Source organism: Dermochelys coriacea, chromosome 3 (genome assembly GCF_009764565.3).
Source record: "Dermochelys coriacea isolate rDerCor1 chromosome 3, rDerCor1.pri.v4, whole genome shotgun sequence".
NCBI classification, from domain to species: Eukaryota; Metazoa; Chordata; order Testudines; family Dermochelyidae; genus Dermochelys; species Dermochelys coriacea.
Genome location: NC_050070.1, coordinates 23,365,820 through 23,437,908, shown reverse-complemented (window position 1 = coordinate 23,437,908; position 72,089 = coordinate 23,365,820). Strand labels below are relative to the sequence as shown.

General features: G+C 41.8%; 1 long non-coding RNA gene across 1 annotated transcript; it reads right to left on the bottom strand.

Annotated features, from left to right (window-relative positions):
* Positions 1–35,081: 35,081 nt before the first annotated feature.
* On the bottom strand, positions 35,082–56,351 carry LOC119853868. Its single transcript, XR_005292253.2, has 3 exons — positions 55,375–56,351; positions 52,825–52,919; positions 35,082–35,334 (listed from the first exon to the last, which is right to left on the bottom strand). It is a non-coding gene; the product is annotated as an uncharacterized LOC119853868 (long non-coding RNA).
* Between the last annotated feature and the right edge of the window lie 15,738 nt (positions 56,352–72,089).

The window sequence follows — 72,089 nt, the reverse complement described above, 5'->3', positions numbered from 1 at the left end:
CTGTGGATCCAAAGAGAGAAGTGCCTCCCTCCAGCCTGGATTTATGTGCCAAACTCCCAGAAAGGGGCTGGGCTTAGGACACACCACTCATCAGCAACTGCTATTGGCAAGCTTAGGCTGTTTCCTGCCTAGTGTGCTGATTGTCGCGGATTCTATTCTCAGGCACCTGTCTTTCTCTCTCTCTCCTTGCATTATAGAGGGAGCCTAGACACCTAACCCACAGTTTGTGGTTTCAGAGGTCAGGTAAGCACCTAAGAGTTAACTGTTGCAACGCTTAAGTGGCTGCAATGTATATGGATTGAAGGTGGCTACTGCATGCGTCTTTTGCTTTCAGAAGCCTCTAGCACGACATGTAAATGGGCTCCAGAATAGCACAGCGGAAATTTTTGTGCCGGTCTTTGTTCAATATAATGTTTTCCATCTGATTCCTAAGTGGCAAAGTAGTTTCTTGTGCATCCCAGGTACACACACACAATCATGCAATATATGCTAGTAAACTATATAGGAAGCAAATAGTAAAACATAGTCCAGTAACACACTCAACACAGTGTTGTGCTGTGAAGTACAGAAAAAGCTACTACATTTTTGCTTCAGGAAATATATATCAGAAGGTAGGCACTTAAGATGAGATGTATAGCCTTTGAATTATTACATTTATAAGATTTACTGGGGGAGAGGGGAGCAACATTATTTATCACAGATTAAGATTATTTTTCCAGACAGCTATTTAGAGTTAATTGAGAAGATGAAATATAGTGAAACACACAGAGACTATAACAGACTATAATTGAAATAGAAAAAAATCAATATACATAAATATAAATACAGTAATGTGGTTTCCAACATCATTCATACTTACAATCTTACACTGTGTATACTTCCTTAATGGACTCCATTGGGGACAAAGATAGAAAGAAAAGTAAGTGGGGCCCACCAGAAGAAAGTTCCAGATTCAGTTTACACGATCTTGAGGACCAGACAAACCCAAGAAACAAGAACTGGGTGTGGTATTTTATACCCTTCTTTATGATAAAGGTATGGATATATACCTATATTTTATCCTAATTATAATAAAGGTCAATACCTGCCCCCCAATCCTCATGTGGTCTTTGAGCTGCCCATAATTAAGCGTGAAGCATTAATATTTATGATTAACATCAGTCATGTCTTAATTCCTATACATAAACACGATTTAAGTGCCTAGATGCTGCACATCAACCTGATCGCTAAAGCCCTACGATCACAAACTCTCTTCTTGCAAAATTCTGTGTACTATACCCTTTGTGGTCACCTGTTTGTTTGCCCAGAAAGAATGAGAAGGCACAAATTGTGACCTGAGGTTATGTCCTCAGGCCTATATCATTTTAGCTCAGAACCCCAGCCTAGCATGACTATCACTACACCCATCACACCACAGTATCAGCAATTCAAGAGAGGCTAAGCTATCTTTTCTAGGTATACAGTGTTTCAGGTGCTATGGGCTGATTATCTAATCCACCACTCCTATGCTCTATGGAGGCACCCCTTGTACCAAAGACTATAAGTCTGGGCAGGGTTGGGTCATTCTGCCAGCTCTCTGTACCACCTGGGGAACGCCCTAACATCAAGTTTTGTAATGGGGCCAGGGCAGCATAAAAATATCAATCCTATAATTCCCTTTGAGGGCTACAGTTTCTACAGAAAGTAGTATAACACACAACAATGCAGGCACAAGTATGGACTTCCTGTACTCTAGTCAGTTTGGAGTAGGCTGCATTCCCTCATTAGAGCTGGTTAAATAAACTTGAAAGGTGGTGGGGGTGTGGGGAGTTTCATCAAAAGTCAAGTTGGAATTTAAAATATCATTTAAAACTTGAAATTTGGAAGATTCCTACCAGCTCTACTCAATACATAGCTCAGATATTGTAAAGTACAGTACCTCCCCACTAGAACTGCCATCCAAGAACTTACCCACCATTCAGCCAATCTGCTCTTCTTTTCTGATCTTGGCCAGGGGCTGGTATTATAGAAGAAGAAAGGAGCCTCCCTGACTGCACCCAAATATAGAAACAATTTCCTTTTAGATTTATCTTTCTGATCCCAGCTGCTAATCAGTAATTTCCCTGCAGAATAAGGAATGCTAGCTCTTCTCATTTGTATCCTAACTAGTATAACTACCTGCAGATGCTGTTCCAGTGCATGTATTTCCATTTCTTCATCTGAAATTTAAAGGGAAATATCCCAGCCTGCCATGCACACCTATGCTAGGGTAGTGGGGTTGGGGAGAAGAACAGCAAAATTTTTCTCCCTCATATGGATCATCCAAAATACACACTTCTGAAGTTCCTTTGTGTTTTGTTCCCTTCTTCCAAACACAAAGGAACTTCAGAACTGTGTGGAGAGAAAAGGTGGCAGAAGAGAGAACATATTTTTTCCTGTGCACTTCTGGACATGTGTATCACTTCGTCAACAGCAGGGAGAGGCCTGATTCTCCATTTGCATCTTGTGCCATCATTTATGCCTGTGTAAAATTGGTGTAAAATGTTACCATTCTGATTTGGAACACTTTAGACTTTCAACTCATGAGAGAGAGAAAGTGTTTGTGTCTGTCTCCTATGGACTTGCTCCACAGAAGATGTGAATATATTACAGCCCCCACCTACAGAGCCTAACTTTTTATCTCAAGCTGCAGAGACTCATGGCTTTAGCTCTGGAGGTCCCAAGTTCAAACCTTGGATTTGCCATGATAGAGGCAATCTCATAAATTGGGACATCTGAAGGAAAGTAGTGACAAATCAAGCCTGTGTGGGTAAAGTTTTCAGAAGCATTTAAGTTCAATTTTTAAAAGTGGCTTGAACACTTTGAGGCACCTCAGGGTATGTCTACACTGCAAAAAAACTCATGCATGGCTGGCCGGGGTCAGCTGACTTAGGCTTGCAGGACTCTGACTGTGGGGCTGTAAAATAACAGAGTAGACATTTGAGCTCGCACCAGAACCCAGGCTTTGGGACCCTCCTCCCTCGCAGGGTCCCAGAGTTCAGGCTCCAGTCCAAGCCTGAACATCTACACTGCAATTTTATAGCCCTGCAGCCCAAGCCCCATGAGTCTGAGTCAGCTGACCTGGGCCAGTCACAGATGTTTTATTGCAGTGTAGGCATAGCCTTGGTCTTACTTAAAGTCAGTGAGCATTAGGCTCCTAGGTGCTTTTAGAAAAATTCTATCCTGTGTACATACTTTGCTACAATACTTGAATGAGAGCTACTCAACCTACCCGGATCACTCCACTTATCTCCATGAGCCCAAAGACAGCTATTTTATGAAGACCAGGAACTGTAACCCATTCACACTATTCATTTACCATCCACAGCCAAAGCAAGTTCCTCTCCAGGCATCCTAAAGCATTTGTTTGTTTTCATAGGCTATGAGACTTTTCATTTATTGGATCACATCTCAACCTTCACCCAGTGTTGAGAAAAAAGTTACATTAACTGTATCATGGGGGGAAATTTTACTCTTGGGGGGATTCTGTGCCACTGCACATGTGCAGAATTCATGTCCCCTGCAGATATTTTTTTTCTTCTCAGAAAATACATTTTGCTGGAGTGGTGCTGCAATTATGCCTTTGGCCACGAGGGCTTACAGAACAGAGGGCCGCCAGCTCAGCCAGCTGCAGAGAGACTGCATTCTTCACAGTGTACTGCCCACAGGGCCAGGTGAGGAGACATGGGATATGGGGATAGGGAACTTGGGGAACAGAGCAGGGCACATTGGGCTGCTGTGAGGTCACTTAGACTGGGGTTCAGAAGAGCTAATGAGGTGGGGATGGGGGCTGCGGTGGGGGCTGAATCATAGTGGGGGTGCAGAGACACATGGGGATAGAGGGAGGGGTGACTGAGTAGTGATGCAGGGACACACAAGGACAGCGGCAGATGTGCCTGACTGAATGTGAGAAGCTAGGCAGCCAGGGTTTGCATGGGGGAGGCTCCCCAATTCACTAACAATCTCTCCCCCCCATAAATCCCATACTTCTCCCACTCACACCCAACAACCCTCTAGGTTTACTCCCAGGCTTCTTCCCCTCAAATACTTTCTTCTCCCTCAACTCTTTCATTACCCCTGACTCCTCCAAGCCGAGTGTGGTGCTGAGGAATGCAGAAAACATGTATCTGTATTGTAGTTTAAATGAATTATTACTCAAAGTTCTGTATTAATATGCCTAGTAAGGAATCTATTTGTCAAAAAACATTTCCTGAATCTCTTTTGTTATCTGTATTGTTACAGAAATACTTGCTGACAGGTATTTTGAAATAAATTATCAAAATAAATGAAACTGGTGTGATTATACTGTGTTTTTTGACAAATAAAACATGAAGAACTTTGCAGAATTTTAAAATATTGTGTGCAAAATTTTTAGTTTTTTGGCACAGAATTCCCACAGGACTAAAGTTCGCATCCCAAATGCATTCAGAAACCAACAACAATTCTTTAATGTTTCAGGATAAAAAAATGTTTAAAATTCAGTGTCATTAAAAAGTTACATGAACTGTGTTGTGGGGGAACTAAGAACAACTAAGAACAATTCTTCGATGTTTTAGAAAAAAACTTTATTTAACTAGCAAATTGAAAGAACTAGCAGGAGTCACATTCAATGTGAGCTTATATGCAATTTTCACACAACAGAATTGATATGGAGTGGTCAGCGCATACAAATTCACTGCATTCTCCATATTGCTTGCAGCTCTTCTGGTCAACTGACCTTGGGCAAATGTGGCAGCAACCATTGCTAAGTTTGCTAGGTGTTTCTGTGGTGGCTGGTTTTTGATGGCAGCCAAGGGACAAGTGTGCTGCTTTGATACGCATAGTGAGATGATGAGCATCAAGGATTCTTCTCTTTATATTTACATCTATAATTCTCCTAGATTGACAAGGAACAAGCACCTTCTTTATCTTGGTCGAGTGTGGTGCTAAGAAGTGTTGTTACTGACCCAAATGATGAAACTTGCAATAGCAGCAATAAGTATGTTGAAAAAGAACCATTGGCCACCTATATATCTCACACCTGCAGGAGTACATTCTTAAAAGATGGTCCATGCTATCAATACCACTTTTAGTGTAATGTTAGTGGAGAATTGTGTGGGGTTTCTTTTCATTTCCTTCTACAACCTTACCATGATGTGTTTTCAATAGCATTATTATTTATTTGCCCTCCTTTGGAACACAGGAAACCAGGGTGAGGGGTCCAACAAACCTGAGCACTGATGACAATTTCTCTCTGCTGTGATGTGGATGCAGCTCACTGGATATATCAGGCTTGTTTCATTGGATTGAATGAACAGAGGTCACATTTTCATTGAGTAGATCTTGAGCGAGCTGAAAATTGATGAAGAAGTTATCCCCAACTACATTTCTTCCAGTCTTATATCAGGGCTGAACACGAGCTCCTCACTGTCTGAAGACGAACTTGATGAACAATCAACAGAAACATGCTCTTCCTTCTCAGAGCAACTCTTGACACAATCTGGCACAAAAATGTTGTCATCGCATGAAAACTTGCTTTCAGAGTTTCAAAATTATTTTGATAAAGTCAGAAGCAGAATATCATGCGTGTTGTTTGCCATCTTGAATTGCGTAAAACAAAAAATCTCCTTAAGTCTCCTGAATCTGCAGTGTTTGGAACACAATGCCTAGAAACACAATCCCCTCAAGGGTATTAGGCAAAGGAAGCCAGCATCGGTCAACTCTGTGCTGAGGATACCTAACAAGCCTGGATTTGAAGAGACCAGCTTCCATGGAGTACCTTCTACCTTAGGTGACCCTAGGCAGCAACCACTGTCACTGCAATGCATTATGGTAACTATTACAATACAAGATACTCTTACAAGAAGCAAACGTACATAGAACTACTAAAATATAGGGATAACAGTGCAATATGTTTGAGGTACATTTGTACCCCACATACCTTTTTGATACAGAAAAAATATTTTTCATGCTAAACTAACCTCCCCAAAATTGCTGAATTGTGTACATCTGCCTAGATGTCCTGAAACAGCACAGTTGGCAGACCATTCGTTCACATGTTTTCACAAGTTATGCTTGTGTGGTACAACATTACACCACAAACGTAGGTGAGAGTTAAGATGCTCTTCCAGAGATCAGTCCCTCTTTCCATCGCCCTGCCCTAACCTGCACAAAAAAACACACGCTGAAAATATCCTAGTTCTTGTCTGGAATGTTGACCCCTTATTACTACTGGTAAGTAGTTACTCACATGAGCAGACCCATTGAAGTCGACAGAATCACTCATGTGAATAATTGTGAACTCCTTACTCTCACTGATGAGCAACCTGGTCTGTCAGGTCTCACTCTGTTCATCGTCATTTGGTCCCTCCGGGCTCACGGTTGAGAAAGATATTATCACAAGAATGACAGAAATCTTGCAAATTTTGAGGATGTTTCTGCTTCATATCACTGTCAGGAAAAATCATTTAATTCACCTCTTGTATACATAGTGGGCTAGCTCCTCAGCTGGAGGGGTAAACTAGCAATGTCGGTGGTGCTATGTTGACTTACACCATCTGAGGATCTGGCCCAGTGTGCTAGCATGTAATATCACACGCACTGTATATACATAGAGGTTATACGTTTGAATCAATTAAATATTAAATTCATCATGTTTAGCAGCTACAGACCACAGTGAACAGTTGCTCTCTAATGGTTAAATGCCCTTTAGATTTGAAGGCCTCTGATTTATTGGAAGAAACCTGCTGGGCAAAACATACTGTGGAACTGATTAATGTCAGCTTCTGTCATCAGTTTCCACTTAGATTCTTGGCCAGCTCTGACATCTCCTCCCTTAAGGATCCAGAAGAATTCAAGGACTGATCCAAGAGCTTTGCTGGCATGGGATTTGCAGAATGTGGTGCTTGCAAAATAAGAAAGATGAATGGAAGTAAAATTCCATGTTCTCTACTGGGCTTGTTTCTTTAACTCATTTCTCTAGAGAAAGAGACCAATGCCAGGACCACACCAGCAAGGGAAACAAATCAATAGCATGTTCACTGGTTTTGTTACAGATGTCTTGCATTTCCTTTGCTGCTTTATATGCTCCCTCGTAGCTTGTCAAACTGGAAAATGACTACAGCAAGAATGCAGAGCTACCATAGCTGTCTAGATTAACACTTACCATTGTACAAGGAAACTTACAAAGTACAAATCAGTTGTTACTACATACAATGAGGGGAGGATATTCCATTATCTGAAGCGGGTTAATAAAATATGTGGCATACATTGTGATTAGCGGTGTTGATGTTCACCAAAATTGTGCACATTTTTTTTCTTTCTCTTTAAATTAGAGAAAGGCAGTATCTCTGCCCCCACTCCCAACCAGAATTATGACCTAGTGGATTCAAATTTAAAGCATAAAGTCTCTCTTTATGTTTGACAGACTTCTTTTGAAATTTATCATTTGGAAGAAATTATAGTTATAGTTTTGACTAAAGAATCCTCCTATTCTCTCTCTCTCTCTCTCTCACACACACACACACACACACTTCCTTTGATACAAGAGTCATACATTTTTATGGAAATCCTAAAAGGATCATACCAGTTATCTAACAGATAATAAAACTAATCTGAAGAGTCTGTAATTTGCCCACAGTTTACTGTAAGTAGCCAAAAAAAATCTCAAAATTTCTGTGATTTTGGTAACTTTGCTATGAGAAAATAAACTGCCTGAGAAGTCTTAAATGAACATACTAGCTTCTAATAAACCAAAGTACAAAATTCACTTAATCTCTTGTTGCTGGGATTTCCCATCATGCATTGCACCAATGCCAGTAAAGGGACATGACAGAACAGCTGAGATTAAAGGGTTACCTGGATTAAAAATAATTATATTCACTCCCCCTTCAACCAACACAAGTGTTTTACTCGTAGTAATCCCTTTGATAAAGGAGTCAACCTGTTAAATGTTCTCTCCTTCTCCCATGCTCACGGTGAATGTAATGGTTCTTGAGATAAGATGTAGAGCAGAGCAAGAAAGGTCTGGCAAGGTCTTCCTTAGTTCCTCTATTTCATTTAGTCCCTCTCTTCATCCCTTCTTTAAGTAATGGGGGAAAGAGGGTAGGTTTTTTTCTTAAGGATAAAATAAAGAGTTTAATAAGATCCTATAATATTATTCACATTTTCTTTAAAAATAAAGTTGTGGTTTTTTTGATCCCCTGTTGATATTCTCAAGTCTTTTCAGTCATGGAGAAACTGGCTGACTATATAGGGGAAGATTAAAATGACCCTCTTCCTTTTCCCACAGACTGCATGTTCCAAAGGCAATGGAAGTCAATGCAAAGATTGCCTTTGACTTTAATGGGCTCTGAATCAGGCCCAAAATAGTGTCAAGTGCACAAAGTAAACACATTTTAAAAAAGAAAGAGTTTATTGCTAAATTCTCTCAGCAATAGTACTCTCAGGTGTCTCTTGTAACTATGGTGAGTAGAGAATTTTCAGACAGAGGTGAGATCTTTGAAAAGTGGAATAATCACTGAATGGGGTGTTCCTAGTGGGATTATGCAGGGATTGGTGGTAGGCCCAATACTATTCATCATTTTAATCAATGATCTGGAAGGACTGGATCCCCAAATGGACTTAGGAATTGTGACATTGAGTGTTGCAACACCTAACTTTCTGTGCCTTGACAACCGCAGGAACAACACTGTGATTTACAAGGCCTGAGTTAAGTATCAAGGGGTAGCAGTGTTAGTCTGTATCCACAGAAACAACAAGAGTTCAGTGGCACCTTAAAGACTCAAAGATTTATTTGGGCATAAGCTTTCATGGGTAGAAAACCCACTTCTTAGGCACCTAGATTCCCAAGGAAGAGCCAGCACACTAGGCAAGGAGCCACACAGGTTAGCTAATGGGACATGCCAATGAGACGGGTGTATACAAAGCCTTGCCCCACTCATAGAGCTAGCTGTCTAAGTCCAGGCTACAGGGAGCACCTATCTCTGCTTGGGATACATAACTAGGAACCACCTGACTCCAGGAGGGGGAATTGGGCACCCATGCCATTGTTTTGCAAGACTGTTAGGTGCCTGCCTCCCTCTACAGAAAACAACTGAAGAAGGTGGGAGTGGTACCCACCATTTGATGTTTAGCCCAATGGCTAGAGCACTCATCTGGGATGTGGGAGAGTCAGGTTCAACTCCCTCTTCTGTGTGATGGGGGAGAAAGGGTCTGAACAGGGGTCTTCCACCTCTCAGGAGCATGCTCTAACCATTGTGCTATGGGATAGTCTGATGTGCATCTTTTTCAGTCTCTCCTGTTGAAGATGTTCCACTTTGGATAAATCCTTAAAGAGTGATTAAGCCAGAGAGAGCAAGAGAGAATTATGTGTAGCTTGGTGGATAGGGCACCCCTGGGGAGGTGGGAGACCCACAGTCCAGTCCCTCTCCTCCAAATGCTTTTTAATTATTTATACACAGTGGAACAGCAACAGCAAGAGAGGTTGTGCAAGCACCACATCAGAATATTATCCCATACTGTGTCATTAGAGCACTCTCTTGAGACGTAGGAGACCCCTGTTCAAATCTTCTCTCTCAGGCAGATGGGGCAATTGAACCTGGGTCTCCCAGATCCCATATGAGTGCTCTAACCATTGGGACAAAGTTATAAAATGGACATTGGCACTAATATCATCTTTTCCTGCTCTCTCCAGATTTTGAATAGGACCTGATTCAGTAGGCATGCTTAGATGTGGCCTGCTGGATCAGGTTCCACAAATGAGATAGGTGGTTATTCCCCCAGGTCATGGATTGCTCTGGGGTTAGGCAGGAGACAGGTGTCCAAATGCCTAGAGTGAGGCAGAATGTACCTGCCCAGAGACAGAAACATAAGGGTTTTTTACCTATTTCAGAGTAGCAGCCGTGTTAGTCTGTATTCGCAAAAAGAAAAGGAGTACTTGTGGCAATAAGTAATTTATTAATAAGTAACAAATTTATTAGAGCATAAGCTTTCGTGAGCTACAGCTCACTTCATCGGATACATTCGATGAAGTGAGCTGTAGCTCACGAAAGCTTATGCTCTAATAAATTTGTTAGTCTCTAAGGTGCCACAAGTACTCCTTTTCTTTTGGTTTTTTACCTAGGGACTTTTCCCCCAAAAATGTAATCGCTGAGCAAGTTTAGGCACTTACACAGTGTTCATCGAGACTTTTGTAGATTGCAGTGAGGCCTAAAACTGGGAGTTAGGCTCCTAAACCCTAGACATAGGTGCCTATGCCTGGGGCATAGGAACCTAAGTACCTATGTGGGTCTAGGCCAAAGTAAATGTAAATTCACTGCTGATGAAATTTACCGATGACACAAAGGTTGGTGAAGTGGTAAATAGTGATGGGGACAGGGTAGTCATACAGAATGATTTGGATCACTTGGTAAACTGGGCCTAATAACATATGCATTTTAATACAGCCAAATGCAAAGTTATACAGCTAGGAACATGATACTTATGTAATGGAGGACTGTTTCCTGGAAAGCAGTTATTTTGTAAAGGATTTAGAGCTCATAATGGACAAGAAACTGAACATGAGCTCTGTGATTGGTGTACCAAGGCTTTTGAGGCCCGCTGCTGGAGGCCTCATGGTCCTACCACACCCCACCCCAGAAAAGGAGCAATGGAGGTGGTTCCTACAGGCCTGCCTAGAAATGCTACAGGGAAGCAGCCAATCAGAGCCCAACCTGATGAGGTTAACAGCCGTGAGGGGGCACCAGGAGCAGAGAGAGAAAGAGTGCAGGTTCGCATCCAACCAACAGGAGGCACTCATGAGAAGTGAGTGTCCCCACCACAAGGTCTCAATACAATGCTGTGACAAAAAGGGAAAATATTATACTTAGCTGTATAAATGGGGGAATAGCAAAAAAGGAGTAGGGAGGTGATTTTACCTTTGCATATGGCAGTGGTAAGTCAGATACTGGAATACTGTGTCCAGTTCTGGGGACCAAGTTCTAACCACACTTTCTAAAAGGATGCTGGAAAATTGGAGAGTGCAGAAAAAAAAATCATAAAATAATTGAGGGCTGAATAAAGTGCCTTAGGGCAGGTCTACACTCGAAGCGCTACATCAGCGCAGCTGCACTGATGCAGTGTGTCTGGTGAAGACGCTCTGTGCTGACAGGAGAGCACTCTCCCATTGGCATAATTACTTTCCCTCCACAAAAGGCAGAAGCTATGTCGTGGGAGAGTGTCTCCTGCTGACATAGCACTGGTATGGACAGCACTTAGGTTGCGTCGCTCAGGGGGTGTCCTTTTCACACATCTGAGCTATGTAAATTAGATTGACTTTAGTACTAATGTGGACCTACCCTTAGAGTGAGAGAAGAGTTCAATCTGGTTTGCCTATCAAAAAGATTGAGAGGTGACTTGCTTACACTAAGTACCTTAATGGAGAGAAAACATAGGGTACTACAGAGCTCTTTCATCGAGCAGAGGACCGAACTAAAAGGACCAATGGCTGGAAGCTGAAGCCAGATAAATTCAAATTAGAAATAAGGCACACATTGTTAGTAATGAAGGTTATTAGCCTTTGGAATAATTTGGAATCCACCACTACCAAGAGAAGTGGTGGATTCCCCATCTCTTGATGTCTTCAGATCAAGACTGGAGACATACTTTCCAGAAAGGCATTAGGCAAACACAAGTTATTGAGCTCAATGCAGGGTAACTGAGTGAAATCTAATGGCCTGTGATATACAGGAGATCAGACTAGATGATCTAATGGCAGGGGTGAAAGTAAGTGAGAGGACTTACCAGTATGCCGGAGTCCTGAGCAGGGGCGTGGCCTCAACCGGAAGAGACGTGGCCTCAACCAGAAGAGGCAGGGCCTTAAATCCCCGGGCCCTTTAAATCTTGATTTAAAGGGCCAGGGCTCCAGCTGTGGTAGTGGCGGCTGGGAGCCTGGGGCCCTTTAAATTACCCCTGAGTTACCAGCTGCAGAGGCGGCTGGGAGCCCTGGGGCTTGGGGGTGATTTAAAGGGCCCAGGGCTCCAGCTGCTGCTGCCGCACTGGAGACTCAGTCCCTCTAAATCACTGAGGAGCCCTGGGGACTCCTGGCTGCCACTGCTACCCCGGGGCTCTGGGCTCTGGCAGAGCTTTAAAGGGCCTGGGGCTCCGCTGTGGTAGCAGCTGCTGGAGCCCCGAGCCCTTTAAATCCCCGCCTGAACCCTGCTGCCCGAGTCCTGGGGTAGTGGTGGCCGGGCTCCATCGGGGATTTAAAGGGCCCTGGGGCTCCAGCCACCACTACCGCCCTGGCCCTTTAAATGCCCGCTGGAGCCCCACCGCCGCTACCCCAGGGCTTTGGCAGCAGGGCTTCAGTGGGGATTTAAAGGGCCGGGGCAGTAGCGGTAGCTGGAGCTCTGGGGCTCTTTAAATCCCCCACATCTCTACCCCAGGACTCGGACAGCAGGGCTCAGGCCGGGATTTAAAGGGCTTGGGGCTCCAGCCGCTGCTACCGCCCCGGCCCTTTAAATCCCCTCCAGAGCCCTGCCGCCGCTACCCCAGGGCTTCGGCAGCAGGGCTCAGGCAGGGATTTAAAGGGCCCCAGGAGGGTAGCGGCAGCTGGAGCTCCAGGGCCCTTTAAATCCCTGCCAGAGACCCGCCACTGACGCTACCCCAGGGCTCGGGCAGCAGGGCTCTGGTGGGGATTTAAAGGGCCCCGGGGGGGGAGCAGCGGCTGGAGCCCTGCTACCCCAGGGCTTTAAATTGCCCTCTCGGAAAGCTGGTCCTGATACCGCGCACCAGCTCTTACCGGTACACCGTACTGGGGCGTACCGGCTTACTTTCACCTCTGTCTAATGGTCTCTTCTGACCTTAAACTATGAATCTATGGTAAAGAAACTGACAGTGATAAGTAAAAATTAGCTAGCTAAAGCTTTGCCACTTATTATATATTTAAAGAACATAAATGGAAAAAAATGCTATTAAATATATTAAATTAAAAGGACCAGGTGCCCAATATTGTTCCTATTAGGTCAATGGGACCTTGGCCATTCATTTCAGTACAAGCAGGAATAGCCCCTAAACCACAAACAACTTGTAACACTAACTCCAATGTTCCACTTGAAACATTTATTGAATTCCAACATGTAGTTTGTTAATGGCCAGATTCTGATCCCCTTATTCACTTGAATATTACTTTACTCCTTGAATGGTTCCATTCAATGAGTACTTAAGTAAAAGGATCAGACTCTGGCCCAACATGAATAGTGGTATCTAGCCCCAAATGATTAGATAGTGGCAAACTGGCCATTGGGCTAACAGGAAGTGTCACACACGCAATATTTGCGCGATTAGGGCTGATGGTTCTGACAGCTGATCCTACAGGATGCAATGTGTAATCTAGATTTTAAATGTAAAATTATTAGAATACCACTGAGAGAGACTTCAAGACATCTTACTAGCCAAATGCAGGGGGCATTAATTCTCCAGAAGTGTCCTGTCAAATTTGCATCATCATCAACAAAAATTATACTACGCCCATACTTTTTAAGCTTATAATAGCAATAATGACCCTGGCACAGAGCATTTTGTGTGTGTGTGTGTGGAGGGGGGTGGATTAATGGCTAGTTGAGCTAATGGCTCTCGGCTGAATCCTAGGCCCCAACTACTCTCAGGCGGTCATTAATCTTCAGGAAATAACCTGTTCTTCAAGCATGATTGCTTAAATATCTCTGCATTTTTAACTGCATTTTCTGTGCCATATCTAACTTCAGCTATACAGCAAAACATCTGGTCAGAAACTGACTGGAAAAAAATTCTAAAACTCCATCATTAACTCATTCCATACTCACTTTTGTACTTGTAAGACTGTTCTCTTAAGGCCCTGCCCTGCAGTCCTTACTCCTGAAGAATTCTCACTGAATCTTCAGTGATTGGCCCTTGGTGGAGTTCTCAAAAATTAAGCTTTCAAAATGCTCTCAGAATTGGTCTAAATCTCTTCTCACTGAATTCAATGGGAAAACTTCTATTGCCTTCTGTGAGAGCAAAGTTGGGCCACTGCTGAACACTTTGGGAGAGAGGGGGGAACCAAAATAATGCCCACAATAAATCATAGACTACTCATATGAAACCGCTAACATTCATAGATTTTAATCATGAGGTATGCTATGCTCTCCCCATCATTACCCTTATGGAATCAGATGATTGACTCAAACAATACTTCTACAAAAAATACCCAAACCCAACAGCCATGCTTTTTGTCTCATTTGTCATGGCCCTCAGCAGAACACATAGGGACTTCAGGGACATAAGAGAACCATAAAGTGTTATTTTTCCATCCAGCATAGTGCCCTAAAAATAAGTTTTGGAAGTTAAGGAGAATCAGGAATTTATCATAAGGCAGAAGAGGCATTTTTGAAAATTTGCTATTTAAAAGAGAAATAATAAATGAAACTGTGAAGTTTTGATACAAGTTTGACAAAACAGTTTCCTAAATGGAAATGTTTTGTATATAAATTAAATTAAAAAGGGGCTTTTTTTCTTCTTCCTTTTTTTTTTTTGGACAAGGAAGCATTTTCCATTTGAAATATTTCAACCGGCTCGTATTATTTGCTTTGTCACTTTATACATTGAAAATTCATAAAATAAAGGATTTACTTAAATTGAAAGAGAATGGTTATACTGAAATCTGCTGAAAGTAGCCATCTTATATGCATCATACTGTAACTTAAAAGTGAATGCTCAAGGCATCACCAGATATCACCATGCAGCCTACAAGGGCCACCTCTATCTGTCTTGTCTACTTAGATTGTAAGCTTTTCAGGGCAGGGACCACCTACTGTTGTGTTTGTACAGTGCCTAGCACAATGGGGACCCACTCTTGGTTGGCCCTTAGGCAAATAATAAAATTGCACTAGTGAAGAATGAATGTCCTGTAGCAGCAATATTATTACAGCACATGGTACACCTGAGAAGATCTGATGTTCCAGGCAGCAGAAAGGCCAATAGTGCATGTAACCAGTTTCTTGTAAAAGGAACGAGGTATTGGAGAGGGAAAGGCAGAGGAATTTCAAAGGCACAAGAGACAGGCATTTAACTGTCATTGACTTTCAATGACAGATAGGCACCTAACTGCCAGTGGTAGTTTTGAAAAATCTCCCCATAAGTAACTACTTGGTGCATATTAGTCATATTAATTCTTAAAAGAAGATATATTGAGTTTTTTTCCTGTGGCTGTTAATGTTCCTTACACAACTAACTATTTGAGAGGAGGGCTCACAGAAGAGAGATTGCCTCCTAGTCTCAAACCTCCAGCCTAGAAAGTTTCAGCTAAGTATAACTAACAGCATATATCAGTTCAGTATTTGTTTTTGCTTCTTCCAAAATTATACATGGTTCTCAGGGCAGCTCCCACTGAATGACAAACCCATTCATTAGTCCAGGCAATGGCCAATTTTAAGGGAATTACCCCTTTCAAAAACAGTAATCCATGGTTTACAACAGCAATATTTTTTAAAGGTTGTAGAGGGAACAGCTGCTTCATAAAGTTATTAATTTCCTGAAGAGAATACTGAATACTGAGCAATCAGAATACAAGACAGGATGTAGTTATAGAATAATATTATGTACATAAACGCTGTATGGAACTCCCATTCCTTTTAAATGGTAGATATTAGTTCTGCTATCAGGACCCGTATTTTGGCTTAACTGGGCCCTGTATATTTTATGTCTGTACTTCACAAGTCCGTATTACATCACAGCCCATGGTAGTTAGTTTGGGGTGGGGGAAATATTGGCTGACCTGAGCTTTTTTTTCAGGTTGGTAAATATGATTGATGAGAAATTGTTTTCACAGCAGTCAGGCCTACAACATGCAGCCATACTACCGCTGACTGATTATTCTCTGATCTCAGAAGCTAAACTGGTGTTGCTGTTCTCAGTTAGGCTCAAATCCTGCTGAGTACCTGGATCAGTGTTCCGGTAGGAATCCTCCCCATCCCCATAAACCATGGAGAGGCTGTAGAGCAGCTTCACAGAGGTCATTTCAGTTTGAAGGTTATTGGAAACCTACACAGACCTTTATGTGGGTTTGTAAGATCTGTGCCTCAGCCCTCCCCCTGCATGCTCCCATATGGACCTGTGATGGCAGCCTTCCTCTCTTGAGGCTTGTGCTTGTGTATTCACATCTAGGGTTGAGTCTACACTGCTTGGTGGATGCTCATTGATGGGGCACCTGTACATGGCCCACAGTTAATCTTTCCATAGTCTAAATTTAGCATAACAATTCAGTCCTCATCCAAAGTAGTTTTCACAAATCTTGGACACTCTTCCCCATACCATCAGGTACATTCTCTGTCTACATCTATCTCTTGTAAGGGGACTGTTGCCCCCTTACTATCATTCAGTGGGGGTGTTTTAGTTGCTAGCTCCCAGTACTAAAAGGGGGAAGGGTCTATGGGGAATCAGGACCCTGAGACTTCTGTTTAGCTAGGAAAATATGTGTTAATTAAAATTATATTTCTGATGAAAATAATGGTTTGGATTAAGAGAATCAGCTAGAGAGATTAATTCAGCCTGTTAAACCACAAATCCTAGATTGCTAAAGTTAGATTCTCCATGGTGTTCCATCTGTTGGGTGTTGTAACACGACAAAGAAGCTGAAAATCAGTCAGATCTGACCACTTAAGAAATCCTCCCAGTGTGGGAGCTCTCAGTGGGCACAAAGGCAGCATATATGGCTCCTGCACCACCATCATCCCACTTAGACCTGGCATAGGGCATGTGCCACAGATGGGGAGGAGGCATAACTGACTATGCTCAGCTGGCATGTGGTCCATAAGGGATCATAACTAGCTGGGGGAAATAAGATGCCCACAAATGGCTTTAACCCACATTGGGGCAGATCCACCCCAAAACCAAGGACTTGTAGTTGGTTTTCTGATAGTCCCCAGCCCTGCAGTTGTGCTGAGCAGAAGCTCAATGAAACAGAGAATTTGGGCCCCAATATCTTTGGCTGGATTGCTCTAGACACTAAGGGAATGCAAGTGTTGTGCTCATTTATCCGTTTTTTCTAGGTCATCCCTAAAAGCATTTTAAATGCAAAGAAGAATCCAAGGCTGGCAGGAGAATGGACACAATACTAAATAGATCTTATACTTCTTTTATTGCTATAGCTCTGTGACAACCTCCTCGCCTTTCCTCCTCTCGTAGGACTTCATGGATGTTGTTTGTCATTACCATTAATGTCTCAGCAATTAGCTGGCAAGCAGCCTGCTGCAGTTGAGACATCTTTGATCTGGGAACAAAGAACATCACCACTTGAAAGAACTCACAGTTGGGCCAAAATCTGCTCTCAATTTCACTTATATAGCACCACTGACTTTGATGGCAGGCTAAATTCATTAGTGTCATTTGAGGTGCCCAAGTACTATGGCAGCTGATGTGGGCCATACAAAAGCCTCTAAATATATTGACTACAGTAAGGTGCATGAGGTGAAAGTCAGAGCAGAGTTTAGCATGGATTGTTGGCCTGTGATTGTTTTTGTTTCCCAAAGTAAGTTGAGCCTTTTCTATGGGGTAGCTGGAATGGAAGGAAGAGTGTTATTGTGCTAGTATTGGATAAATCAAGCAAGCATGCTGAAATAAACATTATGCCTGGCCCCTCTGTTTCCAATTTCTTCTTGCAAAACAGAAAGGGGCCCCATAACGTCACAGCACCATAAACATGTTTTAACACCGCACCCATAGATATCATTGCAAAAACGCCTGGCTCAGAAGGACAGTTCTAAAATGAGAATGGAATTTATTGTAGCCATGGTAGTAAAACACCCCTACTAATCTAACTTGTCAGCCTCCTAGAAGTGCAGCACTCAAATGCACATAGATGAAAAGATATGTGAAACGTGTAAGTATGTAAGACTAGTCTGGAAGTGTGAAAGGATATTCAGCATAATTGTATGATTATCTGATCAGGGTAAGTGAAGGAGAGGTGAGGAAAAAAAAACCCTTAACTTTATTAATATTATGTATTATTATTTAATATTGACATCTCAAAAGGCCTTTTCCTGCTACCATTGAAGTCCAAGGGAATTTTGCCACTGACTTCACTGGGAGCAGGACTGGCCTCTAATTATGTATAAAAACGAAGGGGTTGTTTTTGAAAAACAGCAGAGCTATTAATCAGTTATTTTCCAGACTGAGAAATGAAATTGACTTGACACTTAATCAGAATTAAACTCACCCAGTGCTGTTTTTGCACAAATGTTTATGCCTGTGTAACTCACCAAGTTTTTATAATCACCATCTTGGTCAAGTTAAACATCCACAACTTAAAAAAGAAATCCGTGATAGCTTGAGCTAAAAGATTAGCTTCTTTTAGCTGGAAGCTGCAGCAGACTCAGATCTTCTGTGGATTGGACACACGACTAGAGGGAAGCATAACACACAAAACAGAGGGTTACATTTGTGTGATATTTCAAATCCATGTTTTCAAAAGTCCAGAGGGATAGATGGTGCGGTGTCAACCCTGATCAAGAGGTTATGCATTAGCTATACCACTTCAAGAACTGCCCAGGCAATGTTGTGACTTAGAGAGACTACTCTTTCCCTGCTTCCTCCTTGCTTCTGAAGGGTAGTAATGTACTGCTAGGAAACCCCAGCAGTATGTTACTACCCCATCACTTCACTGCACTGGCCCAGCTACATTCACCAGCAAGTACAGGGAAATTGAGCCCTGATCCACACATTCCTCACCCAGCTGCTCCAAGGAGAGAATAAGCAGTCAAGTAATCCTAGTCCTGTGCAACCAGTCTCAAGGACTTGGTAGCTCAAAAAAGGGGGCAGAGGATTATGACTTCTGACCCCTATGCAGGTGCATTGTCCGAGTCACTATCTAGTCAAAATTGGACAACCGCAATTTCTGAGAAGCACTGAAGTCTATAGTACCTGGTGCTGTCTTCTGAGTTAGTAAGTTCCTGTGTCCAGTATCAATGGGAATGGCCACTTAATTCTTCAAAACATTAAATATTTTGACTGTAGTATGCATTACTGTGAATAAATGACAGAGAGCTGCAGGTGTCCTGTGTACATATGTCCCGCTGATGAGGGACTCATAACATGTGGCTCCCAATATTCAAGACGATGTAATCCTTCACTTGTCAGCACCATATTAGAGGTCAGTCTGGTTTTTCTCACTTTACAAATTTCCATCTGTCAAGGGATGCTTAATTCACAGCTTACTCTCACATCTACCCCAAGACTGTCTAAATTTAAAAACAGCCATTTGTTTATCATGATCCATTTAAAGTGAGCTGATATCTTGTCCATTGGTTTGTCTGAGAAAATTGTTTAAAATAATCATTAAAGGTATAAAAGAAATAAATAGCTACATCCCCTTTTTTTGATTGAGGACAGAGCAATTTTGATACATAACACAGAGCAGTCAAAAAAGCCATCAGCCTTAAGCACCTAAAATGTGTAATACCTAGCTCTTATGCACTGCAATGATCTAAGGTGACAAAGGTCTGGCTGGTGACAATGACATGTATTTTTGAAATAAAGGGTTGAAGCATGCTAGCCAGGAAAAACCATCCTTGCTGGTGCCATTACCCAGTTCTCTATCAGCAGCAGCTGGGAATCTAACCAGACCTACTAGACTGTGAGCTCAAGTGAGGAAAGAACATGTATCTTCAGTTATAGTCTTTGCAGCAGTGCAAGTAGGGTGGTACCGTCCAGTACGCTGTCCCAGCAAGATATTTATAGGGGGTACCGCATACCGGAAAGACAGAGAAGGAGCAAAGATAGGGGCCTCTCTGGCACAGCTGTACCGCCTCTAGCCCTTCCACGCAGGATCTCCTCCATCTGTACAGCAGCACCGCTGGGAGACAGGGTTGGGGGCAGGGCTGGGGGAGTTACAGCCACACCGCAGGAGCTGTGGGCATGAGGCCGCCCGGTGGAGCCCAGCAGTTCAGGGCTCTCCCAGGAACTGCAGCGGGGAAAGGAGCAGAACTTGGGGCCCCAGCAGCCCCACATTCTGCTCCTTTTGCCTCTGTGGTTTCAAAGTCTCCAGCACAGCAGGAGGAGGACAGAGCCCCCTCACCTCAGGTAAGGGGGGTGGATCATGGGGAGGGGATGGGGAGAGCATGGGGGCCCCAGGCTGGGGAGGAGTCACATGAGGAGGTCACATGTCCCACGTGGGGCCCGCCCCTACCGGTAAGAAATGGATTCCACTTGCACCACTGAATCCTTGACATCTTTTGCTTCTTTGTCCTGGACCAGCACCAGCACCTCTGTCTTACCCAGATCAAGCAACAGACAGCTAGCCTTTGCCTATGACCCCACTTCAACCAGACACCAGGTTAGGCAACCTCTAGCTTTGGCTGTCTCCGGTGAAATTGAAATACAGACCTGGGGATAAACACCAAAGACAGGGAATGAATTAGAGTGATCCCAGGAGTATAACTAGAGTGAAGGGATGAAATTAAGACAATAATATTTAGGCTAAATATTGGAGAAAACAGTCCAAGATTGAAATTGACTAGGTTGTATAATAGTCTTTCAATTGAGCAATGGACATACTCTGCTATCACTTACACTACTGCAGTGCCAGAGTAAAACCATTGATTTCATAATTTAGCCCATGGAGGTTCCATAAACTATACAGATAACCATTAAACCTTGATCCTGATGAAAACCATTTGACTTTTATAGCTTTTTTCCATACTTTAATATTTTTCAGATAGGCATCTAGGGCCTGAGAATAGATGTATTAGTCCCTATGGTAGCCATTGATGGCCACCTGCCTATACAGAAAGTCCCTTAACAAAGATACAATGCAGGTCAGAATAAAATGTGTACATGAAACTTCAGAATCATCACTAGTAGATGCCACCCATCTTGTGTAATCACTAAAGAGAATCTTCAAGGTTTGCAATACAAGTTCCTGCACTGATTTCACCAAAGCCTGGTCTGAGTTTTATTCAACCTTTATTTAAAATCCATCTATAATGGGCAACTATTTGTCCTGCTCTAATCTCCATCACATCCTTATAAACACCTACATTCAGGTACAAAGCACCGCCCCGCACAGCAGCAGGCCCTATTTTAAATTAAGGAACTGTCAAGAAAAGTCATGTTTTCACATTTTATAGTCCCTGGGACTTGACCCAGCTGAGAAGAAAGAGAAACACAATGACAGTGCCAAGAATATACTGAGTAAGAGTCTCCATGAGAGGTTTCTATTAATCATGGGCAGAGCATTGCAACAAAATAAAGAACATCTTTTTTATGTTCTCTTTTGTTTAAATCTCCAGAGAATTTCTACAACTCTTCTGCCTAGCATGAACCAAAAAGACATATTCTTAAAAGGTCACTACCCCATCTGCAGTTAAGCAAACATAAAAATATGTAAATTAAAACTATTTTATGTTAATTTCAAGTGTTGTAAAAAAGTACCATAAACTGCATTTCAAAGGATTTTTTTAAAAAAAAACCTCTCCATTTTTTGCAATACTTTCTATAGTTGTAAACAAAATGCTCTCTCCACTGATTTCATTCTTTTCCATTTGGCAAACACTGATAGCTCTGTGCTCCTTCTCAGCTTTATGCCAAATGGCTCATTTTATGTCCTTGCTTGTGGGTTAGAATCTGCAGTAATAAAGCTGTTTAATGCTCTTGCATTCATGCAGCAGTGCCTCCTTCATACAAGTGGATTCCTTTACAAGCTTACTTGCCAACCCCAAGAGTTCAAAAGGAATTATGACAATTTACATGAGCTGAGGATCCTTCGCTTTGTATGGGGAAAATTCACCCCTGTGAAAAGGGCCAGTACGAGGGCTATGTACCACTTATATCCTACTTAAGCACTTAAGAGGTGGCAAATTTCACCCAATGGGACAAATTCTCCTGGAGTAGCTCTGTGTTCTTCAGGCTGAAGTCAAACTGATTATTCAGACCTAATTCTCTACATTTTACCTCAGTGTTCATTTTTTAAAGTTATACATGAAGGAAGATGTATAATAAAGCTGTTAAAGAGGAATATTAAACACCAATTCTACAAAAGAAACGGGGAAGAATTTTAGCTGTCTAAGGTTGCATCCCAGACTAGGCTCAGCTGCTGGAGTTGCACAGCAGAAAGGTATTGTGTTAGCTAATTTAGGAACATTGTTGAAAGATTTTTAAATCCTGGTTTCGGATGGATTGTTCAGTGCTGAAACCAGTATGTGCTTCTTGAATAAGCGCTCTCCACTGATATGGTGGTCCTTTCTGGTGCTAAACTCTATGAATCCTTTATTTACATATTCACTCCCTCCCCAAATAATTCTGTTCTTATACCACAATGACAGCCCTAGAATCTAGGCACTTTCAAAATGCCTGTGAGCCTAGAAACTACAATGATGCAATCCAACACTGCGGTATTATTTAGAGTAGATGGTAACCTTCCATTCTGTGTAGTTTCTTCAGATGAACCCGAGGACCTGAAGATTAATCCAGGTTAGCAACAGTAAAGTTAGAAGAAGTATCAAGGAACCTATGATATGTTCAGCCCTTCCTAAATGAGATAAGGTCTTTGTACAAGACTCACCGTCCTGAAGTAGCCTTTCTCAGCAAGACCTGGCATTGTGACACTTCCGTCTCAGCTTCAACACCATGCTCTTCGGCGTACTCCAGCTGTCAATATGACTTGGCCCTCTGGCCAAGCCACTTAAGAGCATTCAACCCTTTCTGTGGTAATGTTATCCTTTAGACAAAGTCCAACAACAGCATAAAACCAAAGAATCTTTGGCCCAGCTGAACTCAGCATCCAGCCCCCTTCCTTACAGGAAGGCCCCAGCTTCAACAGCCTGTCTCAACACCCACCAACAGGTACCTGGGCTCTGGTCCACTCAACAGTCCAACCCAGATTCACCATTCTACAAAGATCTCTGGCTGGCAGCTCCTAGCCCTGAACTAGGCTTCTTGCTCCCAGGTAACAGGAGCTTGTTCACTCTCCTCCCCAGTCACCCCTCAACTGTAGAGCTTTCCTCCTCAGTCCCTAAACCTCTGACTGCCAGAAGCTGAGACTGATGACAGGTGATGGATCACTCAATAGTAGCCCTGTTCTGTTCATTCCCTCTGAAGCACTTGGCACTAGCTACTGTTGGAAGACAGGATACTGGGCTAGATAGATCATTGGTCCGACTTATTATAGCAGTTCTTATATTCTTGTGTAGAGGAGAAGTGTCAAGTTACTAATTCAGAAGTGGTTATTCAAATATAATGTTAGTTTGTGAAGGATTATGCTAATGCCTGTGTTAAGCTACTGAACATGCCTAACATGAACAAGATATTTCCAGAAGCTTGAGTGAGGTCTCACTGATAGAGTTTGTGCAGTAAGTAAAAGTGTTTGCTCTTCTTCCTCCCAAAAATGACTGTACTTGTTGATTATTTGGCACAGCTTCCAGTGTTGCTAATTCTTGTGACTTTACAGGAAGTCTGACAATATTTTGGTGGCTTATTTAAAGACCCAGCTCCTGGAGTCATTACTAGAGCTGTGTGGGAATGTTCTGACAAAACAGGTTTTCACTGGAAACGATGATGTATTGAAACCAAAATGTTTTCATGAAAACGTATTTGTTTTGATAAAATTCTGATGGAACGCTGCCTGGTTTTGTGTAGCTTGCCTGGCAGACTGCTGGGGACTGGACTTCCAGGGGTTGTGGCTGTGGGGCAGACCTGCCATGTAAACTTATTTGGGCTGGGGCTCTCAAGCACTTTGTCGCAGACCCAGGAGCCTGGAAGCCCTGGATTTCAAGCTCCAAGTTCCTGGATCAGCTGTGGTTCCCAGGACTTCTAAGCTCCTGACTCCATCGGTCCACTAGGGCTTTATAGGAACCGTGCCAGGAGCCTTGAAGTGAGGGGTCCAAGGCTCAATATCATTTAGAAACTTTCAAAATGATTTTTTAAAATTTTTCCTTCCACTGAATATTCCAAAATTTCTCCTTTGAATTAGTACATTCCAAGGCCAGAAGGGACTATAGCAATCATCTAGTCTAACCTGTTTAGAAATTGCATGCTTTTTGTTTTATTTTCTCGCAAAACAAAAATTCCAACTTTGGACCAGGTCTAGTTCTAACAACTCCAGTTACAGTTTTAAAAAAATGGTATCTAACCCTCCTGCTTGTGTAAAGAAACTGAAAAATGTGAATCCTGAAAGCAAATAAAAAGCACCCAAAATTAGTATTTTTCTTGAAACTTCATATATATTTTAAGCCAATCACATGACTTGGGGGCCAAATGGAGGGGAAAAGGTTTGGTTTCATAATGGTGAAATCCAAGGCCATCTTACTGGTTCTGCACCAAATGAATGAGGACAGGTGTCTCAGATGGGGGAAAAGATGATCTTATGTTGTAAGTTGTAGCCCTTTTCTTTATTGTTTCTTCCTCACTGGGACCTTGGAGTGCTGCCACAACACAATCAGGTCCCACTGCACTAGGCATGTTACAAAATACATGACCCCAGAGACTGCCCTTGCCCTGAAGAGCTTACAGTCTGAAAAACTAACTGAGAAAGGGAGCAGGATAAACCAAAGTGGTCAGGGTGATGAGAAGCCAAGTCTTCCGATGAAGTGAGCTGTAGCTTACGAAAGCTTATGCTCAAATAAATTTGTTAGTCTCTAAGGTGCCACAAGTACTCCTTTTCTTTTTGTTAATCCCCCTAAGACATTTAACTTTGAAATAGCAACACTTCACTAGTGAATAGATTTTGCAAATGTTTCGGGGATGATCTACATAGCATACTGTTTTAATTATAATTGGTTTAAAAACCTGTAATATATCAGAATAAGATTTAAAGACTTTTAGTCCTATAGTGACACGGTGCAATATATATCCTACAATTTTCCAGAAGCTGCCAGTACCTTACTGAAATAGCAGTTTATCTGTAGCTAGGCCTTGCATTCAGTATACATTCACTAAGCATAGTTATTTGGACGCAACTGTGCCTCTGTGGATCCTTCATATAACCTTTTGTTGTGCAAAAAGCAAGAGATGTAACAAAACCAATAGTTAAAACAGCTTAAGCTCCTAACGTGAATGCAGTTAAACCAATATGAAAGAAAGTATCAGAGGGGTAGCCGTATTAGTCTGGATCTGTAAAAGTGGCAAAGATCTGTAAAAGCGGCATAAGCTTTCCTGGGTGAATACCCACTTCATCAGATGCATGTCATCTGATGAAGTGGGTATTCACCCTCAAAAGCTTATGCTCTAATATGTCTGTTAGTTTATAAGGTGCCACAGGACTCTTTGCCGCAAGATGAAAGAGTTAAGGTATAAACACATTTATATCTATATAGCTGCACCCACACTAGGAGTTGTACCAATTTAAAATATATCAGTTTCTAAATAAAATTACTGGTATTAGGGCTGGCTGGAAAACAAAAATTGTTTTTCATGAAAAAAACTGAGATTTCTGAAATTGTTTTCATTCTGAGGCAGAATAAAAGAGACCTTCTGCATTTTTTTGTGAAAAACAAAATGAAATAGAGACACTGGCAAGTTAGCCGATTGACCCTGGTGGTCAGGGCATTTATCCGGGATATAGAAAGCCCAGATTCAAGTCCCTACTCTACTTGATTCAGGAAGTGGGGAGACTGAACCAAAGTAATCTTTCCTGGTTTCACAGTAAATAAGAGGACACTATTTCTTCCTCATCCAATATATTCAGAGAATCAGGTTCCTCCTTCCTCCATGTTTTAGGCCAATCCATTTCTACAACTGCATCCTATGCTATTTCCTGGATCATTAGGCTCTTTTGATACCTCATTTGAGGCTCTTTCCATTCATGTAACATATTTGATCAGATATCCTTTTTCAGTGTTTTTTTTTTCTGGTATAGCTGTCTTATATGTCATTGGTCTAGCTTTCCTCGGGATTTCATGAGGGCCTGGCCATTTAGCCAATGATTTGCTTTCCTGAGATGGTAACGGGAGTAACATTTTTTGTCCCACTGCAAATCCTTTGTTTTTGCTTTTCAATTGTATTGTATCTTCTGCTTTTGCTGGGCCTCCCTTAAGTTTTGGTGGACTAGTTCTCTCCTGATCGAAGTCCTTCACTGGAATTCGTTGATTATGGACTAGTGTCTGAGAGCTTCTGGTATCCAGTAGTGCTTTTACTACGTTTCCATCAAGGTAATGAAACACATTTACTTACCCTCCCTTTGAGGACAACCCTCCTCACAGGATATAAAACACAGTGGTGGGTGGGGGCCCCTGGAGTCCCCACCAGACCGCGATTTGGATTGCTTTCATTCTCTGGCACTCACAGCATCCATCCTTCGCTCAGGATATACCAGAGTCTCTCCAAACAAAAAGGGTTCTTTCCTGGCTCCCTAAGGACAAGGAAGATCAAACTAAAGAAAGGAAATGTAGGTGCTCAGTCTCTTGGGCAGTGCCTAGGTCACACCTTTGGGGCCTGGCTTGTCTGTAGGTTTTTGAATATCCTGATCAGGGTTAGAGTCTGTCCTTAGACCCATCTAACCCTGCAACCAGCTGTCTCTGAGCCACAGCAGTCTTACCCCTAGTTGCCACCCTTTTTGTGGCAGGCTTTCCCTTTCTAAGCTTTCTTCCGCAAGGCAAAGCAAGCCCTCAATGTGTGACTGGTTAGTGCTGGCTGAGCCCAGAAGACATCTTTTGCTTCCTTCTTAATAAGGTGGGGGTGTGCCCCCTCACACACATAGGTTAAGCAACCTTTAATTTCTTTAAGGGGCAGCCCAAGGCTTTTTGCCCCATCTGACTACAGTAATAGCACTTTTCCCCTTCTCTACTGATTTTTTCATTTTCAGTTCACCCATAAATGCTTCACCCCCTTTTTCTTTGGTCCACCGCTAGTTCATAGTCTTAGTTTACTTATTACTTCCAAGGTCTGAAGAGGAACTGAAAGATTCGTAAGTGGTGGTGTTGCTTGGTGGATTTCCAAAGATGTCTCTGCCAACATCTGCACATCTGTGCTGGACTGTGGCTGTTGTTCTCCACCTACTGACTGCCTTCCCCAAAATGATCAGGAACTGTTTCTGGATCAGTTTATTGAGGATCTCTGCTTGATTCTGAGCAGGAACTTGAATCTGGATCTCCCACAAGCCAGGTAAATGCCCAAGCCACTGGGTTATTGGCTCCTGAGAAACAGATACATTTCCACAAAAAGTTTTCGTTTGGATGAATAAGCATTTTCTGATGAAAAAATGTGCCATCAAATAGTTCCTGACCCACTCTAATTGGTACAAAAATTGTGTTTAGACAAGCCCTCAGTTACTTAACTAGTCAACTATACCTTAAATTCCTGTGTGTATCAGGCTGGTTTTCCAAGGCCACAGCTGCTACCAGAACTCACTCCATACTAATTCAATGGTGGTTTCATTTCAAGAATACCTTGATCTTGCAATGTCGGTGATAGCAGATTGCAAACTATTCTATTCTCTTTCCTCTCATTATCATCTTACTTCAGACATCCATATTCACTCCCGAACACACTAACCTAATTTTATATATAGATAGGGGGCAGAGAGCACTTCTGGCACAACTATGCTTGCTCAGATGCAAATATGCTATAAGAACTTAGCCCTAGATACTCATGAAAGCAAAAACCAGCATAAGGGTTTGTGTAAAAGTTAATGAAAGAGGATATGAATTTAGTCAGACTGAAAGACAGTTTTTGAATTTCAAGAAGTTTCTCCATGTATCCATTCTCCCCACTATTTACCCACTCTAAGTATTTCCTTTTTCTCTTTTTATATATTAAACTAATCAGTCTAATTGCTATTTACATAAAGAGATGTGTATCCTTTTAATTCTAATCCTACTCACTTCAAATCCTGTTTCCAACTATGGAATAATGAACAGAGAAATGCTGAATATGTTTGAAGTTGTTCTAACATTCTTTCCCCCTTTGTAAGAAAAGTTATGTTTACCAGTAGCTTTAACTTTTGTGGATGTACAAAGGGATCAGCATGTCAGCAGAAGACTTATAGCTGGTCCGACAGTATCAATGACATTAGCATCCTACTATTGACAGAGCCTTAGAGTTTAACACTAAAGATAGCGCATGCATGCTTCATGGAAGTAGCACTACCGAAATATAAACAAAACCCCTTCATCCAGACATTTTTGGTTATGTTTACAGATTAAATCTCAGGATGTGTATATTAGATGTTCTTGTTTCAGGATATTAATGGCAAAATGAACCTGTTTTTGATGTTTATGTCACATTAATGTCTGATGGACTGTTAAAATGTTAAAGGGTACATCTGACATGCTGTAGTATGTGACATATGTTAGTCATACCATACTAGCTAGGAATTTGGATTTGTTTATAATGAACATAAATTGACTAAATTTAAACCCCCAATGGTTAAATCATATTAAGTTACATTTCCTCTGAAAGACAGTCTTGAAAAATTAAATGATACATGAAGAGTAGCTGTATTATAATTTCAAAGTAGTATATAAAATATAATCTGGTTACTGTTCCATGTGGATTTGTATTTTCTACATACAATAATAGGATGACATTAGAACAGTCAAAATGTAACTTCGTCCTCTTCAAGAAACTTGAAGTGCCAGTCTTCTTAACCCTTTCATGCAATTTTGGGACTAGTAATAAATAATTAGAATAAACAATAGTTTTAATCCTGTATGTGCACACAAACACCCATGACTCTCAAGGGTGCCATTAAACACTTAGTATTACAATTATTAGAAAACAACAAATATTAACCAAACTGAAGTCTACAGAAGAAAGAAATGCAGGGCGTATTAAAGGGAGGAAGAAAAGGTTCTATTGAAGGATCTAGTGCTGAGATGGCAGCCTATCATGCCTTAGTGTTTCCTTGTTACCTCCTCCACACCCTTCTCTGGTTTGTCTGTATCCATGTGTTGTCTCTTGTCTTATACTTAGATTGTAACTCTTTGGGACAGGGACTGTATTTTTGTTCTGTGTTTATACAGCACCTCGCACAGTGGGGTCCTGGTCCGAGATTATGACACCTAGGTATATTTAATAATAAAAGTTGAAAATTATCTGATAAAAAAAGCCCACATCTTTGAAAAAGGTAATTTTTAAAGTGTTTCTAGGAAGCGATGACCAAGACAGCTGTCAAGGGGCAGGGAGTCCCACACATTAGAGCTACTGTAGGAAAGGGATTATAACTTGCTCTGCTTAGGCCCTGATTCTATAGATCTACACAGAGAGACAACAGTAGAGTCTTATCAAAGTTAATGGCATTCAGCACGGGTCCAGGAGTCCAACCTACATGGATCCAAATACAAGAACACAACCTAAGATCCAAAGTTGGGATCAGTAAGAAGTAGGTCATGTCTAGGCATATGGAGGGGATCCTGAGCTCAATTCTCCATTGTGTCTAAGTTAAAGCTGTGTACAGTGGAGAAGAGGGTTCACAGAGAGCCCTTCCCAGCTCCCTGCACCTCAACTGCCCTGCCTGGTGCAAGCAAAACCTGCAGGGACAAGCATTATTTTATGCCACTGATATAAACTCTTATGCTGATAAGGCTAAGGCATAGTGGAGCCTTGTTCTGCCACACCTCATGCCTTTCTCTACGTGGAGACATCCCCCTATGCCAGGCAGTGCAATGGAGGCTGCTACAGGTTGTGGATACAGCAAAGCCAACTCTGCTAACTCGATGCCAGCCAGAGATTCCCCCTACATAGAAGGAATACTCCAGGTGGATTCTCCAGCTAGTATATGTTCACTTTGATTGTATAATAAACAATGAGCAGTGAAGTAGTGCAAAGTTTGCTCAGTGGACAAGAGAATCCTGTCCCTTGAATCTCATTTATATTTTCATGCACAATTGCACAACACATTAACTATTAAATGCATCTGCCCTGATACCTCAGAATGTATAGCTCTATACATGCTACTTATGTAGTCTTCCATTCAGTTTCTAATACCATGCCCATCACATGGCATCCAAGGACCTCCATGGTATTTACATGCTCAGAAGTTTTAATGATGAAAACCAGCAATGCAGTAACCAACAACTGGAGGCAGTAACATCCCATTCCATTCTCTGTATCCCTTTACATTTTACAAGGTACTGCACAAAAGACATAATTAATCCTCAACATCTCTGGGATGAAGGTATATTAAGTATTCATATTCCCATTTTACAGACGGTGAAACAGACTTCAAGTTTTGGCCCAGTAAAAGTAAAAGTCTTATTGCTCCTGAGAGAAGGTTTTTTTAAAAAAAAAAAAAAACTTGCTAACAGGACATGCCTGGCACACTTTTGGTGTTATATCTATGATTAGCAAAGCTGCACACTAAATGGAATTTGTGTAACAAAAGGTTTCAATATTTTTTTTCTTCTGCTCAGAAATGAAACCCAAAAGTTTCAAAATCTTCTGTTAAAGAAAATTCTTATTTTGTTCTTAATTGAAATGTTTATAAAATTGAAAAGTTGCATTTTGATTTTGACTTTATTTTATATTTTAATGTAATACAAACATTCAAGACAAAAAGTCACTTTGAAATGAAAAAAAATCAACATGTTTCATTCTGAAAAATAAAATGGAATGTTTCAACACTGTTGGAACTCTCCCCCACCCCCAACCGCGCTTTCTCCAAAATCAAGTTTCTGTGAAATCAACACAATTTTGTGAAGTGTTTCTGTTTCAATGGAACGGGATTCTCCAATAAAAAGTAGTTCTCTTGAAGTTTTTCAGACCAGCTCTAATGATCCTAAGAATTAATGATGAAATCATATGCACCTGCTTGTGTCACTAGTGACCTGTAAGCTAATATTTCTGAAATACTTCTAGTCACATTTGTTTTAGGCATTGACATACAAATAGTTTGCATTTTTTTAAAATTGTAGCAATTGAAACTCTGGTAAGAATGTCAATAAGAACACGACTGCCAACATCTGCACATCAAAGTTGCCACAACAAGCTGAACATTAGATCAATAGCATCAAAATACAGGTCAAATAACAGCTAGGTCTAGATGCTTCAGAATTTGCAGTGCTGGAAGGTTTCTATAAGGCTATGAGAGAGAATTTCCCTGGCCCCTCTTCCCTGCTTCTCCTCCTTCCCTTCAACAACTTGTAAATAAGCAACCTTTTCCTTTAAACTTCACTTCAAGGAAGAAACTGGGTAAATAAATACATTTGAAAATAAGCTTGATATCATAAACCGTAGCATTCCGCGTGCAATATCATGGCCTTGATCCTGTAATGAGATGCCCCGGGCATACATGAAGTTCTACCGATTTCATTGATGGTCTGCCTGCACCTGATTGCAGGAGCAGGGCCTAAGAAAATATACGTACTTAATTCTATGTGGGCCTAAAGGTAGCTCAAGAAAAGAAAAGAAAAGAAAAGAAAAGAAAAGAAAAGAAAAGAAAAGAAAAGAAAAGGCAGGATTAACCAAGAGTAGCAAAGCAAAGTATGTGCCAAGTTTCCAAATAAACACATCCGGGATTGGTATTAGAAAATAGACAAAACACAGTATAACCTTTTCCTTGATGTGCTCACAGTTATTTAAGTGTTCTCAGGTCACAAGCTGATGTGCCAGAGAGAGGTTAACTTCAGTGCACAGAGAGATCATTTCAGAAACAAGTTTCAAAAATTCCAAATGTGCACCGTCCAAGCTGTCTCCATACTATGACTTCAAGTGAGTGCATTTTAAGTCTTTGTGATTTAAATGAAGTGGTGCTTCCCTCTAAAATCATGGGATGTTTGGATTCAGGATTCATTTTGTCAATCTCTGAATAGAGTGCCAGGAATAGAGGTAAAATAACACACAGGCTCTATATACACTGGTATTTTTTCAGGACATCTCATGGGAGCTCTCCTCGCAGTGCCATTCAACCATAGTAGTAATAGAAACATTAGTGGAAACTTAAGACAGGTGTTTTTACCACCAGCTCATCTCACCCTGCTCAGAGCTGATCTAGATTACACAGCAGTAGAAATGTCTGTGCCACTATTGCTTCCATCATTGATCAAGCTGCATTTTTTGTAGGCAACTATAGGAGATTTTTTTGAAAAATCACTAGTGTAGTCAAACCTACAGGGTTTTAGATAAATTGCCTTTCCTATGTGTTCTCGCCATACATGCACTAAATTCCCCATGATGTTACATATGCTATGTGTAGAGATGAATAGACCTGAATACAAAGAATTTCTGATTTTGATAAAATATCTGCCCTAAGTTTTATCAGGAATCATACTGTGAAAAACAGCCATTTTAAGTTCAAGTTCTTTCACAGTGTTTCCCCCCAAAAGGAACAACATAATCCACTCTCTGTTAAGACCTGTCCTTTGAAAAGAACTGGATTTAAACATAAATGGTTGTCAAATCACTCTTAGAGTCATACTGTGTATTGTAGGTTCTATGGGGATACAGTGGAAAATTTGTCTTTAAATAAATCTGAGCAGAATTTAGAGACTGTGGATCTCAAATTTGTCTTCAGGGTAAACAGCAGTTCATAAGATTGCTACTTTTTTGTGATATAGCTTTTATGGGGGTAGAGCCAAAATATTAAGCTCATTACTTCCAGATGCAAAGGTTGGACAAGACAAAAATCCTTGGCATTGGAACCATGGACAGAGTGGTGTGATATCAACATGACATATTGAAGTAATCTAGATAGAAGATATGACATTAGCCAAGGTTGTCAGATGGATACTCTTTAAAACATTATATGGTTTGTAACAAGGTATTGTATATCCCCTGAAGCAACTCCAGTTTGAAATCCTGGAAAGACTGTGAGGAAAATTGTGATTATTTTGCTTAAGTTACTAGAGTTCATTTTATATATATTAAGAGCTTGGCATTGTTTGCCTGCAAGAAATTTTAGGCCAGCAATTTATACTGTACTAGTAACGTACATCATGCTAGCAGCTCTTAAATGACTCCAGGTGCTCATTTGTAACTCAGGATCTTGTGTGCTCTTTTATTCGTGGGATATACTGATAATAGTGCAGTGCCTCAAATGAGTCTCAAATATATTTAATAAATGAAACTTTTGCCTACAGAGATGACCATGCATGAAATCCTTAACATTACACTGTAGGATTTTTCCACCAGGGGGCATCTAAAGCCCACAAGATTAATCATTATTCACAGTATATTTTAATCTGGATGTTATGCCAATGGAAAATGCTCAGGGCACTTTTAGAGTTAGAATAACCATTGAAGATATTCAAAATGCAAACTATGGCCGTATTATTTAAGGGAAAAAATGGGAAGAAGGGAAAGCTTTCTAAGCACTGCATGAAGGGTAGGATTTGGAACCCTTTTTCTTAACCCCTTTATCCACTTTGTCAATAATGGAACATTACATCTCCTGTAGGACCCAAATCTGCCATTCTTATACCTGAAAGTCTCCCATTTATTTCCCTGGGACATTTGCACACAAGGGCTGCACGTGCAGCCTCAATATGCCCTGTATTAAGCAAATGAGAGACACTCCTTTGGTGCCAAGCATAAATGAGGACAGAATTTGGCCTTTTGGGTTGAATATGGAAAATATAACATTAACATGAGCTGCTGTGTGCATGGGAATTTTGGTTTAAAGTATAGAATAAGTACTCTGTGGCATTAGTTGTAGCGCTCGTATCTGTTTTGTACTTGTACTTCTCTCGGTTTGTATTACATCTTTCTCTCATAGGCTGGTGTTGCCCATAGTATGGTGATTAAGTCTCAGTATCGCAATGTTCAGAAATAACACTTGTATTGAAAATGGCAGGGACAAATGAGAACAGACAGAAGCATTAGATTTCTTCAAGTGACTGCAACTTCCTTATGACCTTCATAGCCTAATTGTCTCATTCAACCCAATGCTCTAGTGAGCCAATGAAATTCCATGACCTAAATCCACAGTTCAGAAATTCATGAACGAATGCCCAACCCACAGGCAAGGACATCAGTCCTTCACCCAATCTATGTGAGATTAGGGGACAGAGTCCCTCCTTCTGCCCATATAATTCTACAACCACCAAGGGATGCTAAACCCTGTTGCCAGGACAAGCCACCAGATGCACTCCTGGCCTTGCTTTTAGCTGGGATACCTCAAATTTTGCAACTATTTCTGGATCCAAAACAGTACATCCAGATTGAAGACATCAGCTCCCACATCCGAGAGGTTTGCATCATTCAGATAGAAGTGTCTAGGGTGATCACAGGTAGTCTTCTCCTGCTTCAGTCCATGGCCACCAGTGAAATGCACAAGTGTCATAGTCCCAGTTCTTAAAAAGGAATTCACGTGCCTCACAATGATGATAGGTGTTTAGTGGAATCTACAAAAGGACCTACGTGAGTTAGGTGCCTAACTCTCATTGATTTCCCTGTGCCTGATCTGCCACCTCCGGTGTACAAGCACCTCTCCAAATTCATTGCTCGATCAGCTCAGGTCATGCTAGCTCAGTGGATGGGGAAATTCCTGCATCAGTCCAGTCCAGTTCTGCTTCACTGAGAGAGAACAGTTCAGTGTCAAATTGCCTCATTGTTTGGCCTTGGCCTCTCAAAACCACACCAGTATCTGACTAATGCACATCTTGGAGGGGCTTCTTGCTATTTAGATTATGACCCATTCATCTAAAACATTTTGCAACCTTAGATTTTTTTTATTTTGCCAGGGGGCAAAAGGGTTATGATGGTTGATGACATTATAGTCCTCTCATCGTAGGAAATTGTCCATCAGCAACTGCAGAACTTATTGGTCTGCTGATAAGACTGACTAACAAATTAGTCTCTGCACATTTTCATCCAGGCAAGATAATGGAGCAGCTGATACGGGACTAAATTAATAAAGAATTAAAGGAGGATAATATAATTAATACCAATCAGCATTGGTTTATAGAAAATAGAGACTGTTAGACTAACTTAGCATCTTTTTTTGATGAGATTACAAATTTGGTCAATATAGGTAATAGAGCTGATGTAATATAAATACATTTCTGTAAGGTTCCAATGACTGTTTACTTATAAAGTGTGGAACAGCTTCAATGGGAGAGATTGAGACAAGCTCACACCAGAATATCCTGTAGCCCAGTGATTAGCTCATTGGGGAGAACCAAATTCAAATCTCTCTTGCACATTAGGCAGAGAGGGGAACTGAATATTGGTCTCCTGCAGAGCCAAGGTGAGTGCCCTAATCACTGGGCTAAAAGTTAGAAGGGAGGCTGCTGCCACTTTCCATCTGAATCCCCACAAATAAATACCTTTTTTGAGCTGAAACTATGTGGTGAATTAGTGTCAAGTTCATGAATACTTTCAGGTTGACTGATGCTGCATTTTTCAGTCTCTCTGTTTCTCCGCACGGCTTCATTCAGCTCTAACGCAGAGTGTTCCAAGAGTGCTCTGTAAGAGAGAGGTCTGTATATACACACAAACAGTTAACATATAATGTGACAGTAGATGGCACTCAAAAAAATGCAACGTTGTTAGAGGGTTTCATAGCACCACTAAAAGTTACAGTTGCTGTGCCTTGCAAATGGCTTCTGGTTTGGAGTTCTTGCCATGCAGCTCTTAATACAAAGAGGAGCAATGGTTCTGCTGCATGGTCTCTGATTCTAAGGATGTCCCTCGGCAGAGCTATCACAGAAATGGGGCTCTGCATTTCAGAGGGGGAGTACTGATATGTGGGGCAGGAGAATGCCGGACATTGCAGAGCATGTGGTTTGGGGAAATGTGCTGGAGTCATTTGACTGGTAGTACCCAAGGTTGGTGGACACCAGAGTGTGGCTGGGATGTAACAGGCAGGCTGCTAGATTCAGAGCAGATATTCAGGGCCATGCTTGTCTGCTGGCTGTCAGTGAGCCACAGCAGCAGAGCATTCAAGGCACCCAGGGCTAGAGGGCAGGTGGTCACATGACACTCGCTGGTCTGGAGTGCACCCCAGAACGTGACACCCAACTTGTGTCAGTAACCACCACTGATCTCTAACGCATTCCACTTACAAAGTTACAGCTTTGTCCTGGGGATGCTTTCTGCACACAGAAGGCATTAACAATAGGGATGATTTTATGAGCAGACTGTGCAGATGAGCTATTCCTGCATTTCAAGAATCCACCAAGCTTGATGTCTCCTCTTCTTGGTCTACCATACACCTTAGGGTCTTTATCACTTGAAATAAACCACATCGAGTGGACATACACATGAGACTAGAGTCAATATTAGTATTAGCCATAAACTAAGAAAAAAGATTGTTACTTACATAGTCATAAAGGTAAGTGTAAATCCTCTCCAAAGTAGATTCTCTATTATGACTACACTGAAAATTAAGGAATCACTATAGCATATTAAAAAGCTAGAGTGAATATCTGTCCATGGCTTCCCTACTGGCACTAGAGTTTTAGCCTATTACCATATTTACATTTTTTCATGTGTGACCATCAGCACAATATGAACTTACAATCTAAACAAATAAGATGGACAAAGGGTGAGTAAGAAGAAATATGCAAACAGATGGGCATCATACCAAAAGGACTAAAGGTAAAAAATCCATTACAATCTACATATCACACAGACTATGCTGACAGATTGTGCCACACACTCTTAAAGAAACTGCAAAACCACCTGATCAACATCCTATACAGCAAACAGGGAAAGATTAAGAATGAGCTCTCAAAACTGGATACTCTCATAAAAAAACAACCTTTCACACAAACTTCCTCATGGATAGATTTTACAAAAACTAGACAAGCCATTTACAACACAAACTTTGCTTCTCTACAAAGGAAAAAGGACATTAAACTATCTAAACTGCTACATGCCACAAGGAGCCACAACAGTAGTTCCCTTAACCCACCCAACAATATTGTTAATCTTTCCAGCTATACTCTTAGCCTGGCAGAAGAGTCTGTCCTATCTTTTGTCCCTCCAGGCGCACAAACATGATACAGTTCTTTGGTGAACTAGAATCCTACTTTCAATGTCTCCGACTCAAAGAATATTTCCAACACACCTCTGAACAACATACTAACCCACAGAATCCTTCCTACCAACACTACAAAAAGAAGGATTCTGGGTGGACTCCTCCTGAAGGTCGAAACAACAGACTGGACTTCTACACAGATTGCTTCCGTCGATGTACATGGGCTGAAATTGTGGAAAAGCAGCATCACTTGCCCCATAACCTCAGCCGTGCTGAACATAACGCCATCCACAGCCTCAGGAACAACTCTGACATCATAATCAAAAAGACTGACAAAGGAGGTGCTGTCGTCATCATGAATAAGTTGGAATATGAACAAGAGGCTGCTAGGCAGCTCTATAACTCTATAACAGGCCATTATCCTCTGATCTCACTGAGGATTATCAAAAGAAACTACACCATCTGCTCAAGAAACTCCCTGAAAAAGCACAGGAACAGATCTGTGCAGACACAGCCCTAGAACCCCAACCAGGGGTATTCTATCTGCTTCCCAAGATCCATAAGCCTGGGAATCCTGGATGCCCCATCATCTCAGGCATTGGCACCCTGACAGCAGGATTGTCTGGCTATTTAGACTCCCTCCTCAGGCCCTACACTACCAGCACTCCCAGCTATCTTTGAGACACCACTGACTTCCTGAGGAAACTATAATCCATCGGTGATCTTCAAGAAAACACCGTACTGGGCCTTATGGATGTAGAAGCCCTCTACACCAACATTCCACACAAAGATAGACTACAAGCCGTCAGGAACAGTATCCCTGATAATGTCACAGCAACCCTGGTGGGTCACCTTTGTGACTTTGTCCTCACTCACAACTATTTCACATTTGGGGACAATATATACCTTCAAATCAGCGGCACTGCGATGGGTACCCGCATGGCCCCACAGTATGCCAACATTTTTATGGCTGACTTAGAACAACACTTCCTTAGCTCTTGTCCCATAACACCCCTACTCTACTTGCGCTACATTGATGACATCTTCATCATCTGGACTCATGGAAAAGAAGCCCTTGAGGAATTCCACCATGATTTCAACAATTTCCATCCCACCATCAACCTCAGCCTTTACCAATCCACACAAGCGGTCCATTTCCTGGACACTACTGTGCTAATAAGCGATGGTTACATAAACACCACCCTCTACCGGAAACCTACTGACTGCTATACTTACCTATATGCCTCCAGTTTCCATCGAGGACAGACTACACGATCCATTGTCTACAGTCAAGCTCTAAGATACAACTGCATTTGCTCCAATCCCTCAGACAGAGACAAACACCTACAAGATCTCTATCAAGCATTCTTAAAACTACAGTACCCACCTGCTGAAGTGAAAAAACAGATTGACAGAGCCAGAAGAGTAACCAGAAGTCACCTACTATAGGACAGGCCCAACAAAGAAAATAACAGAACACCACTAGCTGTCACCTTCAGCCCCCAACTACAACCTCTCCAGTGCATCATCAAAGATTTACAACCTATCCTGAAAAATGATGCCTCACTCTCACAGATCTTGGGAGACAGACCAGTCCTCACTTACAGACAGCCCCCCAACCTGAAGCAAATACTCTCCAGCAACCACACACCACACAACAAAAACACTAACCCGGGAACCTATCCTTGCAACAAAGCCTGATTCCACCTCTGTCCACATATGTATTCAAGTGACACCATCATAGGACCTAATCACATTAGCCACACCATCAGGGGCTCGTTCACCTGCACATCTAATATGATATATGTGATATGTGATATATGTCATCATGTGCCAGCAATGCCCCTCTGCCAAACATTGGCCAAACCGGAAAAGAATAAATGGACACAAATCTGACATCAGGAATCATAACATTCAAAAACCGGTAGGAGAACACTTTAACCTCTCTGGCCACTCAGTAAAAGACTTAAGGGTGGCAATTTTGCAACAGAAAAGCTTTAAAAACAGACTCCAATGAGAAACTGCTGAGCTTGAATTAATATGCAAACGAGATATCATTAACTTGGGTTTGAATAGAGACTGGGAGTGGCTGGGTCATTACACATATTGAATCTATTTCCCTAAGGATAGGTTTCAGAGTAGCAGCCGTGTTAGTCTGTATTCGCAAAAAGAAAAGGAGTACTTGTGGCACCTTAGAGACTAACAAATTTATTAGAGCATAAGCTTTCGTGAGCTACAGCTCACTTCATCGGATGCATTTGGTGGAAAATACAGAGGGGAGATTGATATATATAATATTGATTGGTATATCAATCTCCCCTCTGTATTTTCCACCAAATGCATCCGATGAAGTGAGCTGTAGCTCACGAAAGCTTATGCTCTAATAAATTTGTTAGTCTCTAAGGTGCCACAAGTACTCCTTTTCTATTTCCCTAAGGTAAGTATCCTCACACCTTCTTGTCAACTGTCTAGATGGGCCATCTTGATTATCACTACAAAAGTTTTTTTCTCCTGCTGATAATAGCTCATTTTAACTAATTAACCTCTCACAGTTTGTATGGCAACTTCCAACTTATCTGTATGTATCTATCTATCTTCCTTCTTACTATATGTTCCATTCTATGCACCCAATGAAATGGGCTGTAGCCCACAAAAGCTTATGCTCTAATAAATTTGTTGGTCTCTAAGGTGCCACAAGTACTCCTGTTCTTTTTGCGGATACAGACTAACACGGCTGCTACTCTGAAAGAAATATTATCCCTACTTTGGGACATGGGGAACAGAAGAACTGGTACATTTTTCAAAAGAGGCTAAGTGATTTATGAAATGAAGACCCATTTTCAAAATTCACTAAAGCACACCAGAACCATTGACTTTCAATGATACTTAGGCACCTATGTCACTTAGGAGCTTCTGAACATTTTATCCGAAGTGACTGGCCCAAGGTCATCTGGGAAATATATGGCAGAGCTGGGGAATAAACCCAGATCTGATTTCCAGTGACAGTCCAGTACCTTAACCACAAGACCATCATTCTTTATAAGAGGCCATAAATATGTGATGAGTTCTTTTACAGACAATTTTCTTTCCAATGCCTTAAAAGTATTCTTGCTGCAATCATTAAGCTATTAGCTGGGCATGTTAGCATTTCTGTAGGAATCCTTTCATGTCAGAGCTATCTGATAATAGGCATGTATGAAGCTCTACAGTTACTTTTTCCGTATTAACCTTTCATTTACTGATTATATTTTCTCCCAGTCTACATAGCTCTCTTCCCCTCCCAGACCGTATGTTCATAATCACTTAAAACCTCTGAGCAATTCCATTAGTTTCTATTCGCCCTCAGATCGAGTTTACACATGTGGGCTAAGTTCCAGGAGAATTTGGGCAGGATAAAAAAATGGAATTGGCATCAGTGCTTGGTCCGACATTGGTTTTAAATTTCCCTCCCATTTTCTTATCCTTCTGTACACTGGCAGTCTAGGCTCTGCAGATTGTGATCAGACCCACATTTACCAATGGAGCATTAAATTGAGAGAAAGAGAAATAAAGAGGTATAAGCAAAGGAGAAAACACCAGCCTGATCCAAAGTTCACTAAAATTAATTAAAAGACCCCCATTGATGTCAGTATGCTTTGAAGCAGGCCCTATATGCATAAAGGTCAGAAGTGACAATATTTGGTGAGTTAATTAGGTACCGAGTTATAAAAAAAGTTGTTCCAGATAACAGGAGCTGGCTCCTGTTTCCAGGCTCTTGCACTACATGGGTGAGACTATATGACAGGACATAGTACTAGTGTGTCTGGTGCTAGACAGTGGCTGGTGATAGGCTAGAGGGAACAAGATGGGGATTATAGAAAGACACAGTCTATTAATGAAAGAGGAGCAAGTCCATGAAGAGATTTGAAAACTAGGAAGGAATTTGTAAACTGGCTCCTGAAATGGAAGGAGAGCTGGTGGAATTGTCTGATGATGGGCTGATGTGGCTGCGCTTCTTTATCTATATGTGTGAAGATAGACATAGCTACTGCCACCTTTCTCAGTGAATAAGTGAAACATCTTTGTAGTGCTACCAGCAATCAAACCAAACCACCTGCATTAACACACATACACACAGAGTAAAATATGTCCAATTTATCTTTGGCCGAGCTAGGAAAAGCTTTCCAGACACTGCTCTTGCTGTGGAACTCAGTCATCATTCATACTGTTCTTCAGGGCATAAACATATCTGAGCCCAAAATCTTACACATCGTATTTTAAATAATCACTCAACATACTAAGTCTTTTCCTTGTCTCTAGTGCCCTTTCAGATGAGCTACTTCCTTTAGAAGAAAAACATACACGGCAAAAACAGAGAGAATTACTATCCCGTCTCCTTAATACTACTTTGAAAAAAATATGAGCTCACCCTCGTAGGAGGAAGAGTTAATGGAAACGTCCTACTCTGAGACCACTACTTCATGTCACACCATCCCATGGAAAAGGAAAGACGGTTGAACCTAGGTGAGACTTACATTATAAGCCTTTGGAAAATTGGTGTGCACACATGCTCAGTAGAGACTTCTTAGATTTTAACAGCCAAACTCCCCAAAAATTCCACCCACACTGGACATGCTCCAGCCCAGAGCTAAGCACGACTTTCCCTGCAATTGGTGCTCTGAGCTGCTGAGGGCTGTTCTAGCTCCAGGCACCTGAACTGACAGCAGAGAGCCTCAATGCTCCAAGGCAGGAAACAGGATACATGGAAGAAGCAGATGCCTGATTTGAATGTGGATGGTACAAGAGCTAGGCCTGCATAGAGGGAGTAGATTGGGACAAGAAAGCTTAGGATAAGACTGTGATTGGCTGGGCAAGGAGATTGGGCCTGGGAGCCAGGAGCAGAGACTGGAACTAGGAGCAGAAATGGGGGGAAGGATTGGAAGCTAGAAGAAAAGATGAGAGACTGGGAACTGATGAAAAGCCAGAGAGGCAGTGGGGCAGTGCAGTGGAGGTGAAAAAGGAGGAGAAACATATTTGATGAGGAGCTGGGTGAGAGGGGAGAACGGGGATTGGCTGGGCAAAGAGACCAGGATGAGGAATTGCAGGAGGGGACACTGAGGCTGGTTGAGGAGTCTGGGAAGGGAGAGTGGGACTAAGAATCAGTGGGGCATAAGGAACATGGGCAGGGGGAGTGCGAAGGAGGGAGAGAGACCAATCAGATGAGGAGCCAAAGGAGGCAGGGAACTGGGAATGGCTGAGAAAGGAGCCTGGGTCTGGGAGTTACAGGGAGAATGGAACCAGAACAGGAGTCCAGAGTGATGAGATTAGGACTTGCTGTGCAAGGAGACTGCGACGGAGATGAGAAACCCTTGCTGTGCAAGGATACTGCGAAGAGTGGAGAGTGGAACTGGGTAGGCAAAGAGAATGGGAATGGAACAAGGATCCAGGGGTGGAGGAGAGATAGTACTGGGGCAATGACAGGTTGGACGGGATAGGCAGAAAGGATCACGCTTGGGGACAACAGGCAGAAGAATCTGTGCCCACTTGAACACTCTGCCCTCCAGAGCCCACAATGGAAGCCAAGATCCCTGTGTCTCAGCATTCCTGTGCTGTTGGAAAATATCTTCGAAACACATGAGCAATGTGCTGTCTCATCCTCTTCTAGTGCTTGTCTAGAAAGAGGCTAACAATCTACTGCTACTGTCAGTTACTCCATTAGCTTAAGTGGCAGAGGTCTTTATGGTGGATCTAAAGGTTCCAATCCTGCTGATGAACCATGTGGTCAGCAGTATGACAGCAGATGGTGGGATTTCTGTTTTTTCTGTTTTCTTTTAAAAAAAAAAAGCACAAGAAAATTACACACAAAAATTATCTTAAAAGAACATTACGGTTGGTAAGTAAAGTACCTCATTCAGCACACAGCATCAACCTACTCTGGGGATGAATCAGGGTTGTGTAGTAAAGGAGGCTGTTGTTTCTAGGACCCTCTGTTTCATTTATTGCAGAAGTTGGAAGTTTTGTAGTGAAATGGGCTGGGGATTGCAGGAAGACAAGGGATGATCTCGTGGTTAAGGCATTTGGATGCTGCCTAGAAAATTAGATTCTGTCCCTGCCTTTGCCACAGAGAGCCTTTATGATGCCAGGCAAGCCACTTAAACCAAACTTCTCAGAGGTGGTCACTAATTGTGAGTTCCTCATTTTCTGGGTGCCTAACTTGAGACCCTGGAGTCTGTTGTAATCATTGGGATCCAGCAAGTTTATCGCAACTGTAAGCTGAACTGTTGGAAAGTGTGTAAACGTGTATAAAGTGTTATAATCACCTATAACAAGAGAAAAAGAGAAAAAGGTACAAAAAGGGGGCAGAAAGACTGTATTAGTCCAAACAAGAAAGTCTACAGCTACAACCCTAAGCTCTGTGTTAAGACCATGTCTGGTAAACAGAAGAACGGAAATGGAAATTAACAGACTAAAATGTTCTGTGTGAAATTAGGCCTAGTTGGTGAACAAAAGGGCTATTCTATCCATTATGTCCTTTTGGGGGCCTTAACAAAGAGCCATTAGTTGGAAAGGGGGGGACTAAATAGGGAATGGGCTATTGGGAGATACTGTCAGGGAAAAGCCAACAGGCCTCCACTCCACCCCAGAGACTTGGTGAGCCTTAGTCATTGAGATGTCTAGAGCAAAACTCCAGTGAGGATGCCCGCTCATCACTGATGGGCCAATGAGGAGTTCAGGCAAATCATATGTGAGATTTTGCTTCCTTTTACTTGTGGGTTCCTTTCCAACTACCATAGTCCCACATGAGATTCTCTAAAACAAACTAGGGAAATGTGGTCTAGATGAAATTATTGTAAAGTGGGTTGAAAAAAATGGCGAAGGAACTTTGAGACATTTTTATTTGTAAGCCAGTGTTCTGATTGAGCTCTCTCCTCCCATCTGCTGGTGAATTGGGGGGAAAGACCTCAGGAGCAGACCATCTGTGCATAATCACACCTACTTTGCCTATGTGATTCACAGACATACCTGCTTTGCCAGCATGATCAGTTTGGGCTGCTTTGGATTAAAATTCACTTAAGTCTCCAACGCAGGGATAATACAATGTTGTTATCCTTATTGTGTGACTGAAAAGCAGCAGAATTGTAATTAGCATGCCTAACTGAGGGGTCCCCCTATTTTGCTAACCATGGGATAGCGTGCCATACCCAAGTGAAAGACAGAGGGAGTGGGGATTGTGTTTAAAGTGTCCTAGATGCCACTTGAATCTCCCCTTCCAGTGTTTAAAGATGGAGCTCATTGGAGACAATTGAGAGTCCTTGTTTCTTCTCAGTGATCACTAGAGAGGACATCACTGATTAGTGAGTCTAGGGGGCTGAGACTTAGACCTGGTGTAGGGACAGTGTTTTGGTGAAAGGCAATGCTGAGGAGGCAGGAGCAGAAGGGTTCTGTGAAATCATTCAGAGTTGAGATCATTAAGGAGTGGGCTATCTGGAGGACAATCAGAACATGGCATCACAGCTAAAGGCATTGGTTTGGGTGAGAAAGCAATGGGAGAGGCATTACTTGACCACGATCTTCCAGGACCATAAGGTGAACCCATCTTCTCTGGGACTTCACTGACCTTACATAATCAACCATGCGTGGGGTGAAGTGGAAGGAAAAGGGGGAGTAGCACATTAAGGAGACATTTATCCATTAGACTTTTACACCACTAAGTAGAAAACTGAGGGAAAGGACTACTGGGGAGAGGGGTTACTTATTGTTGGCATGCTACTGTGTCGTTGTTATGTTTTTTCAAATTAATGCTGAGTTCCCTCTCTCCTTAATAAAAGTTTTTTTTTGTGATACACAGACTCAGTGCGTGCCAGTGGGAGTTCGAGCTGGTTTTGTTTTGTAATATTAAGAGGAACCCCTAGGTATGGAACTCAGCCCTCGTTGCTGCCAACAGCACCTGGCAGAAGGGTTACATGTTAATTTTGTTTTACTTAGCCACTCAATTGCAAAATGCTTTATGTTTGTTTTTTTATTTTTTTTTCTCATGTGTATCCCGATCAATACATCTCCTCACTTCGGCATGCATTTTTGGGTATGCTTGCCATGGGACTAAACTCTGAACCATGCTTAACTGCTTAGTGTTGTACACTGACAGGATCACTTTAATATCTTTGACTCTCTGGGCCCACTTAGTCTGTCAAAATTTAAACAACCGGTCTGATTTGCAGAAGATCTGAATTCTTACAGCTACAGCTGAAGCTGATGAGAGATATGCTATATAATGCTAAGCTCGCTGAAAAATTAGGTCCTGCACTTCTCACACTGAGCACCCAAAATTAGTGACTACTTTTCAATGTAATTTTTCTGTGCCTGAGCTCCCATGTGTAAAATGGGAGTAATAACACCTACTCACCTCACATGGAGTTTTCTGAAGATATAGTAATTAATGTTTGTAACACTTTGTGAAGCACTCAGAAACTATAGTGATGAGCATCATAGAAAAGCATACAAGGAAGTTAATTCTATCTGTATAGCAAAGTTTGAATAGTTTGCAGTAAATAAGCAATGGAGCTGTACATTGAACAAACAGGAGAAAACAAAATATTGAATAGTTGCTTATTAAGTAAGACTTATCCATTTTATGTACTGAATGAGGCGGGGGTCTCATGGAAAAACAGCATATGAATGCTTGACTTTGCAACCTTAATATTTTTAACATAGTTTTTGTGTGTAATTTTATATGACAGTAAATCCTCCATCCATATATTATAAATGTGATACAAACAAAGAAGTACTAATAAAATGTTTTACAGTAGAGATGCTCAGAAAACAAAACATTTATCCTGAATTTTTTTTTCAAAATATTGTTCTATTTTTTCATCAATTTTTTTTCTAACAAATTATCCAACTTGATCTAATTTACAGTAACTTCTGCAAATGGATGTTGTAAAATATACGTCTGCAGGGCTATGCAGCTGCTACTTCTCTGTGATGCAGGTTATCCTGTAGGTGATGTACTGGAGGGTATTGGTGTCTGCCAGCATGTCTTTTGATCTATGAGCAATCACTGACCTCTCTGAAGCTGATGGCAGTGCTAGTCACCTTTGATTCAGGCTAAAAGGAAGAAGCAATTAAGTTCTTTTATGGAATAAGAGAGTTGAAACACTAGAAGCCACTGCACAACTAGCTGGACCACCTGGGAAGACTTAAGCAAGCACTAATTCAGGGAGAATAAGGGGTTTCCCTAGACTGATTGACAATGCAGGGGCTGGGACACAGACTGATGCAACCATGTGTGTCAGAAGAAGAAAGCAATCAGAAAAACCAGGAGAAAGCCAGGAGAAGCACTGGCAAGCATGACCCTAACAGGGAGCAGAGACAGAGCTCCTTGGGGCAGCAGACTGACCAGAAAGCAGGCTTAAATAATGAACAAGGAAACTACCTCCTGGTGCTTGTGCCTATTGTGTTTAGGGAAATAGGACTTTGTGTACATTTTTGCCAATAGAGGATTGCACCAAAAGAATACCTGGCTCATGTAGTCAATTTCTTCTGCTAACGGGAACAACCAAGCAAGGCTCATCACACATGCCAGTGGTGGCAACAGTTACTCTGAGTACATATTGACTCAGTAACCTAGTATAATGCTAGGAGCCACTACTCTTGAACATTGAAAGACTCATAGCATTTTTGTAGAGGAGTAATGGTGTTAACATTGGTTTGCTTGCAAAATTCCAACAAGAAACATCTATTTTTAAAGTTACTTGAGGTCAATATTAAACTATGAATTTTACAGGTAATTGAATTTATAATCAAATATCTACAAGTCAGATAGGTAATGATTACCACATACACAATAATAGGTACAAAGGGTGAGAAGTAGGTCCCCTAATCCGGCAGGTTGTAGAGGCCAGGGGCAGGTTGCAAGGTGAGGGAGGGGCAGCCCCTGCTCAGGTATCTATGGATGAAATGGGCATGTTCTGATTTTCCCAGACAGCAAAGGTTAGCACAATTTTAGATTTTGGAATCAGGAAGGAAGTCTCTCAGCTATTTTTGCATCAAGGCCCTCTGGGCCTTGCTACATTAATGTCAGCCAGGTCACCATTCACTGCCCCTCTTGGACTATGCTGAATTCCCTTCTTCTTCACCCCTTACTCCTGGGCCTGCAGAGTTCTGTTATCCTTGTGCTGAGCAGTGCCCCCCAGGCTACTTTCCCTGGAGTCCAGGTCTTCCTAGCAGGTTCCCTGCCTGCCTTCCCTCTCAACAACCTTGCTGCTTCCTGCTGACCTTTCCTCAGGGCCTCCCACAGGAGCCAAGCCTGCTCCCTCTAATTTCTGTCACAGCTTCCTCTTAACTGGGCTCTCTCAACCCTTTTTCTGAGGCCCAGGTGTTAACTGTGCTAACATTAGTCTAGCCCCCCAGGTAGTTAATTATTGGCACAGATGGGGCTGATTGAACAAGACGGGTTGGTCCAAGGCCCTTGGCCATTAAAGCAACAGGCTGCCCTGTTATAGATCCCTTGAATAGGAAACTGAATTTTATAACCTTTTGTCCTCTAATCCATGAATGGAGTCAGTTGCAGATCAATTTATATTGAAAATCATTGTGAGGTGAAACCTTATCCTGTATAAATGAGAAAACAGCATTGGGACTGTCATTTTTTGTGGCCCATGACTGGAGCTGCAAGATGGTACCACAATACAAATAATTAATAATATGAATATAGCCCAGGCTATAATGGAATATAACAAAAAGTGGTCCTAAAAGGTGAGGAGCCCAGGAAACAAACAAAATACAGCATCCCACCACTTTAAGGCACACAGAGTGCTCTGTGTAGAACATTTGCCCACCCCAGTGTAATGTACTGGGAGTTTGAACCAGGGTTTTCTTAAAGAAAACAACAGCAAGACGCCATAGAGAGCTGAACCTCGCTTTAGGCAGAGGTAGAAACCAACAGCCTTTTACTTACAAAGCCCCTATTAACCAGCATACAGAGGAGTGGAGCCTCGGGAAAAGAGTAACATTTTCATGGGATTTTCAGAAATGTTGTACCTTTTTTTTTTAAAATGAACATTCTGAGGAAATATTTCGATTGTTTAAAAGATACAACCATTTCTGTAGCCCGTAGAAACTTCTCCGAAATGGCAACAGAATGTTCATCAACATTTTTCACAGTTACCCAAAATTGATTTTTAGATTAAAATTTTAACTGAAAACTTGAAATTTGGAAAATAGCATCCACCTTCAGATTATGATTCTTCAGTGTCCCAGTACCTTGTTGCTGACATGAAATGGCTAGGCTCGGGTTTTCCATTCAGAATTCACCTCCCAGGGTTCATTAGCAGGAGAAACCAGAGGGGCTTTTGCCAATAAAGTGCTCTGCGTGTATAATTAATATGCTTAGTAATATATATAATGAGCAATTGTGAATGTGTTAGGATGCTGGAGTGGAGGGAATGACTGGATAAATTGTGTCTAAGGAATAACAGTAACCAACTTTCCCCAAGTGTAAGCTTTATATACACATAAGCCCGGTCCCCAACAAGAGCCCCCACAAGGAATACAGCAGATCAATACTCTGGGCATTATAGAAACCAATCCAACCCCGAGTGACGGGGGGAGGGATAGCTCAGTGGACGGGGGGAGGGATAGCTCAGTGGTTTGAGCATTAGCTTGCTAAACCCAGGGTTGTGAGTTCAATCCCTGAGGGGGCCATTTGGGGCAAAAATTGGGGATTGGTCCTGCTTTGAGCAGGGGGTTGGACTAGATGATCTCCTGAGGTCCCTTCCAACCCTGATATTCTATGATTCTATGATTCTATGATATGGAAGGTCAAGTGTATGGGATGTGCTAATATGAAGACACAGATGGATGTGGACAGAGAATATCCATCAATTGCAAGAGTGCTGCCACCTGGTACACATAAGTGGAATAGCAGGGATTGGAAAGAATGACAGAGCGAGGAAGCAGCATTTCTTTCACTTAGCTCAAGGAATATTTTACAGTGTTAGTAGATGAATAGACACCGTTAGCCATGGTAACAGGGCAATGTTTTAAGTGCTCCCACTGTCATGGGACTGATGGAGGAGCAACAGTATTTTCTGATGGATGAGTCTCTTCAAAGGCCTTGGGCGGATCTTGTATTAAAGACAATCCAAAACCATAATCCATTTGAGATAGTAAACTGGAAGTCTCCGATCCATATGGGTTTTGAAGGTGCCTACATTCCTAATGAAAGTTAAGATGGAAAAGGCATGTCTCTGTATTGATATCAATCCCATAGGGAAGGTTAACAAAGCAGGCTCTTTGTGGGAATCGTAGGCTGACTATATTAGTAAGTAGATGACCATAGTGATTATTATTATAGTATTGCCAGAATTATGGTTCTACTAGCATAACATAACAAGGTCTCAAAATGACCTAACAATGTAATTGGCACAAAGCTGGGTAAGTGTGAGAATGCCTCTCTGCATCCACTTCTATCACGTCATAGGCATTCGATCTATGAGATCCGGTTTACCAAATAGGAATGTGTCTGCATGCAGTGTGGATGGGACTTTATGAGCCTGCCTAGCTCTGCCCAAATCTTTCTGGTGGCATAGATAGCAACAATGCTGACAGGGGTGAGACAGCAATATGCAGACCACAGTGGGACAGGATTAATCAATTCCTGTTCTATAAATACCCAGCCTGATGTCTTTGACCAACTCCTGGTTCCAGTGAAGGTCCTGCTAGAAAGTAAAATATTTATATTATATTTTAGGGGCTGGTGAGTCTTACCCTTAGCTGTCAGCAAGTATGGCTTGGAGATGGACAATTTAGCCTCTCCCCAAAAACTAGTGATTATAATAAAGTAAACTTGGAGTGTGTAGACTGGGAGGGAGTTGGGGGTGGACAGTAATCAGGGCAGGTCATTCATTTGAGTATTCACCTAGCCTTTAAACTGCAGGGTGCGTGCTTTCCTTTTTCAGATTATTTTATATTTTGCCCAGCAATAGATAGTTTAGATACACTGTGGCTCAGGAAATATGCCATGACTCCCAACTGGAGTTAAACACAACAATTGCTTATGTTTGTAATTCACAGTGTTCCAAAGATGAGGGAGGAAGGATTTTGGCTGGGAAATCAATAGGAAAGCATCAGCAGCCTACAACAGTCATTTATGATCATTGTCTATCTTCTTAATCCCACATATGTTGACAAACGCTGATTGCTCATGGTTCAAGAGCAGCATCAAACGAGTGCAGAGAAGGGAACTCTTACTGTGTGCCCTGGATGGGAGTGAACTGGCTAGAGGTTAGGTCATTCACATGGGTAGTGGCCAACACATCTCTGTAAAGTTAGGTGACTCAGGAAAATCATTAAAAACCATGCATGTGAAAACAGGTGCTCTTGTCCCACGCTATCAAAATCTTCCTCATTACTTGAGGAGATGTTGGCTGCTATAAGTGCTGGAAGTCTCAAGAGATGGATATTAGAGGTGAACTCCTGACCCTTTCCTGGCAAAACTTCCACTGACTTCAGTGGGGCCAGGATTTCATCCTAGATTTATTGTCACAGATTGGCACATTCTGTATCTGTGTTTAAAAAATCCAGTCTGATTGTACACACCAATCCATTCACATGCTTCTATGTCCATCTTCACTGTAGTGTCTGAGTGCTACATAAGCCTTAGTAAAATTATCCTCACAATACCAGCAAAGGTAGGACAGTATCATTACCTCTAGTATACAAATGGGGAACTGAGGCACAAGCAGAGTAAGTGACTTGCCCAACACCAGACAGGAATTTTGTGGCAGAGCCACATCCCAGTTGCATGCCTTAACCACAAGACCATCCTTCCTCCCCAGGGAGAGCTCTCCCCAGTCTCTGTACATATTTTTGCCAATATATTAGTCAGCATTGATCAAGAATATTGGGTGGTTTCTGGCATACAGATCTGGGCTTTAGCAGTAATAAGATAGTATGGTTTACATTGTGGAAGATAGACCATCCCTTCCTAGAGACATATTAAATGTGCAGTAAAAGGGAGGCAACTGTTTCAGAAAGGTATTGGTAGAAATCTATCAAGAAGCTATCATATCCAGGAGCACTGCCAAATTGCATGTTATGAATTAGTCCCAGCTGCTACTAGGATGATGGGCCTCCAGTTTTTCTTGGTCATTCTCGGATATCAGATGGAGAGAGAGGGGATCAAAGAATTCCAAAAGGGTGATCAGAGTGGAGGGAGAACTGTTCCAGAATATAGTGATTCATCGCAATGGGGGCATTAGGTGCACCTCACAAGTCGCAAGGTGTACAGACTCCTTCGTGGGTTTTGGAAGGCAGGGACTGCTTTTACTTTTCCATAAAACCAGTGTTGAACAGATAGTTGGTGCAAAACAAATAATAATTAATCACTCTGCTTTGTGTAGTGTTTTGAGATTCTTAGAAGAAAGGCTAACCATGTCCTGGGAATGTAGCCGGCTTATTATGGGATACCCAGTGCTGTGGGTGAAATACGTTTGCACTATCTGCAAAGTTGGGACATTGGCACCACATGGAGACTGAATATTTCACATTAAGAACTAAAACTTTCCAAGAGTCTTAAATATATTAATTTGAAATTTTAATGTCTGCCCTGTAAAGTGTAAGAGCTAGGAAAGGACTTATAAGAGCAAACAACTTCAATATATATATATTTTAACATTCATGTGAATTTTCCAAATTACTGTTCTTAGAATTTTACACATTGTTATAGCAGGTGGTGTATTGCAATGGAACAAGCTGAGCACAACCTTGTTAGAGGGAAGCAAGAAATATCTGATTATGTACAATAAATTCTGCATGCATCACCTTCTGGTTACAAATGGCTTTGTTTACTAGAGTATCTGGTCTGTGTTTGTCTTTTCTATTTACTGGCTTCATTGCTGCTGGCTTCATTGGTTGCACTAATTCACAGTATTCCTCCATGCCACGATATTTGTGGAAGGCTTTATCAAGGGTGACAATGATGGATTTGAAGAAAAATGTCTGCCTACATTTTGTGGTGAGGTTTGGCAAACGTTTCAATTCCACCCTTGCCGTGTCCTCCAAGAAGGCAGGAATTACATTTAAGAGGCTCTGCAGCTGTTTGGCATATAATATTTGGAGCTTATTATTATTAGCAATTTGTGATGTCTGACCAATCAGATTGCTTGGTTCTCTAAACATTTTCTACTTTATTTTTGTCACAGTATATGTAAAATTTTTCTCTTTCACAGGCAGAAGGGAGGTGAAGACATTTTCAATTTTAATAAAATGAATTTTATATTATTATTTCAGAGCGTGGTCATAATATTATTTATACCTTGCAGGTGCTTCTATACATATTATAGGGTGTTTCATCTGTGATGCAGTAGGGATAGAACAGTTCCAGTTCACTTAACAGTTCTATAGCATGAACCCAATTGTTCACAGGATACTACGTAATATTAACTAAAGTTCCTCTGGGCCATGTATTCATTTATGATTTTCCATTCTGTGGTAGGTGTTTTACCAAGAGAAATTTCTATTTGCAAGATAATGGGCTATATTTCTCTCCAGCATAAACTGGCACCATTCCATGGACTTCAATAGAGTTGCAGCCTCTTGCACGGGCAGATAATTAGGCTCAGTAATCTCTGTCTCTAACCAGAACTGTTGGGTGAATCTTAGTGCTGGATTTAGCTCAGTCATCCTCAGTGCAAGCTTAACCATACAGTTCTGCTAATGTGAATCAGTCATGCTGTTTCTGTCGTGCAGTACACCTGAGCAAAAAGTTCCCATTTGTGCTAAATTGTACCATACTCTATATTGGTTTTATGCCATGGACAAATAATGTCATCTTGGAACTGAACTGAGATCTGCACATGTATTTTCACAAGTGAACTAAGACAAATATGAACACGGGTCTCCAGAAGTGAAAGGCTACGTCATCATAAAAACCACATTCTCTGAAATCTTGTCCCTTTTCCAGTGTTGGTCTATGAGGATTTAATGAAATAAGCAGAGAAGTTACTTACACAGTATGTTTCTTAGGAAGATTCTAGACTATGAGCTTCCATTTTGTGATGGTGCCTGTTACAGATGATCAGACTAGGTAATGGCAGTTTGGAATCTGTGAATATTTACCACAGTATTATCACACACATCTGGTACATGCTGGAGAATAACTACTTCAACCACTACAACTAATTATAATACTTTGCTCTAACTTAACATCTTTCATCCAAAGATCCCCCAGGGGCTTTACATAAATTATTTAATCTTGAGACCATCCCTGGGAAGTAGGTATTACTCTCCCTGTTTTACATATGGGTAAATTAAGGCATAGAGCAGTCAGACAACAATATTAGGAATAAAAACTCAGCAGTTCTAATTCCTAGGTTCTTGTTCTAACCACTAAACTATACATTAAGTCACAGGTATTGGGTCAAATTATTTTCTGACATATCTGTGTGATTTAATGGGATTGCACTGAAGAAACTGGCTGATTGTGTCAGTCTACCCAGAACAATGCTTACAGAGACATGCTCATATATAGTTTTGCTGACAGGGAACTTTTCTATCTGATTCTTTGTTTTACTCCTTGACTTCACGTCCAGGACTTTTTGTTGTATAACATGTACAAAGAGCTGGTCCTTTCAAGATGAGTCTTGAGCAGGGAACTGCTCAGATGCCCCTATTCAATTGTCAGAGGGCTTTTTGCCCATCATGCCAGCCAACAGAAAGGGAAATGGCCAGTTTTCAACTGCCTGCTGGGAAAGCCTGAAACCACTTCAAGAAAAGAGCACTACTTTAAAAAATAAAGTTCTGGCCCTTCAGCTGATGGTGAAATTGAAAATAATGTGTGTGTGGGAGGAAGGCTCCATTGACACCAGAAAAGAGATGATATTGACTGAATTTTAAATTAATTAGAACATGGCTCATGTTAACTATGCTAAGAGAGATACTGTGGCTCAGTGCCTAATGCACGGGACTGGGACTCTAGAACTTCTGCCACTGGTCTGCAGTGTGACCTTGGGCCAGTATCTTGGAGCTTTAGGTTTCCCTCACTATATGGGGGTAATTATGATACTTACAGAGCACTTTGAGATTGACACATAACAGTTGGGTATTATTATTATTATATTCTATTGACGTTCTTATAATTTACCAATGCCATGGCATGTGAATGTCATCCAAGGTAAAATAAGCAAGATGGCTAATATCAGTCAAGTAATGTTTTCTCCCCATTTCTCCATCACAAGGGGGGACATGCATGTTGTTTTTAATTCAATATTAACAAAACTGATGTGTTGTGTGTGATGATTCAGGAAAGCAAGAAGAAGAAGAAATGAGTTTTGCATTTGGACTGGAAAGTGGTGAGCTCTGTGGTCATTCTTCGTTTCCACAGGAGTGAATTTCCATTGGCGTGGGCCACCTCTAAGAAAAACTGCCTCCTTTGCAAATGAGCTTCACCTCAGGGGAGTCAATTTCACCATTTTGAGTAATTGAGCTGCTGTCGGTTGCTCATGTCTGGAAAAGGAGAGGAAAGTCGACCAAGTCTCCTGAGCCCTGTCCACAGCAGAAAGGAGGGCTTTGGCCTTCCTGTGTAGGATCAATTAGTGCCTACTGATGGCCTGATCAGTGAGGAAGGATTGATATTTGACTGAATCTGGCTGTAAACTCTTCATCTGCCAAACTATAAAACCAAGTAGAATGAGGATTTTATCTGATCCTGCAGCCTTGCTCTTTGGTGACTGATCACAATTAATGTGGTCACATATGCAGATTTTGCTTTTCTGCTGTCCAGAACAAAAATTTCAGGTACCTTAGTGTTCCTAGAAATACTCAGCATTTCTTGAATAAATAAAAGAGTCAGCTCCACTTTTGGGTGCATCAGACTTGGACGAGCTCTACATAGCAGCCATATAATATTGTGATGTGATGGTATTGCTCATTTTTATATCTAGCAAAGGTACTAATATGGTCCCCATTACAGCAGCATGTCACAATCTTTAATGTATTTATTCTCAGAACACCCCTGTGAGGTAAGGAAATGCTATTACCCTCACTTTACAGATGGGAAACTGAGCCACAGAGAAGCTATGTTCAAGGCCAAAGAAGAAGTCTGTGGTAGAGAAGGGATTTCAACCAAAGTCTTCCATGTCATAAGCTCATGTCCTAACCACAACACACCCCCATCCTTCCTCTCTATCACAAGCCAAACAATGACACTTTAATATTATTAGACCTCGTGTCCTAAGAGTTGAACCATGGCAATCAAGCCCCTGTAGCCAGTTACTTTGGAAGATAACCTATGTGTATTTGGCTTTGTCTATGGTACCGAGGGGTTCGGAGGGTGGGAGGAGGATCAGGGCTGGGGCATGGGGTTGGGGTGTGGGAAGGGGTACAGGCTCCAGCTGGGGGTGTGGGCTCTGGGGTGGGGCTGGGAAAGAGGGGCTTGGGGTGCAGAAGGGTGCTCTGAGCTGGGATTGAGGGGTTTGGAGGGCAGGAGGGGGATCAGGGCTGGGGCAGGAGGTTGGTGCATGGAGGGAGGCTCAGGGGTGCAGGCTCCAGGCAGTGCTTACCTCAAGTGACTCCTAAAAACAGCAGCTTGTCCCTTCTCCGGCTCCTATGCAGAGGTGCGGTTCCTGGCCAATGGGAGCTGCGGGGCGGTGGGGTGGGAGCATGCAGAGTGGAGCTTCCTGGCTGCCCCTACATGTAGGCGCCAGAGCGGGGACATGCCGCTGCTTCCGGGAGCCATGTGGAGCAGCCCCTGACCCTGCTCCCCAGCTGGAGCTCAAGGACCGGATTAAAATGGCTGGCGGGACAGATCCGGCCTGCGGGCTGTAGTTTGCCCATCCCTGCCATAATAAGAGCAAAAATTAGAACCACCACAGTGTCCTTCAGTAGAGAATTTCAAAATGCTCTATAAACATTTCTCAGTTAATTGAGCCCCACACATTCACTGGTTGTTAGATAAGCAGTATTATCCCCATGTTACAGATGGTGTAAACTGAGATATGGGGAAGCTGTGTCTAAGCAAATCAATGGGAGAGTAAGGAACAAAACCCAGATCTCCTGTCTTCCAGCTCTGTGCTCTATTATTAATTTTATTTATACACTACCTCTAACCCTTAACCCCATACTATCTGTGCGGTATAATTACGAGTCACTTGTTATCTTTGAAAGAGTAACTGCTATCAGAGAATTACTCCTCACGGTTCCTACTGGCTCAATGCAGGAAAAGCTTCTGACAATTTAATTCTTAGCTTCTGCACCAGTGAGTTTGAGCAGCAGTTTATGCTTCTTCAAATGACTCAGCTCCATTTGAGACATCAATAACCGTGGATAAGGAGACAGTTTGGTTATGACTCTTTCCATTCCACTACTGCACTGTGTTGAGATGGAGCTGAAATCCATTGTCTGCGCCAGACATACATTGACTAAAACTTATATCACTTTTTTTTTTTTTTTTTTTGGAGATGGGCTTAAACCAAGCATCATGGCCAAACACCCCTGAGCTTTGGAGAAGTTTGCACCAGGATCTAAACATTGCCACTGGCCTGGTAGCACTACAATGAATCATAGAATCATAGAATATCAGGGTTGGAAGGGACCCCAGAAGGTCATCTAGTCCAACCCCCTGCTCAAAGCAGGACCAAGTCCCAGTTAAATCACCAGCCAGGGCTTTGTCAAGCCTGACCTTAAAAACCTCTAAGGAAGGAGATTCTACCACCTCCCTAGGTAACGCATTCCAGTGTTTCACCACCCTCTTAGTGAAAAAGTTTTTCCTAATATCCAATCTAAACCTCCCCCATTGCAACTTGAGACCATTACTCCTCGTTCTGTCATCTGCTACCATTGAGAACAGTCTAGAGCCATCCTCTTTGAAACCCCTTTCAGGTAGTTGAAAGCAGCTATCAAATCCCCCCTCATTCTTCTCTTCTGCAGACTAAACAATCCCAGCTCCCTCAGCCTCTCCTCATAAGTCATGTGCTCTAGACCCCTAATCATTTTCGTTGCCCTTCGTTGTACTCTTTCCAATTTATCCACATCCTTCCTGTAGTGTGGGGCCCAAAACTGGACACAGTACTCCAGATGAGGCCTCACCAGTGTCGAATAGAGGGGAACGATCACGTCCCTCGATCTGCTCGCTATGCCCCTACTTATACATCCCAAAATGCCATTGGCCTTCTTGGCAACAAGGGCACACTGCTGACTCATATCCAGCTTCTCGTCCACTGTCACCCCTAGGTCCTTTTCCGCAGAACTGCTGCCGAGCCATTGGTCCCTAGTCTGTAGCGGTGCATTGGATTCTTCCATCCTAAGTGCAGGACCCTGCACTTATCCTTATTGAACCTCATTAGATTTCTTTTGGCCCAATCCTCCAATTTGTCTAGGTCCTTCTGTATCCTATCCCTCCCCTCCAGCGTATCTACCACTCCTCCCAGTTTAGTATCATCCGCAAATTTGCTGAGAGTGCAATCCACACCATCCTCCAGATCATTTATGAAGATATTGAACAAACGGGCCCCAGGACCGACCCCTGGGGCACTCCACTTGACACCGGCTGCCAACTAGACATGGAGCCATTGATCACTACCCGTTGAGCCCGACAATCTAGCCAGCTTTCTACCCACCTTATAGTGCATTCATCCAGCCCATACTTCCTTAACTTGCTGACAAGAATGCTGTGGGAGACCGTGTCAAAAGCTTTGCTAAAGTCAAGAAACAATACATCCACTGCTTTCCCTTCATCCACAGAACCAGTAATCTCATCATAAAAGGCGATTAGATTAGTCAGGCATGACCTTCCCTTGGTGAATCCATGCTGACTGTTCCTGATCACTTTCCTCTCCTCAAGTGCTTCAGGATTGATTCTTTGAGGACCTGCTCCATGATTTTTCCAGGGACTGAGGTGAGGCTGACCGGCCTGTAGTTCCCAGGATCCTCCTTCTTCCCTTTTTTAAAGATGGGCACTACATTAGCCTTTTTCCTAATGGACTGAATCAAACCCCATTGGTCCTGATTTTTTAGGGAAATGCAGATTGGCAGGCAAACTTTGCAGTTTGGACTCACCTCTGATTACTTTACAGCATATAGTGCAAGTGATCATTAGCTTTAATTTAATTCAGTATTAATATTAACATCTTTACATTCTCATAGCGCCTTTCTTCCCAAAGTGATTTATAAATGACAGGTTACATCCTGGTACCAGGTAAACAAACACAGCTCCTCTTGATTCTCCACTGAAGTCAAAGGGAATTGGGGAACTGCACCTAAGTAATAACTGCAGAATGTGGCCCAGTATATATAGAATTCACTTCACCCATTACTGAAAAGGAGCAGGTGGAAGGAAGCAATTAAACCGTGCAAAGCAACTGCATACCACAGTTTAGGATAGGAAATAAAGAAGAAGAAGGTGTCTAACTGAAAATGTAATTATGTAGTAGACATAATAAGTTATGGAGTGTTTTGGCCCCAGGTGATTTATTTTGTTTGTATCTGTTTAGTGAGGGCAAAAGCTGCATCTAAGAAATGATTCATTCAGGAGTACAGCAGCAAACAGGGTTTACTTGTTAAATTATAGTTGCCCCAAAATAATTGTACCACAGTTATCAAAAGGCATTCTCTAAGGTACATGCAGCCAGTTAAACAGAATGTGCAAGGCTATCTATAATAGTGCCATCCAGTAACAGACAGACAGCTAAATATAATATAGTCAGTCCCAACCTTTTAGATGAGTTAGAAGATAATTATTTTTTAAAAAATGTTAATAAGCAGTCCTTCAGATGTAACATCAAAATACAAGGAAGCTATGTTTTCTGTGCAATAGTTTAAGCTTCTCCAAATGACGCAGCTCTAGAAACATCAAAAACAGTGGATAAGGAGGCAGTTTGGTTTACATTTTCTTTCTATTCCTCTATTACACTGAGTTGGGATGGAGCTAAAATCCATTGTGCATACAAAATGATATTATCCTTATAGCTACTTTGTGTCAGCCAAGCCATATGGACTGTACATTTGAAGTCTGACCTCTGTTCGGGTTATATTTTTATAAAATATAAAAAACAACAGGATCTTTTCCTTTTGTTTATCTATTCCCTTGTTCAAATAAAAGAAGTTGAAATAATATGAAACATGTCAAGTTGTGTTATCAGTTGGACCAACTTACATAGCCCAAGAACTATTCTAAGTATTTAGAGTCTTTAATTAGTATGTTTTCATAACTGGACATTTCTAATCTCCTTGGACTTTCAAGCAGATGGTTGTGAATTAAAATCATTTTGTTTCAAAGGAAATCACTGGGCTTATTATAATATTTAAGGAATACGTTTCTTTTGATCACAGTACTGTGACATAACTCAGACATCATTGTTTGTGCTATTTCTCTAACACCAATGAAAGATGATACCATTCTGGCACTGAACCAACTGGTTATGCTGGGCACTGGTCTATGTTACATACTGCTTATTGAAACCATCCTGATAAACAATTGGAAGTTATGGTTATTACACAGGAGGCTTTTAAATTAAGTTGTGCTGACAGAGAAACTACAAATTATCTGACTTATTTCAACAGTCTGCTTGAGAAAACAGTTTTTAATGATCTATTTAAAAGGAATAACCGTGTGTTACCTAGCACCTGTTCCAGAAATGACATATGAATGAGAAGGATGTTTGATAAAACAAGCATTCTGGCTTTATAATCACTCTAGGAGCCAATTAGAAGCTACTGTGTACATTTCAGACAGATCTGGCAAGGTCACTTCAGCTTTTACTCAGTCACCCTACAAATTAAAAAAAAACCCTTCATTAATTAAAATACCAACCATGCAACATATGCTACTTTGTTCATCATTGCTACAATTCTATCCTTTTTCTTGTGAAAACACAACTGAGAGTCATTTGGAATTGCTCTATGGCTGAATAGTTACCATTGCTGAATTGCCATTTGGAATACTTGCTTTACCTGCTGAAAAGCAACATACTTTGTAATTGAAATTTTCCAGTGTCTCCAAAAGACTTTGCATTTAAACATAAAAAGTGAGATCAATTACTTTAGTATCTTGACTTTAGTAAGGCTTTTGATATTGTCTCATATAACTGTCTCGCATGACCTTCTAGGGAAATACAACCTAGATGGAGCTACTATAAGGTGGGTGCATAACTGGTTGGAAAATTGTTCCCAGAGAGTAGTTATCAGTGGTTCACAGTCAAGATGGAAGGCATATCAAGTGGGGTCCTGCAGGGATCAGTTCTGGGTCTGGTTCTGTTCAATATCTTCATCAGTGATTTAGATAATGGCATAGAGAGTAAACTTACAAAGTTTGCAGACGATAACAAGCTGGAAGAGGTTGCAAGTGCTTTGGAGGATAGGATTAAAATTTAAAATGATGGACAAACTGGAGAAATGGTCTGAATTAAATAGGATGAAATTCAATAAGGACAAATGCAAAGTACTCTACTTAGGAAGAACAAATCAGTTGCACACATACATGGGAAATGACTGCCAATGAAGGAGCACTGCAGAAAGGGATCTGGGTGTCATAGTGGATCCCAAGCTAAATATGAGTGAACAGTATAACACTGTTGCAAAAAAGGCAAACATCATTCTGGGAGATGTTGTAAGCAAGACACAAGAAGTAATTCTTCTGAACTATTCCATTCTGATTAGGCCTCAGCTGGAGAATGGTGACCAGTTCTGGGCATCACATTTCAGGAAATATGCGGACAAACTGGAGAACAGTCTAGAGAAGAGCAATAAAAATGATTAAAGATCTAGAAAACATGATCCATGAGGGACAATTGAAAAAACTGGGTTTGTTTAGTCTGGAGAAGAGAAGACTGAGGGGGGACATGATAACAATTTTCAAGTATATAAAAGGTTGTTACAAGGAGTAGGGAGAAAAATTGTTCTCCTTAACTTCTGAGGATAGGACAAGAAGCAATGAGCTTAAATTGCAGCAAGGGTGCTTTAGGGTTGGATGTTAGGAAAAACTTCCTGTCAGTGTGGTTAAGCACTGGAATAAATTGTCTAGGGAAGTTGTAGAAACTCCCTCATTGGAGATGTTTAAAAGCGGGTTAGATAAACACTTGTCAGGGATGGTCTAGATCAGTGGTTCTCAAAGCCGGTTCGCTGTTTGTTCAGGGAAAGACCTTGGCCTGTGCCGCTTCCCGCAGCCCCCATTGGCCTGGAGCGGTGAACCGCGGCCAGTGGGAGCCGCCATCAGCCGAACCTGTGGATGCGGCAGGTAAACAAACTGGTCCGGCACGCCAGGGGCTTTCCCTGAACAAGCAGCGTTGAGAACCACTGGTCTTGAAATACTTAGTCCTGTCATGAGTTCAGGGGATGTGACTAGATCACCTCTCAAGGTCCCTTCCAGTCCTATGATTCTATGAACGAACAGTTCATTAATTATGACTTCTTGGATCTTTGCCTCAAACAAAAATAAATAAATAAAATATAAAAGGTGCCCTTTGTTGATCAAAGCTATTTTAAATACAGTATATTTTGAATCCATTTATTCCAGTTCTCTAAAAAGATTAAGGGATAGATTGTGTCAGGGTTGCATTGTTATGGGGAAGCACTGTAGTACACTGGAGAAAGCACAATATGTTACACCTCTTTCTGTGTGCAGGAAAGTCTTAAATTTTGATGGAGAAACTGTTTACTCCGAATTTCTTACAGTACTTTGCTTTATGTAGGAAATCATAAAAGACATGTAATGTTTCAGATTCACAAAATCCATCCTTTATCTGGAAGCAGCTTAGCACTGTTCTTACAGGCTTGTGCCTTGATTCAGCAAATTATGCAAGCTTATTATTATGGAAAGTATGCTTAACTTGATTTCAGTGGGTCTTAAGAATGTGTTTCAGTCCTTTGGTCTATGCCTTCACTGCAGAGTTAGTCCAGGCAAGCCTACCATCGGTGGAGCATCACCACTCTAAAGTCCTACCTGTGCCAGACCCAGGTGGTTGTGTCTGCAGTGCTGTTATATTGGGTGTCTATGCAGAAGTGCTCTAATGAGTCTTGCTGATATCATACCACAGCTTTACCAGAAAGCTTGTGACAGCTTCTAGCTAACCGGCAGTACTGAGAAGGATTTCTTGGCCAGCCTCTCTGTTCAAATGCTATAGAAGTGCAGCAGAAATGAAGCAGGCAAATATGCATTAAAATGCAGAGGGGAGGAACTGGAAAAAAAGTACATCCCAGGTGAAATTCTTGGATAGGATCGAAGGATTAACAGGACCTGGACTTGATTAGCCTTCATTTTCACTGCAAAATAGGCAGGTCACCAGTCTGAGCTCAAGCCTGTACCTTCAGCTGCACCTGCTATCTTAAAGCACCCTCAAGCCCACATTAGAGGTTTTTCTACATGGACGGAAGAGGTTAAGAGGCAACACCTAGGCTATAACCTGGCCTAGCTCTGTAGTGAAGACATACCATTGATGAACAGGGATGCTTTTCCAATCTGAGGTCTTCGCTCTTGGAAGGCTCCTAGTTGGCTTATCTGGCAGCACTGTAGTGCTTATACAGCAGTAGGCTCCAGATTTGAGTCCCCTAGGATAGAACAGGCAGGGTACATGCATAGTGAGCTTAACCAGATGGGGAAATTTTACTAATAGGGCAAATCTATAATAGCTCAGACATTTAATTACAAATAGAGCAGTGTTGTATTCCTATGGGAGACTTCTCAAATAGGGAAAGTTCCCTCTAGTATCTGGCCTCCATCACTTGTATTCCTATGTGCCAAGGAATTTTGCATAAACATTTAAAGGTGACCTGTAAAGGATTTTCTTTTAATTGAACTTCTGCCCTCTTTTGATTCTTTATGATGTATAAGGAGGGCCTGAATGTGTTTTTATTATTAATTATTATCATTATTTTAAAGCTGCTGTTTTCTACCTTTTTTTTTTTAAACCTTAGAAATATCAAGAACAAAAAGTCTGGTTCTCCCTGGCTTTGTTGGAGGGAAGGTGAGAGGTATTGTTCATTGTGACATTGCTGAATGGGTGAAAGAGTTTACTAAAGGCTTCTTTTCTTCAAAATGTCAATTAATTATTGAAGTTAAGTAGGTATCCAGAACAAAAACAACAACCATTTTAAGCAGTCTTACTCTAATTCTGTACCCTCTTTGCAGTTCAATTTTTGCTTGTAAAGCTCTTGTGACTACACCATTTCATAGAGTTTTCCAGCCTAGGTAGTATCTGAATTGCTAATGAATAAAAAGCAACCCCAAAAAATGTTTATATTTTAAATGTATCTATTTAAAAAACTTTGATACATCATCAAGAGGGAAAAGGGAAAAAAGCTCAATTTTTTTTAACTTTGCCAGTTATCTTTAAAGTCAGAAAACCCTAAATGGTGTTGCCAAGAAGCTAAGTGAACATGGCAGGGAGATATTAAACAATTTTGTTTTTTCCTGGGAAACCAATTAGCTAAAACACTAAAATCAAACTGGAGATCAATGCATAGGGAGTAATGAAGCAATGTTATAATTTATGAACAAAAAGCAGAGCTGTAAGTGAAGCCTATGTACAAACATATGGTAATGCCCCACTGCAAATTTCAAATAAACAGTACGTTTTATAAGAAACAGTCAGTTTGCTTATTTCTAGGGAATTGGCAGCTACTTTGACTTGCTGAAAGATCCAAAACAACATGATTTAAGCTCTGTGTTTAAAGTTAATCTAGTTAACAAAAACCAGGACTAAATTCTCCTAGATTCAAATAGTAAATTAGATGCAAATTGACAAGAAAAGTGGCATTTTAATGAAGTACAGTATCATACATTGCAGATGAAGTTAATTCACAGAAATTGACTATAACAGTTGACACAACATTTCATGTTATGAATTTTAAACACAGAGAAAAACCCATTGGGCCTCATTGTCTACCCCCACCAGTCTAGGACTGAACACAATGTTGATTATTAACAAATAATCATAGGGGAGATTTTTTTTACACGATTGAGGAGCAAAGATCTCATTGAAAATCATTGGGATTTATATTCCTACATTTTGTAGGTGCTTTTAAGAATTTGCTCCAATGAGAATTGAGAACTGTTGCTAACTAGAAATGTTGAAATTTGTGAATACACTTTTCTAAAATGTATAACGCTTTAGGGCTCAACTCTGGCCTAGTAAGTGTGGTACAGGGGCATAAGGGGGTGCAAGGCACATCAGAGAAACATACACTGCATTGGGTACAGAGCCCAGAAATTTGCTCCCTCTCGGAGCAGTAGGGGAACCAGGAAGGGAACTATGATTTTGTCTACACTAGTACTTTTGTCGGTAAAACTTTTGTCAGTCAGGGCTGTGAAAACACACCCCTGACAAAATTTCACCAATAAAAGCGCTGGTATGGACAGCGCAATGTCAGCAAGAGACGCTCTCTTGCCAACAGAGCTACCACCTCTTGTTAGGGGTGGTTTAATTATGCTGGCGGGAGAGCTCTCCCCCACCAGCATGGAGCAGCTATACAGGAAAACTTAGAGCGGCACAACTGTAACAGTACAGCTGTGCCTCTGTCAGGTGTGTAGTCTAGACAAAGCCTGTGACTCCTTGAATCACAATATCCCAGTCTGCTCCTGAGATAGCACAACAATGTTCTGCCCTTTGCTTTTCTATTCTTTATAGGTGCTATACTGCACTCATCAAAGCCACGATCGAGCCCTTCAGTTATATTTATTTCCATCTTTGCACAAGTCAAATCAACAGCATGACAAGTAAATTATTAAGTAAAATCAACAATGCAATTGCATTTCTCTTACTAGATTAACTACATGACCACGTTATGCTATTTTAATTTTCTTTCAGCAACAAAGCCCCAACTTGATAAGCCTGGGGTTTCCTGCTGCAAAAAGAGAGCCTAGAATAAATCCACATTTACATATGACATTATTGTTGTTCACATTGTTTTGTAAAATGCATTATTTGTATTCCAAAAAAGTGAGTAAGAACCTGGGGCAGTTGAGTTTCAGCGTTTTTTAACAGCAACAGCGGAGAAGAATTTGTGCTTTTTTCCTAGTGTAAAAATCTATGTTTTCTCTTGGTTCACTTAAACAATAAAGACAATGAAGGAATAAAAGAATGTCAAAAGAGACAGGGACAAACATAAAGGAAGAGAGGGAGATAAATAGTCCATAAAAGGGTCTTATGAGAACAGTTTTGCAATGCATATTTCTATTTCAAAATATATTACCTGTACGCTACAGAGATCAGACCTACACTGCAGCAATACATGAGTTCCTCTGTTTTCTTTGAGCACTGCAGATTGTTTGATGAAACAACAAATATAAACATTAAATTATACATCTTACTCTGTGTGGTCTTTGCCAAAATTCCTAAATTAGTGTTCAAAGAGACCGATCTAAGCAATCGTGATAAAATGCTGAACTTATAGTGCATTAAATATAGTAGAGCATCATTAATTGCAGAAGTCTGTGTGTACATTCATTTCCCTAGCACAGTCTGGTGTAGTGGCCTTTCATCGTCAGAGCTCTGTGGAATCAAATTAGACCAAGAATAATAAATTTGTCAAGGACGCATTAGTTATATGTGATCTCATCACCTGGCTTACATGCAGAAGTGCACATTAAAAATCTACAGTGGCAAAACAAACTATACAGAACAAAGGTTAACCGGACAGCCAGGTGCTAGGAAGTATTTGTTTGTCATAAAATGTTTAAACATCTTACAGAGTGATGTAATAAACATTGTATGTGCCATTGAAGGGGATGATAATAAAACCTAATGAAAGCGATGATGAATCCCCACTGTGAGCCCGCAATGAGCTTTGTGACTCAGCTACCATTTCAAATGCTTTCCAGCACATGTGCTTCAAGAGGTGAAAATTAACAGCAATGCTAGCCTTGCCAATATTCAACACTGCATCAGTTTAACTTTAAATTGGGACTTTCCTCCAGCCAGCAGAAAGTCTACAGTGTAGGGTTCACCGAACAGTGCTTCTGCTCCCTGCCATTGCACCAACCAGGGGAGGATCTGATCTTAAACTGATGAATGTAATGAATTCAAATCAGATATCAAAGGAATGGAAAATGGATTTGCTTCCTTTTCTTACCTCTGCATTGTCTCTTGTCCCATTTACAATCAAACTGAGTCCACTTCCTAACACCAGTTGTGTGATTATTCAGTTCTTACTTACTCAATTCTTAGGGTAAAAGGCAGAGATCAGGATTAATTTTAAAGAAAATATTTAGCTTGTGGGGTGAATTTTCAAAGTACCTCTGTGACTTAGGAGCACAAGCCCCATTGGAAAAATCCCACCATATGTGTACGTCTCATGTGATTTACAGGGAAAAAGTACAGCAAAGTAATCATAGAATCATAGAATATCAGGGTTGGAAGGGACCCCAGAAGGTCATCTAGTCCAACCCCCTGCTCAAAGCAGGACCAAGTCCCAGTTAAATCATCCCAGCTAGGGCTTTGTCAAGCCTGACCTTAAAAACCTCTAAGGAAGGAGATTCTACCACCTCCCTAGGTAACGCATTCCAGTGTTTCACCACCCTCTTAGTGAAAAAGTTTTTCCTAATATCCAATCTAAACCTCCCCCATTGCAACTTGAGACCATTACTCCTCGTTCTGTCATCTGCTACCATTGAGAACAGTCTAGAGCCATCCTCTTTGAAACCCCCTTTCAGGTAGTTGAAAGCAGCTATCAAATCCCCCCTCATTCTTCTCTTCTGCAGACTAAACAATCCCAGCTCCCTCAGCCTCTCCTCATAAGTCATGTGCTCTAGACCCCTAATCATTTTCGTTGCCCTTCGTTGTACTCTTTCCAATTTATCCACATCCTTCCTGTAGTGTGGGGCCCAAAACTGGACACAGTACTCCAGATGAGGCCTCACCAGTGTCGAATAGAGGGGAACGATCACGTCCCTCGATCTGCTCGCTATGCCCCTACTTATACAACCCAAAATGCCATTGGCCTTCTTGGCAACAAGGGCACACTGCTGACTCATATCCAGCTTCTCGTCCACTGTCACCCCTAGGTCCTTTTCCGCAGAACTGCTGCCGAGCCATTCGGTCCCTAGTCTGTAGCGGTGCATTGGATTCTTCCATCCTAAGTGCAGGACCCTGCATTTATCCTTATTGAACCTCATTAGATTTCTTTTGGCCCAATCCTCCAATTTGTCTAGGTCCTTCTGTATCCTATCCCTCCCCTCCAGCGTATCTACCACTCCTCCCAGTTTAGTATCATCCGCAAATTTGCTGAGAGTGCAATCCACACCATCCTCCAGATCATTTATGAAGATATTGAACAAAACGGGCCCCAGGACCGACCCCTGGGGCACTCCACTTGACACCGGCTGCCAACTAGACATGGAGCCATTGATCACTACCCGTTGAGCCCGACAATCTAGCCAGCTTTCTACCCACCTTATAGTGCATTCATCCAGCCCATACTTCCTTAACTTGCTGACAAGAATGCTGTGGGAGACCGTGTCAAAAGCTTTGCTAAAGTCAAGAAACAATACATCCACTGCTTTCCCTTCATCCACAGAACCAGTAATCTCATCATAAAAGGCGATTAGATTAGTCAGGCATGACCTTCCCTTGGTGAATCCATGCTGACTGTTCCTGATCACTTTCCTCTCCTCTAAGTGCTTCAGGATTGATTCTTTGAGGACCTGCTCCATGATTTTTCCAGGGACTGAGGTGAGGCTGACCGGCCTGTAGTTCCCAGGATCCTCCTTCTTCCCTTTTTTAAAGATGGGCACTACATTAGCCTTTTTCCAGTCATCCGGGACTTCCCCCGTTCGCCACGAGTTTTCAAAGATAATGGCCAAGGGCTCTGCAATCACAGCCGCCAATTCCTTCAGCACTCTCGGATGCAATTCGTCCGGCCCCATGGACTTGTGCATGTCCAGCTTTTCTAAATAGTCCCTAACCACCTCTATCTCTACAGAGGGCTGGCCATCTCTTCCCCATTTTGTGTTGCCCAGCACAGCAGTCTGGGAGCTGACCTTGTTAGTGAAAACAGAGGCAAAAAAAGCATTGAGTACATTAGCTTTTTCCACATCCTCTGTCACTAGCTTGCCTCCCTCATTCAGTAAGGGGCCCACACTTTCCTTGGCTTTCTTCTTGTTGCCAACATACCTGAAGAAACCCTTCTTGTTACTCTTGACATCTCTTGCTAGCTGCAGCTCCAGGTGCGATTTGGCCCTCCTGATATCTTTCCTACATGCCCGAGCAATATTTTTATACTCTTCCCTGGTCATATGTCCAAGCTTCCACTTCTTGTAAGCTTCTTTTTTATGTTTAAGATCCGCTAGGATTTCACCATTAAGCCAAGCTGGTCGCCTGCCATATTTACTATTCTTTCGACTCATCGGGATGGTTTGTCCCTGTAACCTCAACAGGGATTCCTTGAAATACAGCCAGCTCTCCTGGACTCCCTTCCCTTTCATGTTAGTCCCCCAGGGGATCCTGGCCATCTGTTCCCTGAGGGAGTCAAAGTCTGCTTTCCTGAAGTCCAGGGTCCGTATCCTGCTGCTTACCTTTCTTCCCTGCGTCAGGATCCTGAACTCAACCAACTCATGGTCACTGCCTCCCAGATTCCCATCCACTTTTGCTTCCCCCACTAATTCTACCCGGTTTGTGAGCAGCAGGTCAAGGAAAGCGCTCCCCCTAGTTGGCTCCCCTAGCACTTGCACCAGGAAATTGTCCCCTACGCTTTCCAAAAACTTCCTGGATTGTCTATGCACCGCTGTATTGCTCTCCCAGCAGATATCAGGAAAATTAAAGTCACCCATGAGAATCAGGGCATGCGATCTAGTAGCTTCCGTGAGTTGCCGGAAGAAAGCCTCATCCACCTCATCCCCCTGGTCCGGTGGTCTATAGCAGACTCCCACCATGACATCACTCTTGTTGCACACACTTCTAAACTTAATCCAGAGACACTCAGGTTTTTCCACAGTTTCGTACCGGAGCTCTGAGCAGTCATACTGCTCCCTTACATACAGTGCTACTCCCCCACCTTTTCTGCCCTGCCTGTCCTTCCTGAACAGTTTATAACCATCCATGACTGTACTCCAGTCATGTGAGTTATCCCACCAAGTCTCTGTTATTCCAATCACGTCATAATTCCTTGACATCACCAGGACCTCCAGTTCTCCCTGCTTGTTTCCAAGGCTTTGTGCATTTGTATATAAGCACTTGAGATAACCTGTTGATCGCCCCTCATTCCCATACTAATATCTACTTTTAAAAAATGTTTCCCATATACATTACATTGTCTTTATTTCCCTCCCTCCTTCCATTTGCAATTCCTATGAATCTATATCTTTTTAATGTAGAACTGTTAAGAATCCCTTGGAAGCTAAAAAAATAGAGTGAGGTCTCGCAAGGACAATGGAGCGTTTAGGACAACAAAGTGTGAGAATAGGGAAGTGACTTTACTTCTATATAAGAAGACACACCGACACCTGGAGTCTGGGGCCCGGGTTTAGAGATGATCCACAAAAATGATTCATGAACTGGAGGGAAAAATGCCATAGAGAGATTTAAGGAGCTCCATTTGCTTAGTTTATTTAAAACAAAAAAACAAAACACAGATCAAAAGGTGACATGATTACAGTGCATAAATATCTTCATAGGGAGAAAGTATTGGGAACTAAAGGGCTCTTCAGTCCACTGGAGAAAAGCACAAGAATAAATGGCTGAAAGCGAAAGTCAAATTCAAACTGGAAATAAGAGTTTTTTAACAGTCTGGGTTTTGGAACAAAGTACTAAGGGAAGGGGGTGGATTCTCCGTCTCTTGATGTCTTCACATCTAGATTGAATGCTTTCTAGAAGATGTGCTTTGGCTAAACACAAGTTATTGGGCTCAACCAAAGGGTAACTGGGTGAAATTCTTTTGCCTGTGTTATTCAGGAAGTCAGTCTAGATGATATAATGGTCTCTCCTGGACTTAAAAGAGAAACTGTGTAATTCTATCATCACGAGGACGGTGCTAGTGGATACAATTCCAAAAGCAGGGCCTTAATTTGGAAATGGAAATACACAGAAATAATGGCATGTTGATATTAATAATGGTTCGGATATTCTAACCACTTACAGACTCAATCAGGAGAAATTGCTCTGAAGTCAGTGACGTTTCACTGCTGTAAAATTGGTGAGAGACAAATCCAGCCCAAAATATTTATTCTGAAGAATCTCTGAATTCTATTCCATGACATGTAGCTGAGACCCTCTCATGTGTATTTTGACACCTTCTCTTTTGCATTCTTGAATTCAATTGTACCACGTTCTCTCCAGTGCATACATTTATGTATATCTGTAACTCCTTTCCTGTCCTTATAATTCTATGCGTGACTTTTATTTCCAAGGTTAATCAAAGAATGTGGTGCTTTCATGAATTTTAAACTAGCCTTAAAATTGAAAAAGAACTAACTCACAAAGAGGACAACAGTTAGAAATTCAACTATATTATTAACAAAATATTAAACAAATCTAAAGGAGAAGCCTTTTGATCAGCACTAAGTCCCATACATGATTCTCAAAAAGAAAAGGAGTACTTGTGGCACCTTAGAGACTAACAAATTTATTAGAGCATAAGCTTTCGTGAGCTACAGCTCACTTCATCGGATGCATTTGGTGGAAAAAACAGAGGAGAGATTTATATACACACACAGAGAACATGAAACAATGGGTTTATCATACACACTGTAAGGAGAGTGATCACTTAAGATAAGCCATCACCAACAGCAGGGGGGGAAGGAGGAAAACCTTTCATGGTGACAAGCAGGTAGGCTAATTCCAGCAGTTAACAAGAATATCAGAGGAACAGTGGGGGGTGGGGTGGGAGGGAGAAATACCATGGGGAAATAGTTTTACTTTGTGTAATGACTCATCCATTCCCAGTCTCTATTCAAGCCTAAGTTAATTGTATCCAGTTTGCAAATTAATTCCAATTCAGCAGTCTCTCGTTGGAGTCTGTTTTTGAAGCTTTTTTGTTGAAGTATAGCCACTCTTAGGTCTGTGATCGAGTGACCAGAGAGATTGAAGTGTTCTCCAACTGGTTTTTGAATGTTATAATTCTTGACGTCTGATTTGTGTCCATTCATTCTTTTACGTAGAGACTGTCCAGTTTGGCCAATGTACATGGCAGAGGGGCATTGCTGGCACATGATGGCATATATCAAATTGGTAGATGCGCAGGTGAACGAGCCTCTGATAGTGTGGCTGATGTGATTAGGCCCTATGATGGTATCCCCTGAATAGATATGTGGACAGAGTTGGCAACGGGCTTTGTTGCAAGGATAGGTTCCTGGGTTAGTGGTTCTGTTGTGTGGTGTGTGGTTGCTGGTGAGTATTTGCTTCAGATTGGGGGCTGTCTGTAAGCAAGGACTGGTGTCTCCCAAGATCTGAGAGAGCGATGGCTCGTCCTTCAGGATAGGTTGTAGATCCTTGATGATGCGTTGGAGGGGTTTTAGTTGGGGGCTGAAGGTGATGGCTAGTGGCGTTCTGTTGTTTTCTTTGTTGGGCCTGTCCTGTAGTAGGTGACTTCTGGGTACTCTTCTGGCTCTGTCAATCTGTTTCTTCACTTCAGCAGGTGGGTACTGTAGTTGTAGGAATGCATGATAGAGATCTTGTAGGTGTTTGTCTCTGTCTGAGGGGTTGGAGCAAATGCGGTTATATCGTAGCGCTTGGCTGTAGACAATGGATCGAGTGGTATGATCTGGATGAAAGCTAGAGGCATGTAGGTAGGAATAGCGGTCAGTAGGTTTCCGATATAGGGTGGTGTTTATGTGACCATCGCTTATTAGCACCGTAGTGTCCAGGAAGTGGATCTCTTGGTGGACTGGTCCAGGCTGAGGTTGATGGTTGGATGGAAATTGTTGAAATCATGGTGGAATTCCTCAAGAGCTTCTTTTCCATGGGTCCAGATGATGAAGATGTCATCAATGTAGCGCAAGTAGAGTAGGGGCATTAGGGAACGAGAGCTGAGGAAGCGTTGTTCTAAGTCAGCCATAAAAATGTTGGCATACTGTGGGGCCATGCGGGTACCCATCGCAGTGCCGCTGATTTGAAGGTATACATTGTCACCAAATGTGAAATAGTTATGGGTCAGGACAAAGTCACAAAGTTCTGCCACCAGGTTAGCCGTGACAGTATCGGGGATACTGTTCCTGACGGCTTGTAGTCCATCTTTGTGTGGAATGTTGGTGTAAAGGGCTTCTACATCCATAGTGGCTAGGATGGTTTTTTAGGAAGATCACCAATGGACTGTAGTTTCCTCAGGAAATCGGTGGTGTCTCGAAGATAGCTGG